This window comes from Juglans microcarpa x Juglans regia, chromosome 8D, assembly GCF_004785595.1.
Source record: "Juglans microcarpa x Juglans regia isolate MS1-56 chromosome 8D, Jm3101_v1.0, whole genome shotgun sequence".
NCBI lineage: Eukaryota > Viridiplantae > Streptophyta > Magnoliopsida > Fagales > Juglandaceae > Juglans > Juglans microcarpa x Juglans regia.
In genome coordinates, this window is record NC_054608.1 from 30,134,021 (window position 1) to 30,206,109 (window position 72,089).

The 72,089-nt window shown below is 35.2% G+C and overlaps 2 protein-coding genes across 4 annotated transcripts; one reads left to right on the plus strand and one right to left on the minus strand.

The window, feature by feature from the left end:
• The first annotated feature begins 24,823 nt into the window (after positions 1–24,823).
• Positions 24,824–29,689, plus strand: LOC121242676. Of its 3 annotated transcripts, none has more exons than XM_041140599.1 (8): positions 24,824–25,183; positions 25,322–25,571; positions 26,084–26,325; positions 26,789–26,911; positions 27,030–27,146; positions 27,261–27,443; positions 27,671–27,812; positions 28,581–28,874. In XM_041140599.1, exons 1-8 carry the CDS (start codon positions 25,055–25,057, stop codon positions 28,754–28,756), a joined length of 1,362 nt encoding a protein of 453 aa, XP_040996533.1. In that variant the 5' UTR covers positions 24,824–25,054; the 3' UTR covers positions 28,757–28,874. The 3 variants fall into 3 exon arrangements, with proteins under 3 accessions (XP_040996533.1, XP_040996532.1, XP_040996534.1); XM_041140598.1 differs by adding an exon at positions 29,438–29,689 and having other exon boundaries at positions 24,825–25,571; positions 28,581–28,770; XM_041140600.1 differs by lacking the exon at positions 24,824–25,183 and having other exon boundaries at positions 25,326–25,462.
• A 4,610-nt stretch (positions 29,690–34,299) lies between these two features.
• LOC121242677 (phosphomethylethanolamine N-methyltransferase-like) lies at positions 34,300–42,049 on the minus strand. The gene is made up of 12 exons (XM_041140601.1): positions 41,736–42,049; positions 41,538–41,653; positions 39,994–40,131; positions 39,771–39,908; positions 37,925–38,068; positions 37,038–37,148; positions 36,808–36,949; positions 35,746–36,026; positions 35,067–35,228; positions 34,898–34,951; positions 34,737–34,811; positions 34,300–34,614 (listed from the first exon to the last, which is right to left on the minus strand). The coding sequence occupies exons 1-12, from the start codon at positions 41,749–41,751 to the stop codon at positions 34,516–34,518; spliced, it is 1,476 nt and encodes a 491-aa protein (XP_040996535.1). The 5' UTR covers positions 41,752–42,049; the 3' UTR covers positions 34,300–34,515.
• Positions 42,050–72,089: the final 30,040 nt, after the last annotated feature.

Genomic DNA, 72,089 nt, shown 5'->3' on the forward strand with positions numbered 1-72,089 from the left:
TGGTCATCCACCCACACCCCTCGTTTTCGATCACCAACGTCAAACCAATCACATTCAAACAGGTACACTCGACGCCACTCCATGTAGCGTAACTCTACAATATTATTAATAACTCCATAGAAGTCCAAGTTATTTGTGGCCTCATCACCAGTTACCACCACTCCAAAATTTTGTGTACGCCGGCGAAGTTCACGTTGTTTTGTTATGAAACCTTTTTCCATTTATTATGCAAGCAGCATATGTTGCAACCCAACGGTCAGGCCCGCAAGCTAACGCATACAGATAAGCGGACACATCAAGTGCATGCGAGGTACGATGTTCTTGGATCTATATATTTAAAAAAGCAAATTTCATAACGTTTATTGTCGATTAGATCCAAATCATATAAAATGAAACCTATAGCAGCGCATCTTAGATAGGAATGGATAAGAACTTACACGTTGCTTAAACCAAGTTGGAAACTCAGTTTGGTGCGTGCGATCGATGCAATCTGGGTGTTGCACCTTACATTTCTCGTAGTGTTCCCTGCATTTCGTGCATTGAGGCGAAGCAACATGAAGTTAGATGGTATTGGATTCATAACAACTTGTATAGAATGAAAGATGATTTTTAAGTAGACTCGTTAATGCTTACTCTATATAAGGTCCAATCTCCGCACAATTATTGAGCACGTACCAGATGGCTGCCCTAAATAGTTTATCTTCTAATTGCACATTAGAAGGCATGCCCAAGGGACAGACTTTCTGGTTGAAAATTTTGAACCCATCTAACGTTTCCTCTTCGTCAGCATCAATGTTGCGGTCCGGTCGACTAAACCTCGTCTCAATATCTTTGAGGTACATGAAGCAAAATGTCAAGCATTCGGTGTGAATGTAGGCCTCGGCTATTGAACCTTCTAGGCGGGCTTTATTCTTAACATACCGCTTGAATTTGCCGAGATACCTCTCAAATGGGTACATCCACCTATATTGTACAGGACCCCCAAGTCTGGCCTCACGGGGTAAATGGACAGCTAGGTGGACCATAACATCAAAAAAGGAAGGAGGAAATATCATCTCCAGTTTGCATAGAATGGTGACAACATCAGTTTGGAGTTGGGCCAGGCGGTTGACATCAAGTGTTCGAGCGCACAACTCTTTGAAGAAAGTACTAAGTTCAGTCAAAGCCAAGCCAATATCACTTCTTAAATACCCCCAGCAGCAATGGGGAGTAGCCTTTGAAGGAAAACGTGATAGTCATGGCTTTTCAACCCTGAGATTTTGCACTCACATAGAGAAACACAGTTCGAGATATTGGAAGCGAACCCATCTGGAAATTTGATATCAGACAGCCACTCACAAAATTTATTCCTTTCATCTCCGTGTAATGTGTACAGTGCATGTGGCATTGTTACACGATCACCATCACGCCTCAAGTGTAATTCTTTTCTATAGCCCAAAATCTCCAAGTCACGCCTTGAATTGATGTTATTCTTCGTTTTGCCTGGACTCTTCATTAAAGTGAATAAGATTTATCGGCAATATTCTTCTCAATATGCATAACATCTAAATTATGCCGAAGTCGAACTGTTGACCAATAAGGTAACACGAAGAATATGCTACACTTTGTCCAGTTCAGCTCTTCAGGAGTGCGTTTTTTCTTCCTATGAGATTTGCCAAACTGAACATTCCCAATCATCTGCAATTGAGTCTGAATATCTTCAGCTCCTATATCCCTTGGTGGTATGCGATGATCTTCTCTACCGTTGAATAACCCTTTCCTTCTTCTCCATATGTGATCTGGTGGTAAGAAACGTCGATATCCCATGTAACAGTGTTTTCGGCCATGTTTCAACCAATTGGAGTCTGTGTCGGCATTGCAAGACGGACAAGCCAATTTTTCCTTTGTTGACCAGCCAGACAGATTCCCATAGGCAGGAAAATCATTGATTGTCCACAATAAGGCAGCATGCAACATAAACGTCTCCTTAGTTGAGGCATCATATGTAGGTACCCCATCTTCTCAAAGTTCAAGCAGTTCATCGATCAACGGCTGCAAGTATACATCGATCTCATTCCCTGGTGACCTTGGGCCAGGAATAATCAGAGATGTCATGAAGGATTGGTATTTCATGCATGACCACGGTGGCAAGTTATATGGGACAAGGATCACTGGCCAGATACTATGAGGTTTAGCCAAGTTGTTGAATGGAGTGAAGCCATCACTTGCCAGACCGAGCCTAACATTGCGAGGATCCGCAGCGAACCAACTATGATCTTCATCAAATTTCTTCCAGCACTTAGAGTCGGCCGGATGTCTCATACAAGTATCTTCTATCGTCCGTTGCTCTTTGTGCCATCGCATATCACCTGCTATCTTTGCAGACATAAAGAGACGCTGCAATCTCGGTTTCAGAGGAAAGTGACGCAACACTTTTTGAGGTATCGTGCATGACCCATGTGTATTTGGTATCCACCTATTTGCCTTACATATAGGGCATTCATTAAGAGCAGCATTTTCCTTACAAAATAAGATGTAGTCGTTGGGGCACGCATGGATTTTGTGGTACTTGAAGCCCAAACTGCGCTCCAAAGACCTTGACTCCTCATATGATTGTGGCAAGAGGGCATTAGGAAAGGCAGACCTCAACAAATCAAGGAGCATGTCAAATGACTTAATTGACCATCCACCGATTGATTTGATGTGTAACAACTTGACAACGAATGACAACTTTGAAAATTCTGTACACCTGTCGAAAAGGGGACGTCGGGCATCCTCTAGTAGCTGGTCAAAAGATGGTGCTGGTGATTCTACAGTAATTGGTGGCCTGTTTGGAGCAGGAGTGCTATCTTGGGGCACATCAACAAAGGTGCCTGCCCGGATGTCATCCAACATATGCTGCATGTCATCTATGTAATCGTCTTCTTCGATGATATTGTCATCAAGATCATCATCACTAACGTACAATGTTGTCTCCTCCTCCCCATGAAATATCCACTGAGTGTAATCTGGGTTGATCCCTTTAATAAACAAATGGGTCTCAACCTCAACTATAGGCAGCCACAGATTGTTAAAGCATACACGACATGGACACCGAATGCGATTACTTAAGGACACCATAAAAAACCTGTAAATCAATATCATAAGCAAGCACACCATAAGAAACCTAATATATCACATGCATAATGTCTGATACAAGGAAATATAACAAAAAGACAAAAACTTTTATTTCTTGCATGCAAAAACTTTTGTTTTCCAAGTATCAAAAAAGAAAAATTTCCTTCCATCAAGAAAGATAACCCAATCCATCATCACTTCTTATTGAGTTCATATCCTTAGTTAAGATTTACTGGTGCATCCATATCTTAATAGTTATTTGAAAGATAAAAGTCTAAAAAGATTGATTTCAGCCCCAAAGGAAAAATGGTAGCTTACATCCTATTAAGATTTTAGTGGATACACGAGAAATACGATGAGAATGACAGCTAAAATAAAATTAAGATTTTAGTGCATGCCACACGCACACAAATTCCTAGCAACCATACCAATGAGTTTGTGTTATATGGAGTACCAGTAATAATCAACGAATTCAGCGATTCAGTATGTACCTTCAGTGTATAGAGCCATATTTATAATAAAAATCCGGTCAATTATAAATACAAAGCACTTTCCTTACCTCCCCTTCACTTAAGGAAAATCAACTACAAAGTATAGCCTCAACCCATTTAACTTCTCTCCATACTTAGCACTAAGCCAAAACTTTAAAACTCCTCAGCTTAAGCATTAATGATGGAATTCATGAAAATGACTAATAGCATGCTTGCTGGCCAATAAAGGCCATTGAGTTTTCTACATGAAAGATATATGGAGATCGTGGGTTAAGAATGTACAAATGATAGGAATTGACTTAGAAATGGAATAGAACAAGAAGTAACAAAAATCTGGAAATTTCAAGTTCAAAATGGCATTTGACAGGTTTTTAGTAACTTGTTGGAACCAAATGAAATGAATTGGCTAAAGCTTACAAGATGACTGGTTTTTTTTCGTTGTTTTCAACTGTTTGTCATACAAAGAAATAACTTTGGTTAAACAAAAGATGCAAATGAAAAATGGGCATCAAAGGGACTGCTTGAAGAAGCAAACCAGAGTGCATAGCAGAATTTTCTGCACTACCATGGACAGCCAGCAGCTTTAGTACATTCATGCTCTTAATCATCCCTCATTTAACCACAATCTCAACTACACAACCCAAGCATACTAGATTTGAAGAAAACCTGAGAATTGACATCATTTTTGTGTGAAAACATAGCATAAACAGCAAGAGTAGCTCTTGACAAACCAGAAAATTCTAATCGAACCTACTAGTTTGAATAAAATCCTTGGTTGCTTACATAGGCTATTATCTTGAAGAAAAGTGTTAAAAATAATACATTATCATCTCCACTAGTTTAACACATAGTCATAAAGGGTTAAACAATGTCAAAACATGAGTCAAACTCAATATTTAAAACAGAAGATATTCTCAATATTAAAAAGGGGGAAATAAATACAATATTGGCGCCCAGAGGTTTCCTATCGATTTAATGTCGCTGCAACATGTGATTTTAGTGGATACAATTGTTTTCGCTGTTAAAATCCATTTAATCGCTGGATCATTATTAATTTGGGACCAGCCCGGTGTTTTTATGAGGATTGGATTTTAAAACGCTTGACGAATTCTTAATCGATGGCAATAATATCTTATTGCGGCGATTTCTTTTCCAGCAGACATGATATCGCTGGGAAATGGCCTATTTCTTGTAGTGATCCCTTAATTAGTCTGCTTGAAAAACTTATAAGTACTGCTGATCACTATTAGTAAGTCTCTTCCATATATATATATTGGATTAATCCAAAAAATTCTTCCAGTTAACGCTGATCACAAGGACTCTTAGAGAGAGAGAGAAGGATAGAGATGCTGGCAGAAAAATAGCCAACATGCAGCATGCTGGAGATGAGTGTCACAAACACATCAACATGACCACTGAGAAAATCCAGACCTTATTTCCATGGTGTATATCTCTTTATTACTGATACTGTGGATCGATATGGAAACACTAGCCTACAGTACATGATGATGTCGTAAGCTAGCTGTCCACGTCGGAATTCCAATTTTTGGTTGCTGGGATACATCACGCCATAATCTACATTATATATGTTGTTTGCCTATATATATATATATATATATATATATATATATATATCAAATCTACGATCCACAGGGAATCAAATATTCATGGTAATCAGCAACTAATTGTGGAGGCAGCCCAGATCAGGATGAATCCAGATTGCATGCCAAATAAGAACAAAACTAGATTTTGAGGATTACTATATAATATTAATTAATTAAAGGTACTTCTTCATGTTCATGATTATTTCGTATCCATTTCCGGGTTATGAATCAGATGTTGCCTATATGCATAGAAAAAGCTAGGGGTTGCAGGGCGGATGAGCAAGTGATTTCAAGTCATGGATGAAAATCAAAGATGGGAGACATCTTATGCATACTTCACATGATAATTACTGTACATGTTCTAAGACACCCTCAAGTGCTTCTCCACTATATATCCCCATCAATGTATTCTGGTTAGGAAAAAGAAATCTTTAAAAAAAAAAAAAAAAGATATGGAATAAGGCCCATCAAAATCTGATGCTTCAATGGTTGAATATTTCTACTGTCAGCCCTATAGTTCGCAGGTGCCGATTAGTTGCTTGGACAAGACCTTAAACGGGTTGGTTCAAATTGAAGACATAGAATTAGAGCAATATCGAAAACTTAATTTCTAATGGTGATAGAAGATACAGTTCACTCTCATTTTATGTACATACTTCAAGCCCATTTAAAATGTAATTGAGCTGCTACATATGTATGAGATTCTCTTTTTATTCATACCATTTAATTTGCAGCCAATCAAATAAATGATACATGCATACGTGTGTATATATATATATATATATATATATATATATATATATATACACACATTCATTCCCAAAACGTCCTAAGCTTAGAGAAATATAACATTATTTTTTTGTTTAGTGCATATGTGAGCATCATTTATTTAGACCAAAACTGCAACCATAAATATCTTCATTGCAGTGTCCCAATATAAACTGACATTAACTGTAAAGGAAAAAACAATTCCCTTTTAGGATTAGGAACTTAAGGAACTCCCCCTATACATACCACCTGTTTTTGTCATGGATTTTATTTTAAAACGACGACAAGATATGTAAATAATTTAAACCTTAAGAGTTCTAAAAACAACTAAAACCGTCAAAACTTCCATCCACCTAGACTGAACCCAACGTGTAGATATTTTCATATCTACCACAAGGTTTCTATATACCTTAAAAGCATTTGCCTAAAGTCGGTAATGACTTTGGAAATTCTAGGGATTGAATCTCTTGGTGACTGCAGCTGGGAATAGTCCCAAATACGGATGGAACTCATGTTACCGAAACACAGAAATTAATTTCCATACTGTGTTATCACTAGAACAGGTACACTCCAAAAACAATTAGGACTAGAAACTTGAGATTATCTATAAATTTGTAACAACTAATTACTAGCAGATATATTGGCAACATATATATTTTTTACAGGGTAAAAAAAATGTTCGAGCCACGGACATTGAATGTGGACCACAAAATGCAGATATACATGCAAAATTCGTGCAAAAAAAAGGGGTAGATTTCACAACTGCAGAGGTAGAAATTCGCTGGCAAACAAAAACCTTTTAATTTTGTCAAGAATCGATGATCAGTACAAAATCCACTTCTGAGTTGCAGGCATACCTGTAGTGACGGAAGGACCCACGCTATCCCGCTATTGAATCTCAACCAATGTCAGCTGGAAGCAACTGACCCAAATCCCAGGGATTGAAAGACCCGAATCGCACGGCACAGCAACTGACCCAAATCTCGACTGTAGCTTCTGCGGGAGGAAAATGTCTTTGCAGGAGATATTTACGTTCGGGGGATGTGGGTGGTCGCACAAAAATGGAGATATTTACGTTCGGGGGATGTGGGTGGAGTAGCAGCTGAGAATCGGTGGAAAGGAAAATGGAGACGGAATGAGGAAGAACAGAGAGAAGTGGAGGGGGAAAGAAATCGGGGGGAAAAAGAAAAGATATTTAGGAGAATTGGCGCCCGAGGTCTATCCCAGTGATTTTTATGCGTTGCAACAGGTGTTTACTTTTTACGGCAAATTAAATCGCTACGAGAACACATATATTCGCTGCAACAAATACAGATAGGACCGACTTAAATTTTCTGTGCTTTCGCAACAAAATTTAGCGGCGAGTTTTAAATCGCCGGGAATTGCCTTTTTTCTTGTAGTGTTCTTTTTTTATACATTTTTTTTATATCTTTAAATATTTTTTTTAAATCACAACATCATTTAAAAACACTTCCTTAATCACTAAGTAATAATAATAATAAAAATAAATAAATAAAAAAAAGGGAATCGGTGGCTGCTTTAGGTGGGCTTCATCTGTGGAGCAAGCATTTTCCGTGCTGCTGATATTGGTGGCTCTGATCATGAACACTGTCACTGCAAACTTCATGAACACGAGCCTCATCGGAGTTTCCACCACTGTCTCAGTTTATGGTAAAAGTTCATCTAGCTAGCCTTCTTTTTTTGTTCATAAAATATTGAACGTACACATATATATCCAAACGACACCTAAAATAAAGATTGCAAGAATGAAACAATTTGAAATATATAAATAAATAAACTACAGTTATACATTTGGCATAAGAGGAAATATAATCTCCTATACATGGGAACTGTCGGTTACAGAATGTGCTGGAGTTTAAGCATATAGGAAAGGATCATGGCATTGTGTCTGCGCAGATAGCTCATCATATCTTTGTTTCTCTTTGTATTTCACCGGATGGTTTGAACAACAATTGCAAAGGATTCGGATTTTGTTTTAATGAAAATAGTTACGGAAACTAATGAACATGATACATATGTTAGCCTATGATCGATCATATAAAGATAGTAGGCCAGAGACATTGTTCATGGTTTTCATTGATGTTCTTTTTCTTATCTTTCAATTCATATTGGAAAAACCAAATAACATTATCAATATCAAAGGATTTTAATGGAATTTAGGGAACAAAGTCCACAACTATAGAAACATGGGGCGGAGATCTTTTGTGTTAAATGGCATTTGAGCAATAAAATAAAAACTCAAAGGCATTTTCATGCGCTAGTCAAGATAACAAATTAACGGTTATAACCATTTTTTCTCTTAATAGGGGTTATGACCATTGATCTGATTGAATATTTTGAACTAGAATCCAGATTACACCAGCATAAAATGTTTAGGAAAAATACATTTTTACTCTTAAACTATCAAAAGTTAGAGTATTTAGAAATTTACGGGCCTAACTCATTTCATAAAATCAGTTCTACAAGAGATGATTGCTCATTCTTTATAAACATACCCAAGACCATGTCTACAGACAATGTGAGATTACTTCCTAACACCCTCCCTCACGTGCAGGCTAGTATTTTTCCTAGTCCTTCTCATGAGGTAAGTAGTGTGAGCTCTCATTCGTCTTGTGACACGCTCTAATATCATAAATAAATTCACGGGCCTAACTCATCTTATAAAAACTATTCTACAAGAGATGATTGTTCATTTATTATACTACAGGCCATATGTGGCCATAACATGATAATAATCTGTTTACTGCTACCATAATCATGATCTAAAATAAATGGTTATAAATTTTGGGTTAATACTGCAACTCATGATGTACGTACGTACGTAGTTTTCAAGCATATATGCATGCACGCACGACTGATCATGATCATGTCATGTAATGTGTTTGCAATATTTAATTAGATTTCATTTCTCTTTCTCTTTATTGGAGTATAGCCTCAAAAATAGAAGATATGGAATTAAAGTCAAAATATGAAAAGGGAAAAATAGACAATGAGCCTTGATAGTTTACAGTTATTTTCTGTTACTAGTTTCATTTCTATAAAAGTACATGTAAAGCACTTGTATCAATCAATAGAGTTCATTTCAATACAAGATACGATTGTTTTTCATCTTCTTTCTCTCTGTTTTCCAGTTTTCAATTCTTCTATCTTTCTTTTATCAAGTTCTCAACATGTTATCAGTTTAGAATTCCGCAAATATTTTTGGAGCTTGATCTTTTTGCATTACACGATCCTCTCTCAAAATCTTTACAATTCTTTACACAGTTCTGTAAAATCTGTATTTTCTTTCTTGAAATGGCCTCTGAAAGTTCTACAACTTTTACAAACACCAATCCATCAGATGATTCTTCAAGCCCTTATTACATTCATCCTAGTGATAACCCAAGTGTTCTTCTAGTCTCAGAGATTTTCAATGGAAACAATTATGCTGCTGGAGCTGATCAATTGTTATAGCTTTGACAGTCAAGAATGAAGTTGCATTTCTTGATGGTTCGATTACTTCACCTCCTACAACTCAAACTGTTGCACACACAGCTTGGTTACGTGCAAACAATTTAGTACTTTCTTGGTTGATTAATTCCATTTCCAAGGAGATCAGAAACAATTTGCTGTATGTCACTTCAGCTTTGGATCTTTGGAATGAATTGAAGACTCGGTATTTGAGGAGTGATGGGCCAAGAGTGTTTCACTTTGAGAAATCCTTGAGTTGCATAAATCAAGGTTCATCTTCAATCACTGAATATTTTGGTGCCTTCAAAACACTTTGGGATGAATATGTAAGCTATCGTCCATTTCCTACTTGTACATGTTGGATAATGTCATCTTGCACATATAATCTTTTCACTTTCTTCCTACAAAGACAGCAATCTGATTATGTTTTGAAGTTTCTTGTTGGCTTGAATGACTCCTATGCTTCTGTTAGAAGCCAACTACTTCTTGTTGTCCCATTACCAACCATAGCCAAAGTGTTTTCTCTGTTGCTTAAAGAAGAGAGTCAAAGACAGCTTAGTAATTCAGTTCCTACTGAAACACATGCATTGATGCTAAAGCAATCGAATCCAACAACTTCTTCAAATCGGTTCTCAAAAGAAAAATCCAAGAAAGCTTCACTTCATTGCACACATTGTGGATACAATGAACATACTATTGAAAAATGCTTTCAGCTTCATGGTTATCCCCCTGGGTGGGCTGGACCAAAAGGGAAACAAAATTACTCTTCTCATAATGTCATTTCAACTGAGGTCTGCTATCAAACCAACAATGGGGAACCAAGGTTTTCTTTAATTGCTAAAGAGATTAATAAACTCATAGCTCTTGCCAATACTTCTCAGTCTTCTACAAATGTTCAGAATATCCCTTCAACTTGCAATCTTGTTACATCTTCAAATTTCTCTAGTAATGTCTCTTATAATCTTACTTCATTTACTCAAAAAATCCAATTATCAATGGATTCTCGACACTGGTGCAACAGATCATATGATTTGTTCACCACTATTGTACTGCTTTCTTCCCAAAAATATTGATACTTCAATAAACCTACCTAATGGTCAAAAACTTCCAGCCACTCATATTGGCACAGTCTGTCTCTCCAATCAAATATTCTTGTCAAGTGTACTATGTGTACCTTTTTTTTCTATCAACCTTTTATTTGTCTCTAAGCTCACTAAATGTTCTAATCTTTGCTTATCTTTTTCTCATTCTCACTACCTTTTACAGGACCAATTCCTGAAGAAGATGATTGGGATTACATTTGAGAAACACGGGCTCTACATTTTACAACAAGCTGATCCTAAGGCTTCTCCCTACAACACATTTAAGTCTAATTCAACCCCTTTTGCTTCTGTTGTCTCACAAAATTCTCTGGATATCTGGCATTACAGATTTGGCCATGCATCCTCTTCTAGATTGCTTCTCCTCAAGCAATTAGACCCTTCAATTTCTATCAATTGTCAAAATGTTTGTGATGTATGTCCATTAGCAAAACAAAGAAAGTTACCATTTACTGTATTTCATACCAATTCTAATAAAAGTTTTGATTTGATACATTGTGATATATGAGGTCCATTTGCAACAATTTCTTACTCGGGTTTTAAATTCTTCTTAACAATTGTTGATAATTTTACAAGATGTACTTGAGTTTATATGCTTAAAACCAAGTCTGAAGTTTCTTTTACACTAAAGAATTTTTGCAACATGATAAAAACTCAATTTAACACATTTGTCAAAATAATAAGGTCTGATAATGGACCAGAATTTTTCATCAATAATTTTTATCATAAAAATGGAATTTTACACCAAAGAAGTTGTGTAGAAACTCTACAACAAAATGGAGTAGTTGAAAGGAAACATCAATACTTAATTAGCACAGTTAGAGCCTTAATGTTTTAAGCTAATATCTCCTTGTCTTTTTGGAGTGATTGTGTACTAGATGCTGCTCATATAATAAATAGAATTCCCACCTCACTTCTCAATAATAAAACACCTTATGAAATGTTTTTTAGCAAAATACCAAAATTTTCTCATTTTAAGGCTTTTGGTTGCCTTTGTTTTGCATCTACATTGCAACATCACAGACAAAAATTCGATCCAAGAGCTACAAAATGTGTCTTCCTTGGATATCCATCTGATATCAAAGGTTATAAAGTCATGGATCTCAATAGCAATAAAATTTTCATTTCAAGGAATATTACATTCCATGAAAATATTTTCTCATTTAAAGCAGTCCCTACAGATTCTCATACTCATTCCTTTTTGTTTCCTATCTCAGAAAATTCATATAGTGCAGACTATTACTCTAAAATCCCAGCTATTATTCCTAACCAGAATGATTTAACCATTCTGTCTATCAATGAATCTATACCAAACACTGATCCAAATATCTCCATGACTCATGATCAACCTAACAATAGTCCAAATAGAAGAAAATCTTCTCGAGTTAGACAAAAACCTTGTTTTTTGCAGGACTACTATTGCAGCATTGTTTCTTCAAATGCAACACCTCTCACGTCTTCTAAAGATGGTTTTAAGGGTAATCCATATCCTATCTCATCTTTCTTATCTGCTAGTAGACTATCTAATTCTCATAGATCTTTTCTTACTTCAATTTCAAATTGTCCAGAACCTAAATCCTATAAACAAGTTGCACAATTTTCTGAATGGCAAAAAGCTATGAAAAATGAAATTGATGCTTTGAAGTTAAACAAAACTTGGAACCTTGTTCCTCTACTTAAAAATAAACAGACTATTGGTTGCAAATGGGTATTCAGAGTAAAATATAAAGCTGATGGAAGCATAGAAAGGCACAAGGCTAGATTAGTGGCAAAAGGCTATAATCAACAAGAGGGTTTGGATTTCTTTGATACTTTTTCTCCTGTGGCAAAGGTGACTTTTATTAGACTATTACTTGTTGTAGCTGCAATTAAGAACTGACATCTTCATCAATTGGATGTAAACAACGCATTCTTACATGGTGATTTACAAGAAGAAGTTTATATGGAGCTACCTCCTGGAATGCCTAATCCAGAAAATAAAGTTTGTCATCTTTTGAAAAGCCTTTATCGCCTCAAGCAGGCATCTAGAAAATGGTTTGAAAAGCTGTCAACTGCCCTCATTAGCTATGGTTTCACTCAAGGAACTTCTGATTACTCTCTTTTTATAAAGAAATCCACAACATCCTTTATGGTGTTGTTGGTATATGTTGATGATGTGTTGCTAGCTAGTGATAGCTTACAGGAAATTCAACTCTTAAAAGAATTTATGCATGATCAATTCACTATAAAGGACTTGGGGCCACTAAAATATTTTCTTGGCTTGGAAATAGCAAGATCAAAAGCAGGCATCTCTCTTTGCCAAAGGAAATATGCACTAGATATTCTTCAAGACACGGGAACAATTGGTACAAAGCCTGCTACCTTTCCAATGGAGACCAATTTAAAACTCACAGCCACTGATTCTACTTTGTATGAAGATCCATCAGCCTACAGAAGACTCATTGGGAGGCTCCTATACTTAACACTTACAAGACCAGACCTTGCATATTCAGTTCAAGTCCTCAGCCAATTCCTTGCTAAGCTTGTTGTGAGTCATTATCTAGCAGCAGTTAGAGTGTTAAGGTACTTGAAAGCCACTCCAAGTTAGGGATTATTCTTCTCATCATCCTCAAAATTGCAACTCAAGGCCTTTTCAGATAGTGATTGGCCAGGATGTATTGATACAAGGAGAAGTGCCACAGGGTTTGTAGAGTTTTTGGGAGACTTATTGATCTCATGGAAGTCTAAAAAGCAAGTAACTATAAGTCGATCCTCTGCTGAAGCAGAATATCGAGCTCTTGCAGCCACAACATGTGAAGTCCAATAGCTGGTTTATGCACTGCCGGATTTACAAATCACCCATTCTCAGCCAACTTTAATGTAGACTGATAGCAAGTCTGCAATGTCCATAGCCTCAAATCCAGTTCAGCATGAAAGAACCAAATATATTCAAATTGACTGCCATTTAGTTCGTAAAAAGTTGCAGTAAAACCTCATCAAACTATTTTACATTCCATCTAGACTATAGTTGGCAGACATCTTTACAAAACCACTTAGTTCTTTACCTTTTCATCATACTCTTCGCAAGATGAACATCCTTAATATTCATGAACATCCTTAATATTCATGTTCATCTTCAGGGAGAGTGTTGGAGTATAGCCTCAAAAATAGAAGATATGGAATTAAAGTCAAAATATGAAAAGGGCAAAATAGACAATGAGCCTTGATAGTTGACAGTTATTCTCTGTTACTTTTTGTTACTAGTTTCATTTCTATATAAGTACATGTAAAGCACTTGTATCAATCAATAGAGTTCATTTCAATACAAGATACGATAGTTTTTCATCTTCTTTCTCTCTGTTTTCCAATTTTCAGTTCTTTTATCTTTCTTTTATCAAGTTCTCAACACTCTTTAATTTCTTCCCTCATGATCTGTTTCTCTTTTCTTTTTGAGAAGTACTTTTCTTCCATATGACATGCATCAAGAAAGTTCATGATGATCTCTTCTATGATAATTGTTGGGTTCTCTATGGATCGAGCGCTCGATCCATAAAGGCTGCCAGAAGGTTTGCTTGGGCTTCAAAGGTGATTTGTATAATTCTGAATTGCACCCAAGAGTTCAAACAACAATTATAAAGGATCGATCCAGACTTTCTTTTAATGAATAATCTATCACAAATACTTTTTTTTTTTTTTTTTGTAGTGATATAATTATAGGAACTAAAAAATACATGTCAGTTTATGATCACATAAAGATATATAGTAGGAGACATTATAAATATTCATGGTTTTAATTCATGTTGTTTTAGTTATCTTTCAATTCATATTGGAAGTATTAAATAATATTATCAATATCGAAGGAATTTAATGGAACTTATGGAACAAAGTCCACTGCTCGATCAGAAACATATTATATGGGACGAAGATCTTTTGTACACGTGTTAAATGGAATTTGAGCAATAATCTACAAGCTCGGAGGCATTTTCAAGTGCAAATCCAGATAACAAATGGTTATAGTCCTTTTTTTCCTTGATAGGATTATAGCTCTGCATGATTAAACGTTCAATGTAATCCGCCTGCCCGTCTAGGAAAACGGGCAGATTTTCCATCATCAATTTAATATTTTCTTTTAAAAATATAAAGATAACCCTAGAATGATGAAAAGTGTTAAATTTGTTATTATGGAATTAAAGTAGTGAAATACGAGTTTGTAGTTAGCATTAATGAAATAAATTAAATAGTTCAAAATTTGTAAAGGGAAGTAAAGAAGAAAGAAAGGCCAGCTTGGATAATGAGTTGAGATGAAAGTTGAAAATTGAATAAAATATTATTAGAATATTATTTTTTTAATATTATTATTGTTTGAAATTTGAAAAAATTCATTTATTTATTATATTTTGTGTGAAAATTTGATAAAATTATAACGATGATGAGATGAAACATTTCTTTTTTTTTTTCCCAAAAAATTACCAACAAAACCAATCTTAAAGGAAATAAATGAAATAAAATGTCAACTCTCTTTTCAAATAAATGAGAGACGTTCTTAAAGCAATTAATGGCTAGGTATAATGACGAATGTGATGTATGATAACGTCGGAGCCATGCATATTGTGAAATTCAAAGAAATAAAAAAATAAATGCTCATTGATGACAAAGAAGTGAATGAGAAAACATACTAAATTTAACAGATTTCATGCATGCATATAGACACAATACTAATTAAAAAGTGCCCACAACAGATATCATTAATTAACCTTTTATGCCTGCATGTAACTGCCATGCATACAGCATTTATGAACCTGGCCTCCTTGTTAAGTTTAATTCTATATATATGTGTACAATATTTTATGAACTAAACAGGAAGGCTAGCTAGCTAAACTTTTTTGAAAACTGAGTCAGTAATGGATACTCCGATGAGGCTCGTGTTCATGAAGTTTGCAGTGGCAGTGCTGCTGATATTGGTGGCTCTCAGCCCCAAGGGAATGTCAATGCCTATTTGCTGCAAGATCGATCCCGTGTGCTGTCTATCTGATGATCATCACACCCCGACCTTGGGGAACTAGAAAATGTGATCTTCTAATAAGTTTATGCAATAATCAGCTTTACCACCCGATTGATCTAAATGAATGGTTTTGGGTTTCTATGATTTTTGTGCTCTCTCTCTCTCTCTCTCTCTCTCTCATGTGTAATGTGTTTGTGATATTTCGTTTTCATTTCTCTTAATTCTCTTTTCTTCCTTTTGTTTTTCTTTTCTTTTTGAAAAGTCTTCTTCCGTGCATGCACCAGAATGTTTATTTTTTGGTTTTATGTATGATTTCTTGTTACCAAATTTCAAGAAGAAGAAACAGCACTAGTTGGGTATTTTGTTAATATAAAGGGTCAAATCTCCAAGGGTTGCATTCTCCCATTTGCCTATAAACAAGATGAATTAATATATATTGTATGAACATTTTCAGTTTTCAGGAGGGCGAAATGCTTCTAGTAAAAGATCTAAAGGTGGCCCATTTGGTAAGGTTGTCACTACAAGAAATTGGGTCTATTGCAGCGAAATTGGGCCTGCTGCAAATAATATCGCCGCAATAACTAGTTATTAACGGCAATTTCTTGCTCAATGCTGGTTACAACCCGTGCGATTTTACTAATTCCTTTTGCAGCGATTTTTAACACATTTGCGACGCTAAATTGGTGCTGCAAGTATTATCCCGACTTTTGCAGTGACTTTAATGATAGTTAAGGCAAATTATACCGCCGTAAAAGATTAAAAACCTACGACGACGCCTAATTTCGCTGCAATTGTCATTTTAATGTAGACGGCGCCAAAACCACAATTTCGATACAAGAGCATCAGATTTCCCCCCAAATCCCCATTTTACCTTCGTCCCCAACTTCTTCTTCTCCATTTCTCTCTAACTGCACATATTGCAAAACCCACTCAAAATTTTCGTCCTGCCCCTTCCACCGAATGAAACCACTAACACCGGCGTGGCTCCAGCCCAGTGATTATCGCGTAAGCAAATTACTCTGCTCCACCCCACCGAAAACCCAGTAATCGGCGTCTTCACTCGCATTTGTCGAGGCCACACCAGTGAAAAATGTTCCATTTTTTCGACACCCTAAGGCTTTGTTCTTCATCATCGTCGGCCCGAGGCCTAAGTTAGTGGGTTGGAGTCGATTGTCCATCCCTTCGTCTCCGGCGTAGCATTGGTTGGAGTCGATTTCCCAAGGTATGAAACTCTGTTTTATGTCTTCATGGTTCTTAATGAAACCCTAGCTTAATGTGAAGTAGAAACAGGGATGTTTTCCTATAATATTGTTGCTTAGGTTTTCAGAATTACACACAGTGGACAATCTCGTAAGCGAGAGTGTGTTTTCATCATGTGTTTGTGAGGAATATTAAAGCATTCACATGGCTTTTTCCGATTGAACCACAAACTCCAGAATGCTTGGATGATCCATTAATGTTCTAAAGAGAAAACTAAATTCCCTTTCTGTAATTATTCTTCCTCTAAAAAGATAGGCTCAAAATCAACCAACTATAACTTGGTATTGAGTTACGGGCAGGACAAATTATACCCAATGATTTTGCTTTTATACCTAATACAACAGCATTAGCATCTCATTAATTATATGCAATGGTTTAAAATTATCATTCTAAATGGATGCTGGTTGAGGAATTGTTGATCAATTTGCTTGCTTGTATATAGTCTAATTTTCATAAAAGCCAGAGAGAACAAATTAGCAACATTAAACTGTTTCACACATCTGATTTTAACAGTTCCTGTTTTCATTGATGGAATGACTTGCTTGTTAGGTTTGGTTGCTGATATATTGGTTTATGCACTCTACTTGTCTTTTAATGTTGCTATTTTTCTTCATTTTAGATTCATACCATATCGGAGTCGTGCTTTTCATTTTAGATGCACAAGAAGGGGTGTAGGATATATAAAAATTTGTATATAATAAAAATTAAAAAACTACTCAATAGCGTGCATAAATATATTATAACTAGAAGTTTCGAGTTTGAATGTAAAATAAAAATAAAAACATTTTATATGTCAATTGATCTCAATTTTTTTTTTATCAAATATATATCATTAATTATCATATTCTTTCTCAATATAGACTACCAAATATTTTATAAGAAAATCACAATTTATTTTCTTTCAAAACCTTATCTCAACAATATTAAAAGCTGAAACGCACTTTCAATTTGTTTTTATTTTGAAATCTAATATTTAACTTGTTTATGATTTAAAGTTTTTGTTGACGTCCATATTATTCAACTTTGTATTTAATATAAAATGTAACAAAATAATAATTATTGTTTTGCATTATTATACAGCAGTTTGAGTGGCAACCTTACAAATCAATACCTTATTGTTTTCGTATTCCAAGTATTGTAGTGTCCCTTCTATCGCAGTTTGAAACTTCAGTGACATAATTATAAACATTGAGCTTGGTCAAAATGGTTTTTTAGCTTAGATGCTAGCTAGTTATATAAGTTGACTCAATTCTTAAAACGGATTTATAGTTAATAAATGGTTTTTTTTTTACTTAATATATCGGTTTTTCCCCCATATTTCCTTTACCTCCCGGCTCCCACTTCAAGAAGAAAATGCATGCTTTTATTCTTTGGGTCCCATCCCTAGCTACCTGGTTCTCTGCATATAAGTGCCATTTCCATCTGGATGCATCACTACATTCTCCAGAATTATCACCTGCAAATGCTTGCTACTTCCACCTTCTCTCATGTCGATCCCTAAATCATCTTGTTCTTTAATTCATGGGTTTTCTTTGTATCCAATTATATTTCACAAATTCTAGGTAGTGCCTATGTGAAATTATGTCTGTGCACCATATCAGTTCCAATATATATATATATATATATATATATATATATATTAATAACATGATATTATAATCAGTTTGTCATATGTGTAGCTTCCACTTGATATTAATAAATTTTTTTATTCATGTGCCCACACCTAATTTTGTCGGTAATGGTATTTTTTGGAGTATAAAATTATAAACAACCAAACAAATTAAACAAAATATTATGTAATGCAGATCAGTTTTCTTTAGGAGGTAGTGGAGAAATGGTGGACAAAGTTAATTAATTTATTGATTTTCATGATCAGTTTGCATGCAGTACCAATATTTTATATATACTAATTATTTAAACTTCATTTTTCAAGGACTTTCTGCAATTAAATTATTAAATATATATACCTCTATTGTTTATAAATAACAATTAATCGATGATGTCTACAGCTTATACGTACGTAATAAGATTTGTCCACTTAGCTGCATCGATCTTATCTACGTACATTGCTTGCCAAAGCATTGTGATGGGTCAGTCCCTAGCTTCTTGTACATGCATTATTGGCATGACTACTGCAGTTGATCTTTGTAGGCTGTAGTTGTCTAGTGGCTGATGAGATGGAGGGTCGACGTACTTGAGAGGAAGCTGTTGAAAAGCATCAGTTTGTTGTGAGTTAGGGGTTGATCTGTATTGCAGTGATGACATGATCAAGAGTCTTCGTATAATATGAGGATAGTTGGGCTATGGCCTATAGATCAGCAACCCATAGGGCTTCCAAAATGGCTGCTTAGGCTTCACTCGTGATATGTATCTTGTAACGAAAAATAGCATGCCTATTCTGAGGCAATATTGTATTGACTTAAATGGAGGGTCGTACGCTGATCGGGATGATCAGGATGAAGAAGAAACAACAGAGGAAGTGCTGGAAGGCTCCAAGCTGCCCGTATGAGTCATTCATCGAGTGTTAACGGGGCTCAAAAAGGAAGAGACAAGTGGTGACGACTGACTGCGCAGCAACATATTCAATACACGAGTTGAGCACCAAGGTAGAGCCTTGAACCTTATCACCGATAACGGTAGTGGAATGAACGTCATCTCTCATGAGATAGTGCAGAAGTTAAAATTGCCAGTGGAGAAACATCACATCCCTTATAAATTGAGCTGGGTAGATGATACATCGATTTCTGTCAAACACTAGTGTTTGGTCACTTTTTCTTTGGGAAAAAGTTATGTAGATACGCTACGCTGTGACGCGATTCCAATGAAGGCATGCCACCTACTACTAGGATGACCGTGGCTCTATGACAGACGGGTTACATACGTTGGGTACAAGAACACTTACTCTTTTGTGTTTAATGACAGAAAGGTGACCTTGCAGGCTATGAAAATTCATGACTTTGACACGCATGGGGGAGAGGACAGAGTGCTCACCCTTCGGAAATTCACACAAGAGACCCATGATTATGGGGTCATTTTTGCTCTAATCGCCAAGCCCAGTGCGCCTCAGTTGGATGCCGAAGCATTACCCGTCGAAGTCAGCGCAATCCTGGAAGAGTTTTCGGACATTACACCTGAGGAGCTACCACACACCTTACCACCCATGCGCGACATACAGCATGCTGTGGACTTAGTACCTGGAGCCACGCTGCCTAACATGCCTGCATATCGTATGAGTCCCACTGAGCACCAAGAACTCCAACGGCAGGTCCAGGAGCTACTCGATAGGGGCTTCATCCGGGAGAGCCTCAGCCCCTGTGCCGTGCCTGCACTACTCACCCCAAAGAAAGACAGTAGCTAGCGTATGTGTATCGACAATTGGGCTATTAACCGGATAATAGTAAAATATCAATTCCCTATTCCACGTTTGGATGACTTGCTAGATGTTCTACATGGAGAACAGGTTTTCTCGAAGATTGATCTTCGGAGCGGGTACCATCAGATTCGCCTCCGAGCGGGAGATGAGTGGAAAACAGCCTTTAAAACGAAGTATGGACTTTTCGAATGGCTGGTTATGCCATTCAGACTCACAAACGCTCCTAGCACCTTTATGCGAGTCATGACCCAAATCCTCCGGCCCTTTATTAACAAGTTTGTGATGGTGTATTTTGACGACATACTCAATTTTAGCCCCAACTACACAGATCATCTACACCACCTCTGAAAAGTCCTACAAGTTTTACATTTAGAGAGCTTTTACATACACCTCAAGAAGTGTAGTTTCACCTAACACTATGTACCCTTCCTGGGGTTTATAGTCTCTACCAGCGGCATCTAGGCTGACCCATCGAAAGTGCGAGCAATTCTTGACTGGCCAGCACCAACAAATGTACATGAAACCCGCAACTTCCATGACCTCACTTCTTTCTATCGGCGCTTCATCAAGAACTCCAGCAGCATCATGGCCCCAATTATGGAATGCAATAAGAACGACCCCTTCGTGTGGTCTCCAGCAGCCGATAAAGCTTTTGAATAAATCAAAATATAAAATATGTTCAAGCCATATTGTTATTTCTAATTTTTTAAGGGCTAATATATAGGCTTCGGTTTTTATTTCTAAGGGCCGAGTAGTTTTGAATTTTTGTAAGTTGTAACTTCTTAAGTTATGTAACCGTAGCCCATGTAGTTTGTTATGATCTCACGTTTGAACTTTGAAATTGGTGTTTGAACTTGTTATTTGTTATGGTTTCAACTTGTTATTTATTTTATGTTTCAACTTGTTATTTGTTATGATTTTAACTTTGAGAGTAGTGTTGCTTGATTGAAATTTGAGTAATGCTAGATACAATTTTAGGTTGTGCAAGTCCCACGCACTCCTTTCGAAAATGAGTATGTGATCCACTAATTTTTTTAATAATGGATCACATACTCATTTTCAAAAGGGTGCGTGGGGTTTGCACACATTAGAACTGCAAATATCATTTCTCGTTAAATTTACTGATTTTTAAGTCTTGGTGTGTATAATTATTCTTGTGAATTTTATTTTTCAAGTGGATATGGGTATGGATACTGCACCTACTTCGGAAGATCGTCCTAACATGGATGCTTCATTGCCTACACATACCCCGGTGACAGAGACATCCACTCTTACACCTATGTCTGCAGCTACTTCTTGTGCAAATAGTCGAGCACCTGCACTGAGTGAATTGGAAGAAGTGGAGCGTGGTTGACCACCACAACCTAACAATAGATAATTTTGTCATTTTAATTCTTTAACTTATATTAATAATGAGATTAATGTAATATATATATATATATATTTGTAGCCTTATCTATGAACCCCACAATAGTTATGGAGGATCGAGATAAGTTATTGTAGTTTTGTGCCGGTCGATGAATGATATCATTAACTTTCATGTTAACTTTACTATTATCATTTAGTTTGGTGGTGTAAGGTCTAATTTTTTTAATTTTCAAAACAATGCAAGATACCTGGAAAGTCGGGACTCTGCATTTGGATTCTGGAAAAGTGGAGATGATTTATCTACTTGACAATTGTATACATTTTACATTTCATTATTTAATTATGATACCATGTAACTTTTCTTGGTTGTAGTTTGGTTGTGGAATATTGGAATGTGTAGTATGTGGTGTTTGAGTTGATGAATGATGTCGACCAATGGCAATGGGAAGGAGTTATGAGTCGTGACAGTTGTTGATTCGAATTGTTATTATTATTTTTTGATTGGAAATAGACTTCATTTCATTTAATGAAATCAAAGTTATAGTTGTGACTGATAAATATAGAAAAAAACCCAGATTACAAGTCAAACTACTCATTTGTTTGGGACTTTTCCGCACTTAAATTTCTTTGTAACGGGTATTGTCTTAATTTCTATAAGCTCTCTAATGACAAAACCTTATGAGATTTCAATCTCGGTTTGTCTGAGAATAAAACACTCTGTAAAAACAGAGATAACCATCACCCAATCCCCAAAGGAGAAAAGGGTATCCAACCCCCATCCTCCAAATGAGGAGAGGGAAAACCACCCACCATCCTCCAAAGGAGGAGTGGGACAGCCAACCCCCATCCTCCAAAGGAGGAGAGAGATTCTCTTGCTATGGATAACAAGTCCAATAGCTTATTTTTTTTTATTTTTACCTAACACAAACAAGAGAACAGAAAATACATAGCAAATACTGAAAAACAGAACTACAACAAAACAAACACTTGAAATACACTGAAACCAAAAAAAACACTGAGCAAGGAGGCTATAGTGGCGCGTGAAGGACATGCGCCATGCTGGAAGTGTGCCGGACCGACGATCCTAAAGCTACTGAGATCGTTGACCCCAGAAAAGTCGCGTGTGGCGGCAGCAGAGCCCTTTGTGTGGTGACGCGTGGAGGCCACGAGCGTTGCTCCTTTTGGCGAAATCATCGGCAGTCTAAAAGATCGACGACTTAGGAACCCCACGGTGGGGCTCGTGATGGTCGCTAGCCACCGGAAAACCTCAAAACGGTGTTTCTCCATGCTTTGACCTGAAAAAAAAATAAAAATAAAGGAACACAAACAAGAAAAGAAACAAACTGGAAGATAAAGGTTCTGGGCTGGGAAGAGGGAGGGGGTTGGAGCCGAAGCTCTCACCCCCCCCCCCCTCTCTCTCTCTGGCTGGTTTCGGTTTGGATGGGTTTCTAGAGAGAAGTCAGAGGTTCTCTCTCTAAAAGGGTTTTGAAGCCGTTTTATTGAAGTTCTTCAATGCAAGTTGTTATTAGAACAATGGAGAGTGGAGTTTTGACTCTTGGTGATGGTAGAAAGCAAGAAATCCATTTGATATTTTGATATAGTTTGTAAATCTGTTATATACACAGCTCCAAATACTCATAAGTGTGTTCTTGTGTGATGTTTGCAAGGATTTGCATTGTGATATTATGTTGAATGATTGAGTTATTACATGATTGTCTTTAAATTTTTATGATTCTACTATCTATATTTGATTATTTAATTTTTTATTATAGATGGATTATAATTTATAATTTATAATTTTATTGATGATGTTGTCTTTTATTTTACCTTGTGGATTTAGATCTTTGGTATTTAGACTTTTATTACTTATATGGGTTACAAAATTAATAATGTAGAAATATAAAAATAAGTGGGGCATAAAAAAATTGAATCAAGCCCAAAAATAGGTTAAGAGACATATGGACTCGACCCAACTTTGAATTGGGCTCCAATTCTGGCTCTGCCTCTAACGGAATTGGCTCCTAATTGGAGTTGTAGTCAGAGTGCGAAATGACCTCCAACCCAAATCGGAGTAGGAGGCTGGAGTTGAGTAGTCTCGACTCCGTCAAAGTGGCCCATCCCTAGTACCTTTCATCGCCTCCATATCACGTGGACTTCTTGTGATCGTTCTTTTGGTTGCCCAACAGCTTTTTCTTGCCAATAGTGTATATTTATGTCCAACAAAAGTCTAATACTTCCTACCCCTCGTTAAGATCTTTATGTGCCATGTCCCATATTTTTATTTTAATTATGCGACCATGGTTCAATTGAGTTCAAACTTCAAAGTACTGTTAGTTTTTTTTTTTTAATAAACTGAGGTTGCAACATATCAATATTAGGGATTTGGGATACAAAGTGCATAACTCTTATTCATTTTTTTTCGCAGATGAGATGAGATTAGATGAAATGAGATAGTTGAGATTAAAATTAAAAATTGAATAAAATATTATTAAAATATATATTTTTAATATTATTTTTATTTTGATATTTGAAAAAGTTGAATTGTTTATTTAATTTTGTGTAAAAATTTGAAAAAATTGTAATGATTAAATGAAATAAAATTAAATGAGTGATTAAATAAGTTTAGATAAATTGTGAAAATAAACGAGACTTGTTTGAGAGTACGGAGGATAGTTTTTTCAACAAAATTATGAATAAAAATAAAAATAAATTGGTAATTCAATAAATAAAAAAATAAAAAATGATCTTTTTCATCTTGAATTTTATCAATGATCATTCATACGGATTGATGTGTCATATTTTAAATAATTTTTTTATTCAAGTGATTGAATTATAAAATCATCGAAAATGTTTTATATTAATTTATATGATTAAAAATAATAAAATTTAAGATAAACAAATAATATTGTTTGAAAACAAAATAATTGGAAGCCATGCCTTACTCGATCCCAGCCCGTCGGTCGGTGTACGTTCTACATTTCTCCTGCCGTCCTACGCTCCAACCTGTAAACGAGATTGTTGTAATTGTGATTGTGTAAATATTATATATTTTAAAAAAAATAAATATATACGAAATTTATATGAAAAAAATTAATTTTTTAATAATAAATTTTATTTTTTTAAAATAATTATATAATACTTATGATTATATAGCATTTCTAATAATGTTTATAGCATGACAAACGAGTTCGAAATAATAATATATATATATATAATAATAATAATAATAATAATAATAATAATAATAATAATAATAATAAATTAAAAAAAAAAAACATTGGATCACCATTTGAACGAAAATACCATGTGCCACACGTTGCTAACTCCCTGCTGAAAGAAATATCATTGTCCTGTTGTCCTCTCCACTTCCATGGTCCTAAAACTTCCACTTTTAAAAACACCATTCTCTCTCTCTCTCTCTCTGTGCAAATTATTCTTCAAGATTTCTGCTGGAAAATGAAAATGATCACTCCCTTGCAATCTCCTTAGTCCCGAACATCTTGGGAATTAGATGTCCTGTAAGACTACGCTCTGTCTCAACCATGGCTTGCCAATCATTATCAACAACAACATGGAAGACAAAAACAAGATGTCAAAACTCTGCTTCCAAAATCTCATGCTACTTTCATAAACCTTCCTCCATGTTCCACTTCTTTGCCACCATTCCCAACCAGCATAATAAACTGCACCCTTTTACTGCTTGCTCATTGAGCCCCTCCTCATCACAAACACCCACCTCTTCTTCTTCTTGTAATTCTACAAGATCTGCATCTTCTTCTTCTTCTTCTTCTTGTTCTACTTCTTATGCAGCTACTTTTAAGCACACAACGAGCAAGAAATCTGCAGAGAATGAAAGGAAACATGATTTGAGTTTCTCAGTTGTTCATGTTGATGATTCCAGTATATTGAAGCAGATGATAAAGAAAGCTAAGGCTCAGAATCCTTTGAAGGTGGGATTGAAATCGCTTGCTAGAAAGCGGCCTTTGTGGCGGAAATTTTGGTTTTCATCTAAGAAGATAAGGAGCATTATAATGCTAAATGTCATCACTGTTATCTTTGGTATTCAACTTTGATCTCTTCCTTCAAATCCGTACTGAACTTAATTGGTAGAGGGTGTCTTTGCTTTAAGGAGTTCGATTCATATTATTTGGAAAACTACGAAAAGTTCCATATTTACTTTTCATATTATTTTAATTTGTTATCTCTATCAAGATCTGATTACTGAGATGAAGGAAAATTAGGTATCTAGCATAATCTTAATAGAGGGTATATAAATTGAAAAAATATAATCCTAGATGGAGGACTTCTTCTATGTAAAATTTGATATGCTAGGATGATGGATAATGCGGCTTTGGTTAAAGTATCAGAGAAAATGCCTTGGCTATCTTAGAAAACTTACTGATTGGGAGTATTATGCATGTCTTAAATGTATTCATTAATGTTTATATTTAATATGAGTTATAGTTAATTAGCTAGGGTTCATACTTTCAAATCTTGGTAAGTCATGAAGTTTTGAGTCAAAAATCCTAAAATCATGATGTGTGGAGGATTATGTTGCTTTTAAATTGCAGCAAGCAACATTCCAGTTGTGAAAGATGTTGAAACTAGCATGGATGCAGCAACCTTCTCTGCAGTGCGATTTGTTGTGTCAGCCATCCCATTTTTGCCATTTGTCTTTCATGCTCGAGATGACATCAAGACCCGCAATGCAGGGATGGAGTTGGGATTGTGGGTGAGTTTAGGGTACCTTATTGAGGCAGCTGGTCTACTTACAGCTGATGCAGGGCGTGCATCATTCATTTCTTTGTTTACAGTAAGCTCATACTCAACACATTTCTTTTCGCCTACAATCATTAACTATGATTTCATTTTTCTAGCAACTTTTAAGGGCATACACAGCCTTAGTTGATGGAGGGATTTGAACCCCAGGGGCCAGACCCTTACCCCAACTGTACCTATGGGAGACAGTGGGAAGTGCAATTAACTATGGATTGGTTACAAAAAATTAGTAGATCTCAGGCACTGAAGATTTGATACTTTGTTGCAAATAACTTCTCTTGATTTCTTGGTACAATCCCCAAGATATCTTCTTTTATCTTTTGGAGTTCACTCAGAACAGTTGATTTTCCCCCAAGTGGAAAAGGAAAAAAAATATATTTAAACTAGCTTTTCTCAAGCATTCCCGCATACATGACTTTCTTCACCACCACAATAAGACTTATACTGCCCTACATGACAGAGAGAAGTTCTGACTAATTCTTGTAATAATTGAACAGGTTATTGTGGTACCTTTGCTTGATGGCCTCTTAGGAGCAATTGTACCTGCCCGTACATGGTTTGGAGTTCTCATGTCCTCTGTTGGGATTGCTATGCTGGAATGCAGTGGATCTCCTCCAAGTGTAAGCACTACATGGTTCTTCATCAGAATATCTTATGGATAATATATGCTCTTTGCATCACTGGTATCTCTGTGAATGGTTGAATGGGATAAATTTCATAAAATCCTAATATTTTCAGGTTGGAGATCTCTTGAACTTTTTGAGTGCAATTTTTTTTGGAATTCACATGCTTCGAACCGAACATATATCAAGAAACACAAAGAAAGAAAACTTCTTAGCACTTCTTGGATACGAGGTTTTTTCCCTGCCCTAAATGTGCTACTTTTTTCAAGTGCACCTAAACATGGCTATTTGGATGATGCAGATTTGCAATCTATGCATATCAACAAGTTTATGGTTTTTCGTGTAGGTGTGTGTAGTTGCCCTGTTATCGACAATCTGGCTTTTAATTGGAGGATGGTTTGATGGTGTGAATGGCTATAACCAATCATCATGGACATGGACAGAACTATGGGATTCAATTGTCGCATTTCCATGGATAGCTGCTCTTTATACTGGCGTATTCTCAACCGGATTGTGCCTGTGGGTAGAGGTATTGTTTCTTAGCCGCCACCCCCCACCCATATGTTGCATGTCTTTTGAGTTCATTTATTTTTTACTTGAACCATATTTATGATCATGAAAGACAGCATACCAATTGTGCAGAAAAGTTTCTTTAAGAATGCATGCAGTTACTTCAGCAGTCCATGTAGTTTTGGTGTGTATGTAGGGTGCTTGTTTTCTGATTCCAATGACTGCTCCTCCTTTTTTCCTCTATAGATTGCAGCCATGCGTGACGTTTCAGCAACAGAAACAGCCATAATTTATGGGCTGGAGCCACTCTGGGGTGCAGGTTTTGCTTGGTTTCTCCTTGGGCAAAGGTGGGGTACAATTGGATGGATTGGAGCTGCTCTTGTCCTCGGTAAATTTTACTTTTTTCTTTTACCTATATTCCCATCTTAACTCGCCTTTGTGTTGTAGTTTCTCATATTTCAGACATTTTTGTTTTGGATGCAAAATTACAGCTATATTTGCGCTTGATTATTGGATCTTGCAAATTTTACTATTCACTATTTAAAAATGAAAACCCAAACCGAAAAGAACAAGAAAAGCAGCAGTAGAAATCCAGAACACAATATGTCTCAGTTTCCTGTTCTGTATAATTGTCTTAAAAAGACAGCATCTGAACACTCCAATGAATCCTCCTTGTGCACCTTCAGGAAGTATTAGAGTGGCAATTCTTGCAACTACATCCTTAGTAATCCTTTATAACAGGTCCAGCTCTTGTTTTTAACTCTTCCAAGTGTAGTTGTAAGAATTGCTGCTTCATCTTTACCCATTTGGATTAGTTCTCTTTTCAAAGTTAAGAGCAAAACTATGGAACTAAAGAATGTTTCAACTAGAGCCTCCATGATGGACCAGCAGAAATTAGCAACTTCTATGTTAGCCCTTAACCATAGATTTAGATTTATATTACATCTATAACATATATTCGTAAGTCGGTCCGAAGGGCCCTGCCTTGGAGAGGTTCCCCAACATAAACATATATACGTAAAATTGCATATTGATTAGTTATTATTCGAGATAGGCGGTTTTCATTTGTTTTTTTTTTTTACCACAAAAAAGTTGCATAATATTCTTCATTCTCAGCATGCAGATATTGAGATCTTTATCAAACTGACTATGGCAGGTGGAAGCTTAATGGTACAGATATTAGGATCTTTACCACCCAATGAAGCTAATGAAACTGAACAGGCTACTCGAAAAGGAGATCTCCTGCTAGTTTCAGAAAAGCAAAAACTCCAAAATGGTCTCTCCACTTCACCAGTTATTGTAAGAAAGGATGAAATGGATATGTTCAAGTGACTCCTCTGGCTCTGGTGACCTCTAAATGCTTGTTTTTACTGTATATTCTATTCCAGCAAGAAGCATACACCCTATAGTCTACACATAAATATCATCTTGTTAAATAGTGTTTTGTTTATTGTTCTCCATGTTCTCAATCTACCCAAAATCTACAAGATCCCAGGGAGTGTTGGGTTGTTTCTATATGTTTGCACATGCTGCCTAATTTTGTTTTGGACAAAAAGGTTTCAAGGGGATGTTTGGACATAGAGTTGAAACATGAGATTCTCAAAATTTCTCAAAACTTCTCATAATTTCATTCTCAAACACATAACACTTTTCAATCTCAAATATTCAACTTTTTCATTTAATCATTATCTAATCATTATCCAAACACAAAAACTAGTACAACTTTTACAAACAACAAAACAAAATACAAAAATCAATACAATTTTCTCAAACTTCAAAACAAAAATAATATTAAAAAATTATATTTCAACAATTTTTTAATTTTATAATATTTTTATTTAACTTTTTTCTCATTTTTCAAAATTCAATAAAACGTCTTAACTCAAACTATTTCACTACTATTCACAGAATTATGAGATACTCTAGTGTCCAAATGAGCTTAGTCTACTTCAAAGGTTGAGCTGTCTGTTGAACATCTATCTAACTTATACTTATTCTCATACAATTAATCAGGTACGAACATGCAGCTATGTTGTTGGACGACTCAATCAAAATGTATTTTAGAGAGCTTATTGTAAATTTGTGAATATCTTAGGAGAGTTTTTAAAGAGACTTATCTTTTCTTTTTAGAGTTATTTCTTTCCTTATCTATTTCTTTGCTTATCAATTAGTTATTTCTTTCCTTATCTATTTCAGCATTGTAATCTATAAATAAACCCTTGTAAATCTATTTTCAGTATGAATGAGAAAAGTAAACTTCAGTTTCTCTAGATGGTATCAGAGCCGAACATGGGTATCTCATTCTAGGGTTTTTTTTTTTTTTTTTTTTTTTTTAATCAAACTCTAAACCTACCGGCAGCCATAGCCTTTCAATTCTAGGCCTTATTACCGTTTCTCTACTTTGTTCACTTCCATAATCCCTTTCTATCATCATGTCCGATACATCCAAACCCTCTTCCTTGATCAAGACAAACACTGATCACAACAAACCTGCCCATACCGAGCCTCATTTTTGTCCAAATTACAAAATATTCATCTCAATGAAGCCAATTACTTGCGGTGGTCATAGTCAGTGCGAATGTATATTTGAGGGAGGGGGAAAATTGGATACCTTACTGGTGAAATCAAGACGTCTGCCAAAACAAATGCATCATATTCTACATGGGATGCTGAAAATTCCATGATTATGTCATGGCTCGTGAACTCCATGGATGAAGAGATTAGTGCCAACTACATGTGCTACTCAACTGCTAAGGAACTCTGGGATAATGTTAGTTAGATATATTCAGACCTTGGAAATTATTCACAGATCTATGAGTTGCAGCAAAAAATTGGTAAGACCTAACAAGGGAAAGATAATGTTACGAAATACTTGAATGTCCTCAAGGGGATGTGGCAAGACTTGGACCTATTCAATGAGTACGAATGGAAGAGCCCTGATGACTGCAACCACAACAAAAAGATGGTGGAAAATGCAAGAATATTTAAATTCTTGGCTGGACTCAATGACGAGTTTGATGAAGTCAGAGGGAGAATTCTGAGTAGACAACCTTTGCCTCCAATTGGAGAGGTATTTTTTGAAGTACGACGTGAAGATTGTCGTCGAAATGTCATGCTGAAATGGAAGGGAATTGATGGAGCAGTAGAGAACTCAGCTTTGACTGCTACTAATTCCAATAATTTGAATACAGTTGATACAGCTAATGCCTCTGCACAGGGGTCATACTTTACTCAATGGAAGTATGAGGAAAAACCTCGAGTATGGTGTTATTATTGTAATAAGCCACGCCACACACGAGAAACTTGCTGGAAACTCCATGGAAAACCAATAAACTGGAAGAGAAGCAAACTTGGAGGCAGTCACACCAACCTGAAAGCAAATGAAGCAAAGACAAACTTTCTCAGTTCAGATCAGGTGGATCATCTCCTTCAACTGCTAAAATCTAATCCAATATCTGGTACTTCTATTGGTTCCTTGGCCCAAACAGGTAATATTCCTAGTGCTTTTTCAACTTGTTCAACTCATGTACCATGGATCATTGATTCAGGTGCATCTAACCATATGACTAGTCTCCCTCAATTATTTCATTCTTATTGTCCTTCTTTGAGTAATAAACAAGTAAGCGTTGTTGATGGAAGTTTTTCACCAACAGCAGGCACAGGTTCCATTAGAATTTTCAAGAATAGATTTAAAATATGTTCTTCATGTTCCTAAGTTTTCTTGCAATCTTTTGTCTATCAATAAATTATCCTGCAATTCTAATTGTCGAGTCATATTTTATTATTCTCATTATGAATTTCAGGACCAGAGCTCAGAAATGATGATTGGTAGTGTTAGGATGATCGATGACCTTTATTATTTTGATGATACTCTATTCAACAATAAACAAGCTCATGGCCTAAGTTGTAGCTCTAGTTCAATTCATGTACGTGATCAAATAATGATTTGGCATCTTAGACTAGGACATCCTTGTTTTTCATATTTAAAATATTTGTTTCCTAGTTTGTTCAAGGATTTGGATTGTAATTCCTTTCATTGTGAAACTTGTGTTTTATCAAAAAGTCATCGAGTTTCCTATAATTTGAAAACATATCGTGTGCCGAAACTTTTTTATTTAATTCATAGTAATGTTTGGGGTCCTTCGAAGGTTACTACCTTATCTTGAAAGAAATGGTTTATAACCTTTATAGATGACCACACTCGCCTTTGCTGGATATACCTGATGAGTGAAAAATTTGATGTTGCAAAATTATTCAAGGATTTTTATCATATGATTGAAAATCAATTTCAAACCAAAATAAGTACTCTTTGTACAGATAATGGTACTGAATACTTTAACCAATACTTGGGAATTTTTTTGAAAGAAAATGGTTTTCAACGTCAATCTACTTGTCGGGATACACTGCTGTAACATAATGCTATCACAGAAAGAAAAAAAACCGTCATTTACTTGAGGTTGCACAGGCTATAATGTTTTCAATACATATTCCAAAATATTTGTGGGGAGATGCCATTTTAACTACATGTTATCTCATTAATAGAATGTCTACCCGTGTTTTAAAATTTGCTACATCTTTATCTTGCCTGAAAAATTCTTTTCTTGATAATAGAGTAGTCTCGTATCTACCCCTAAAAGTTTTTGGATGCACGGTTTTTGTTCATATACCATCTCACCTTCGATCTAAGCTTGACCCTCGGGCTGAAAAGTGTGTTTTTCTTGATTATACTCCAAATAAAAAAGGGTATAAATGTTTGAATCCAAAAACAAACAAAATTCATATGAGTATGGATGTTGTTTTTGTTGAAAAATAATCTTATTTTGACCCAACTGATCTTCAAGGGGAGAAAGAGAGTGAAGATTATTTTTGGCATACTTCCAACTCTCTATCTAATACTTTTCTTGACATATCTCACCCATTAAATACTCAGAAAACTGAAATTTTCAATAAAGAACACACAGGAAATTCCAATCCTCTTGTGCAAAGTATAAGTGAATCACAAACAGGGGGAGAAAAGCTACAGGATGATCCTACTCCTTCCGAGCTTCGTGTTTATACTAGAAGAAGGTATCATTACAACAATAAAGATCATCAGCCTAAAATTTCAGAGGAAGTTCAATCATCATCTCCAAAGCATGGTCATCTGAAATTCCAGCCTACAATTCCTGGTAATCTTTCTTCTACTATATTTTCTAGTGATAAACCTATAGACTTTGATGAACCGATAGCCGTTAGGAAAGGAATTAGAACCTATACCACACATCCCAATTGTTAAATTTATGTCCTATCATAGACTTTTCTGATAATCATAATGTCTTTACATCCAATATTTCTCATCTATTTGTTCCAAGGAATATTCATGAAGCACCAGATCATCCCGGTTGAAAATTAGTAGTTCTTGAAGAGATGAACACACTCCAGAAAAACGAGACTTGGGAGATTGTTGATTTACTTAAGGAGAAGAAGTGTGTAGGATGTAAGTGGGTGTTCACTGTGAAATGCAAGGTTGATGGCAATGTGGAAAGATAAAAGGCGAGACTCGTAGGCAAGGGATTCACACAAACCTATGGAATTGACTATCAAGAAACGTTTGCTCTCGTGGCAAAGATAAACTCAATCTGAGTGTTACTGTCTTTGGTTGTACATTTTAATTGGTCCTTACACCAGTTAGATGTAAAGAATGTCTTCTTAAATGGAGATTTAGAGGGAGAAGATTTTATGGAGTTTACCACTAGGTTTTGAAAGTAAACTTGGCAGAGAAAAAGTGTGCAAATTGAAAAAGTCATTGTATGGATTCAAGCAATCCACTAGAGCTTGGTTTGAACGCTTTGGAAGCGCTGTAAAGAGTCACGGTTACATTCAAGGTCAAGCTGATCACACTATATTCTATACGCACTCAGGTGAAGGGAAAGTTGTTGTTTTAATTGTCTATGTTGATGACATTATTTTGACAGGAAATGACAACAGTGAAATTGAAAGATTACAGAAGGTGCTTGCTAATGACTTTGAGATCAAAGACTTGAGCAGCTTGAAGTATTTTCTTGGTATGGAATTTGCAAGGTCTAGGAGAGGTATTTTTATTTCACAGAGGAAAGATATACTTGACTTGCTTGGAGAAGTGTTATGGATTAAAAGATTACTTGAAGAATTGAGGATTGAGAATTCACTACCTTTGAGATTATATTGTGATAATAAAGCTGCCATAGCCATTGCTCACAATCCGATACTTCATGATAGAACAACATATGTTGAAGTTGACAAACATTTCATAAAGGAGAAGATAGATAGTGGACTGATCTGTTTGCCTGAACAAGTAGCTGATATACTTACCAAGGGACTACCGAAGAAACAGTTTGAGTACTTGAACAGCAAGCTGGCCATCGAAGATATCTTCAAGCCAACTTGAGGGGGAGTGTTGGACGACTCTTATCAGACTGTATTGTAGGGAATTTGTTGTAAATTTATGAATATCTTAAGAGAGTTTTTTTGGAGATTTACTTTTCTTTTTAAGAGTTATTTTTTTTCTTATCTAATTTTTTTTTTTTTATTTATCAATTAGTTATTTCTTTCCTGATCTATTTCAGCATTGTAATCTATAAATAAACCCTTGTAAATCTATTTTCAGTATGAACGAGAAATGTAAACTTAAGTTTCTCTAGATATGTTGATTACACTAATAGGGGTAAATTCACCTGAAAAGCCCTTTACATCAAAATATCAAATACTTTTTAAAGTCACCAATCTGCCATAACCTATAAAGTTCAATCACCAAAATATAAGAAGTTACGGGTAATGAAAATCGTTATACAATGAACAACCATTCTCTCCAACAAACATAAATTAATCATATAATTGGTATCATTAGACTAAGCAAAGATAAAAGTCCAAATGCTTATTATTCTTTTTCTAATTGGCAAATTCATCAGCTTTCTCTATCTCATTATTTAAAGTTGAACAGGTTTTGCTGAAAAAATAAGGTAGGATGGTATCAAGATATCAACCATCTGATGCAACAATAATATAACCACCAAGACTGTTCTTAATGCATATTGAAAGCTAGTAGAGATAGGGAAAATGAAGGGATAAGAGGATCATTTCTTCCTGGCAATGAACAGGCCCCACCTCTGCTCGCCGGAAGAACTCCTGATAAGCTTCGCCTTCCATCCATCAACAATTTCATTGTAGTCCTCCTGCATATTATCAATCAACCAGGAAGGAAAAAAAAAATAAAGAAAAATTAATACAAATTTTAAACACCAATCAAGAAGATAGCTAGACCCAAAAAAAAAAAAAAAAAAAAAAAAAAGCGCACTTCAGAAAAGTCACAGATGAATGCATCCTTGTCCTTCTCAACAGCATTCAATTCCTGCTGCAGAACGTGTATGAACTGATGCAAAAGTAAACTCTCTTAGAGGAGGAATCTCAACATGATTCATATTTACAACATATAAATACACACGGATCTCCACGAACCTGATCAGTACGATCCTCTGCAGTGATCTCCTCAAAACCAGCATCACGAAGCATCTGTGCCACAGTTGAAACATAAGTTCATTATGTCCAAAGAAATATGTAGAGGAATGCCATGAAACGATTCACAGAAAGCATTAAACAAGAGAAACCTTTAATTGCAAACATATACCTGATCATATGCTTTAACGTCATAGAGATCATACCCTCTTTGCTTAATATATTCAGCAAATTCTGGTGATGGAGTTCCAGCACTCTTGCAGTAATCACTGATAAGAATTTTACCCCCTGGCTTCAACCACTTGTAGAAGGATCTGAATAATGCAGGTTTGTCCTGAAAAGTTGACCGGAAACTATTCATACATTTCAAAGAGGGAGAGAGACTCCAAGCTAAACCCATAATAATTGCGTGGATAGAACACCTAGGAGATAAAAGTCTATATGCAGTAGGATTAGCCAACTTAAAAATGATAACAAGATATAACAGAGGTCTTGAATCTTGTAACCAAGCAAGCCATAGTCAGCTCCATTGCAGAAAGATAGCATGATAAAAGCTCATAAGGTTCAATCATTGCCCACATATCTCGTATTCTTCTAATGAATTCTAAACAGGAATCTATAGAAAGGGCATTTAATGTCGGGTGGTACACACAATAACTGCTTCTAAAACGAGATAAAGCTTTCAGATTCCAAATTATTGATGAAAAGAACAACATAAATAATACAAAACATAAACTGAAATGAACAATATAAATAAAATAAAAATGCAAACTTAACGAACAAGATAAATAAAAGAAAATGCCTATAACTGTTCAAATAGGAACTATAACAGAAATGGAAAGCTGCCTTACTTGAATGTGCAAAATAGTGTCACGGCTATATATCACATCAAATGTGTTCTCAGGATATGTTTTCTTAGTGCAATCAGCAACTTCAAATTCGACCGAGCATTTCAAACCGATAGCACGCTCAAGAGCAAAAGAAATCATATTTATGGACAGATCGATCCCAACCACGTCGACATCAAAGTTCTCAGCCATATAGAAGTCACCTCCCCCAATGCCACATCCAACATCTAAGACCTTCTGGCCAGGCTTTAGTTCCAACTTTTGCACAAATTCTTTAGTTGTATCTGTCCAAAGACGAGGTTCACTTAAACTTAATGACAGAGCTTTAGGATTAATTGGGCTATGAATTTTCCTTCACTCTTACGAATGAAAAAATAAATTAAAAAAGAAACATACGTGCACAAGAAACAATATAATTGTTTTTCTGATTTATATAATTAGTTTCTAGGTTTTAAGTTCAAACTGAAATATTTAATCTGTGTACAAATTCTAGGTCATGATGTGGAGAATGAGTTACTGAAAAAATGCTAAAGAAAGAAAGTAAACATTCAATTCCTCAACATTGAGAATGTAAAAGAAACCATGAAAAGTTGTCATCAGACCAGCAAGAAAGTTGACAAAAAGATGAAATTTTTTATTTAACTACAAAATTAAAAAAATCAAAAGAAAAAGAAAAAGGCAAAATTAGCTGCTTGCGTGTTCACATCCCAAAAAGTTGTTGTCATAGAAACATCTTTAAGAACTTAGTAGAAAACATTTGTTGTTCAATTACCCATTTTTGTGGTTGTTGTCATAGAAACATCTTTAAGAACTTAGTAGAAAACATTTGTTGTTCAATTACCCATTTTTGTGCTTAATTTTCTTCTTTCTTTTTTTTGATAAGTAAGAAGAAATTTGATTGATATAAAGATAGGCATAGCTCAAGTATACCGGAGGTATACATGTGGTACACCAAATTAAGAACTAGAAACCTTAATTTTCGTCTTTCTATCCTCTTTATTTTCACCATCAGATATAAAAAATGGGAGAGAGAGAGAGATGGAGAGAATGGCCAGTAAAGCATACCTATCCCTCCTGTGCTCACAAAACCTTCCCCAAAGACACGCTCATAACGTAAAATTCCATTGGATTTATACTGAACATTGTCTAAGAACCTCTGGAAACCCCTGTCATCTTGTGAACTGATCTTTTGCCAAGTCCAGCAAATCTGTATTTCCAAAACATTAAATGTGCATCTTGTCAGATAGCCAATCTAAGTAAAAGGATCAGATCATACGCAAGCAATTTTGTATTACCTGGTTCTGATTCTTTTTGTTTCGCACATAAGCTCCAATACATTTACAGCCAACAAGAGAGAGTTCAAATGAATTTCCTTTACCATCACGCAAATGGCACTCTTTAAAGACCTGCAGCACTATATGATTTAGAGCCTATGGCTACAACAAAAATTTTTATTTACAGACAGCACGTCACTATGCCACTCATAGTTTGCATAAGAAAACATGTGTAGATGAAACCATATATAGGGACCATATTCTATGTTTTTCTACAACTAGACACAGAAAGAAATAGTTTATAGAACTTGGTTATCCATTTTGTTGATGGATTTATTAGATTACTGTATCTTGAAACAAAATAAAACTAAACTGGAGATTTTATATCCCAAAACACACAATTATGCAACTCAGCCAAATGGAAATTTGATTGAAAACCATTTCATTTTCTCTCTAGAAAACAAGAATAAATATGACAGCCTGGTTTCCAGGTTGAATGCATTCAAATCAAGTTCGATGTAATTAACTTGCCTCCACACAAAGTTCACATCAACACATTGGGGCCCGTTTGGATAGTGAAAGTGTCTCATCTCAACTCATATTACAACTTTTCCAAATTCTCACACAAAATATAATAAACAATTCAACTTTTTCAAAACCCAAAATAATAATAATATTAAAAAATAATATTTTAACAATATTTTATTCAACTTTCAACTTTTATCTAAAACCATCTCATCTCATCTCACAATCCAAATGGGGCCAGTGTCTAGTTCAATGTGCAAGTGCTCATCTGTTTTCTTGCCACATTCACCCCCCCACAGGCACAGCATTGAATAAAAAATAAGAAATTAAAAAAAAAATAAAAAAAATAAGAAGAAGACAAACGGAGATTCCATAAGGCAAACCTTTGTATAAAATCGGGGCTCCCGGTAGTGGGTTGGGTTGTACTTTCGCTTGCTATCTCCTGATTGGTGAAAACAAGACTCTCTAAAGAAAATAAACCCACCAACCTTCAGCCACTTGACCATTCTTTCAGCTAAATCCTCCACCTGCAATGCATTGAAAGAAATGTGTAGAAAATAAGCTAATTAGCTTGTTATTCCCAAGAAACCAGAAGTCGATGAAAGGCTGAATCTAACCTGTTTTTGTTAAATCATGAACAGGTATTGCACATGAAAATCAACATTATAATCAGAACAATAAAAAATGTACACTAACTTCAGCAATCAGTAGCATATGCAGAACCACACAGGAATAAAATAGCATTGCAAGACAGTTATAAAGCTCTACTGGATATAAGAAGACCCGGTTGTAGCTATTAATAAGGAATAACAAAGCAATTGATATATGTATATTATGATATGTATACCTTACTATGTATAAAAAGTGGTCACCATTGACCTCAGTCCAAGGCAAGCAAGAATTTAAACATAATTTTTTATTTCTCTAAATTATTTTTAATGATAATTCTGTCTTTAACCTCCTTCAACTTCTGAAACAGCTTGACTAGTCCGTTTAACAATCACTTTCTTTGGAAATACATGGTGGGAGACTAGTTTCCTGTTAAAGATTTTGATGATGGATTAACAGCACAGAAATTACCAAAAGAAACTAGGAAAGGAATATGATATTAAGTTGGAGTAAAACAAAGAATGATTAAATGAGGGTGAGTTGATAGTTTTCTTCTTTTTTATGGTAAATTCATACTCAACCCTAGAACTACCACCTCTTTTGCAATGCAACCTCTGAATTACCAACTATGACACTTGGCATTGCAATTTGAAACTTCACTTGTAATATGCACCCTATGTGGTTTTTCAATTTGTTTTTTTTTTTATAAGTTATGTGGTTTTTCAAAATTAGAACAGGTAGGGGCAAATGAGTTGTGGTTTTTCAAAATTAGAACAGGTAGGGGCAAATGAGTTATTTTTAGGCCTAAAAAAATGCACAGAGAGTGCACATTGCAACTTAAGATTCAAAATGGGGTACCAAGTATCGAAATTGATCCTTCCAAGATCATGTTGCAAAAATCATAGTAATTTGGGAGATTATAACTTTTTTTCCTTTTAGCAGGAAACGTACTGCTCTGCTCAAACCTTCAAAATTTGCAAGAGGACAACGGTAGAGGTAAAATCCATTTTTGTTCAATTCTATTTATGCTTGATTGGCTATACTCATAAAGGCTCCCTTTTCTGATTTTCTAGAACTTGCAGACTTTCATTCTTCCTCTTCTTCCCCCTAGCTGAGTGTTCCCTCTAGAATATTTCCAAATTATTTGAGTTAAGCCCCCTTTATGTTTTTTTATAAGATTACCTTATCAAAAATTTGTAATTTTTTCATTTTTAATTTTTGCCTTTGAAATTGGTAGAATTTTAGTTTCTAAACTGTGTCATGATACCAACATCTAAGTTATTGATCATAAGTACTTGTAAACACTGAGCCATACGAATAATGTCATTCTTTTTAGTTACTAGAATCCACAGAGGCTTAATAATTAACATAAAAAACTATGTTAGTTATTAAGCCAATGTTGATTGTAGTAAGTAAAAAGAATGATATAGTTTTTATGTCTCTTTGTTTTCCCTATTTGTATTCCTAATTGGGTGCTTTATTTTTGCATATACCTTGTGCACTTGGGTTGCATCCCTTTGCACTTTACAATAAAATTGACCCATTAACATAAAAAACTATACTCCGACTCCACTAAACTCAAAATAGCACCTAGACTTTACTAATTTCAATATTACTGACCTCTTGATCGGAAAGATACATAAGTAACCAATTGGAGAATATCAAGTCCACTGATTGTTCAGGTATTTTCAAGTCCGGGGATGTCACATCCGCACACATAAATTTGACATTCTTGAAGTGTCCATTAATGCTCTCATTCTGCAAGGAGACCATTGAAAAGTGAATAGTCAGATAATCCCCTCAAAAGCTAATAATCTTCAGCAAGGTACAGAACCACGATTACCTTCTTTATTACACTCTCAATGAAGTCCAAAGCAAGAAGGTGACCGGCCCTCTGAGCTAACTCACCAGTAAAACGACCGATACCTGCTCCGAGTTCCAAAACTGCTTTTCCATCGTACGGTGGGAGTAGTGAAAGTACCTATTTATAACCCAGTTAGTTCAGTGTAGGATATTCTACAGCAAGCATATCAGCAACAAGCATATCAACAACCACAAAAATGGAATTATCAATAAAAAAAAAAAGTACCGTTTTAATTCTGTTACTCAGTTCCACGGAAGAAATTCTCATTATATCATTAGAAACTGCGTGTGATTGGCCAGAATTTTAAAACAACGTAAGTCAAGAAAATATAACCAATTCTGTTACTTTATTCTATTTCATTTTTGTTCGTACCTTTTGGGTTTTATATATATTATTGGCCTTCTTAGGAAAATTACGTATATAACCAATTAACCTATAGTCGCGTTATAAATTTGAAGAGAGAAGTGTGCAAAGAAAATATGGTAATTTGTCGAATATTGAATTTGAAAATCAGCAGCACTTGTAGATAAAACAAATAATTGGCAAATCCCATAGAAGCCTACGCCAAAAACTTAGCAGTAATTTCCACTTTCAAAGACAAACCCTTATACGCCATTTTCCCATCAAATTACAGTTGTCGGATCCCTCTTTTGAAGTCCACGCCAAGTGGGAAGAGCATGTGAAAAGCCTAGAAACTTAGCAGTAATTGGTATTTGTTCACTTAAAAAAATGGTAGGCGTTGGTTGGTAGGGGGAATGTCGCGATCAGTGATCACGAACCCTAGAAAAACACTGCTTCAAATATCCAAATGGGAGTCGAAAACTTTACCGAATTAAGCATACTCAAGCTCTCAAAAAAGAAACCCAACTCAAAAGTAGCTGAAGAACTTGGTCAGGTCGTTCTCATAGTTGATAAATTATTGAAAACTCATAATATTCTGAATAATTAGAGCAATGAGTCACTTCCAGTTTTCAGCTTTTCATAAATAAACAAACGTATAAATCACTGAATCCAGAAGCTAGATTATCTAAAAAGAGATAATTATAGGGTTACTGCTTCTCACTAATTATTTATCATTCTTTTTATTTTATTTTTTCTTAATAATTAAGAAAATAATTATTAATAAAAATGTATATTTTTTTAATTTTTTCTGAATATTAAAAAAATACTTAAAAATATAATAAAAAAATAAAAATTAGATAGAAAAAACTATTTTACCTCCCAAATTGTACTGCTCAATTTGAGCGCTTGACAAGAATTTCTTTTATTTATTTAATAATTAAGAAATAGATTTTAAGTGTATTGAAATATTTTTTTGTATTTTAAAATATTTAAATATATTAAAAAAAGTAAAAAGAAAAAAAAAAAATAGCAGGCCGTCACTTGAGCGGGCTAGTCTGGCGACTCAAATCAGATTTAGTAAAAACAACAGCACAGACACAAAAAAGATGTTCAATGTACACGTCCAAATGCAGATTTAGTCAATACAGTGGAAATCAGAAAGACGGAGGAGAGGGATTTACTTCAGGTCGCTCTTCTTTGTCAAGATCGGAGGCTTTGGAGTCGAGCATCATAGCCTCGACGGTCAAATCTGCAGAGTGCTCAATCCAGTAGCTCTTCTGCATATCACGCTCTTGTTCTACAAAACGAACCATTTCCAAATCAAAAACCGATTCACCGACCTCAAATCCAAACCGAAACAAAACAACCAAATGGCGTACCTTGAATAGCATCCATCGCGGAAAAATTGCAAGGAAGGAGACGTAAAAAAAAGCCAAGAGGGAAATGAGGGGATTTCTAAGAAAGAAACCGAGACCGGAAAAAATGCGATGAGATTGGGCGTGGGGGTGCAAAGGTTAACAACCCTCAATTGCAAGACGAGATCTGGAAAAGCTCCTCGATCTACGGTTGTATGACCTCCCCTTCTGCTGCATTAGCTCACAGCCTCACACGTCTCTCCCTTCTGTGCGCCTCTTCAGCACGAATGGAACTCTCACAATGGCTTGGTATGCAAACTCCAGAGAAGGGCAGACGATTATATATATATATATATATATATATATAAAGTAAGAGATGTGCTACGTACAGGCCGCATAACCAGTCTCCGCTAGGAGCCGGACAGGTGAGAATGGTAGATTTACACCATTCAATAAACACATGACACGTATGGTTTTGTAGTGAATGAAAAATAGACAATCAAATCCTGTAACTTTCAGACCCTTCCCCTCCCCATTTTTGTTTCTCCACCTCAGTCGCCTCTCTCTCTCTCTCACTCTCTCTCTTGAAGCTTGAACTCTCTTTCTCACCCCACAGGTGCACAGGTGCTCTCCCTCTCCCCTCAATCGATCTCCCTTTTAATTTGGTTTCGAATTTTGATATTCAACTTTTGCTCAAATATCAGCTCCTTCCCTGGTAAGTGTTGGACGAAAAGGAGGTCAGGGCTCAAGACGAACTGTGTGCATGTTAAATTCAATAATAAAAAAGTGTTTAGGGGTTTCGTTGTTAATGAAATTACTTACTAGTTGTTGTTTATATATTTTCGATGAAATAGAAAGGACTTTTAGGATTTTTATAAATTTTTGTACATTAGTTCTTCCTTTTATTTCTTCCCAGTTCTGATACAGAAACACCCTCCATTATTATCGTCAGCAAGCAATGCATCTACAAATTTTCTCTAAAAGAAAATAACTAATAATTTCCATTTTTGAACATTAAAAAGAGAGATAATCAGAATGAACATTTTCAGCATTTCTATATAGATAGTGCTACTGAACGAACATGTTTTTTGGGTTGTATTTTCGTTTTTTTTTTTTTTTTTCTGGCCGGTTGGAACTTCAAGGGAGCAGGGACGTTGGGCGTTTGTCTAGGTATTGCAGATGGGGGAGGAAGAGGGAGAAGAAATCGGTGCTGATGAGTGTGGAAAGGTTTTCCTGCATGCAAGTGTAGAATAGGAATTTTTGCAACTCCTACGTGGCAAATTTTCGTTGGTGGGTGTAAAAATATAAAATGCACCCGTCCGGCCTTAGAGGTTTTCTCATAATGAAGTCTGTTTCGTGCATTTTTGGCGTTTTCCTTTTTTTTCTTTCAAAGAGAAAAAGGTGCGAAGCTGCGAACGGCAGAAGATGAACGGCGAGAATCTTGCAGAATCTCCCCTTTATGACTTCAACCTTCCAATGGACCCCTCCCACGTAATCCCTCTAAATCCTCATGACTAGTATTTAATAGAAAAAATTTGCATAACTTCCTACTGTTTACACAATGACCACACACCACACATTTTTAATTTTTATTATTTTTTCTTTTATCAAATAATTAATATATAAATAATGAATAGAAAAATTAGATTAGTTTAAAAAGAATAAACTTAAAAAAAATTAAAAAATATATGATGTGTGGAGGTTGAAGAGGTAGTGTAACATTGCTCTATTTAATATTATGAATTATATTTTCAGATATTTTTAAATATTTTGAGAATATACCTCATTATTATTTAATATTTTATCATTATATTTTTATTATTTATAGACTATTTCAAAATATTTCACAATTTAAATGTAATAAACTGATTTCAAATATTCTATATATAATAATAAAAAACTAATAATAGAATATTAAATAGTAATCAATAGTAATAAAAAATAGATAAAAAATAATAAATAATAGTCTAACCAAATTAGCCTTAACAACAAATTATTTAATAAAGTATTTGTTAAATTTTTTTCTCTTCTTTAAAAAAATAATAAGTTTATGCATAAATTTTAGGTAAGAAACTTAGACGTTGATATTATCTATTTTATAATAAAAAATATTTTAATAATTTATCGATTATATTAAACCATGCTAGTGTATAAATATTTTCAGAGTCTAGTATTTTAGAAGAATCTAACAGACACTCTCATAGCCATATAATTATTTTATTATCAATATATATGCTAATATCACTTGATCAAAAACCTTGAAATTTTTTATTCAAATTTAAAAAATTAAAATTTTATATAATTATTCTTCATTTAAGACCGAATTATTGCAACAGTAAAATGAGAAAGTTAAAAATTAGGCTACGTTTAGGCAGTGAGAATATCTTAGAAGTGTTGAGAATGTTTGTAAATAGTAGTAAAAAAGTAATAAAAAAGTAATAATAAAATATTAAAAAGTAGGTGAAAAGTAATGAATAGTATAAAAGTAGGTAAAAAGTAATAATAAAGTAAAAAATAGTAGTAAGAGTACCTCAAGTACTCTCACTTGCCAAACACACCCTAACGAGCCCTCAGTTTGTTTGGATACAGAAAGTATCTCATTTTATCTTATCATTACAATTTTCTCAACTTTTTACATAAAATATAATAAACAATTTAATTTTTTAAAATCTCAAAATAATAATAATACCCGACTGAAAATAATAATAAGAGAAGTAAGACCAAAAGCATATACCATGCATGGTAACATAGAGATTTTTTTTTTTTTTTTTTTTTTTTTTTTACTTTTTAATAGACCTGCCAATTATGTGTATAGACGATAGAATTTGTCAATTTTGTCTATATATTTATAATTGGACTTATTCTATTATCAAATCATTTTATATAGTATACTATTTTTATAACTTAAATATTAAAATTTAATTTATAAAATTTAATTTATAAAATTTAAATTTTAAAATTTATCTTTTAAATTAGATTATGTTACATAAGTAGTGCGTCCTGTAAAAACATTAGAATAACAATATTCTTATAATTATTTTATAACCATTTAATAACTAATTTAGTTCCAACTGATATAGTGTAGTTGCTTGATTTAAAAAATTCAATTTTACATAATCATTCCTAATTTAAAAAGAATTATAAATTTAGTATTTCTATTATTTTAATTTCAAGACTAATATTCATAATATATACAGCGATGTCAACTACTTATCTATTTATTTGCTAAGGATTTTCTTACTTAGTCAAAAAATCATAGACAAACAATCATATCATAGTTATTTTTGTTATTAATCTAAAAAATGATGTTTTTTATTTTAAATGAAATTAATTTTAATAATTGACATATAAAACTACTTAAAATGAACCATTTTCAATAAAATTTCCAAAATTTAAAATAAAAACTAACATTATCCAAAATAAATTAATTTAATAATCAAAGGTTGATTAATCTAAATAGAAAATTATTTGGATATAAATTTTGTGCACTCCTTTAAAAAATAAGTAAATTTAAAATTCACATAAAAAAACTTACCATGGTGGGCTCCATTTTTTAAAATGAAACATACGAAATTACACATTTTAAAACTATATATAATATTATTGTCTATAATTTATATTTTATTTATAGTTTTAGATAATAGAGAATTCAGATTTTTTTTTCTATTTTATAAATCTTTCCAAATGCATCCAGTATCCACGTCGAATTAATTATGTTATCATTTTTCTGTAAAAAAAAAAAAAAATTATGTTATCATTTTTAACATAAAAGTACAACTTTAGAAAAAAAAACATAAAAGTACAAAATATATAAAGTATTGTCATACACTACACTCTCATCTTATTTTAATCATATTAAATAATATGTTACATATTTATCACTATTAAATAAAAAAAAATTATACAATAAATCATCATTTAATAATAATAAATATATCATATCTTATTTAATAAAATAAAAATAAAATGATAGTATGTTCTATGAAAAATATTTTAGATTTCGAATTTGAGACTTAAAAAGTATCCCGAATGATAATTTTTTTATTTAATAATTAAGAAAATATTTTTTAATAATGTTGTAAATTTTTTTTTTAAATATTTATGATGATTAAAAAAATATTAAAAAAATAATAAAAAAGAAAAATGTGGTTTTCGGTACACCTATTCGAAATACTTTTTGGGTAAGTTGTTCTATAAACTTTTACAACACATAGATAAACACAAGGCCGTTTTGTCGGTTGTGTGATCCAATTCAGTCGACGCCACGTGATGCGGGACCCCGGTCGGTGGACCGATATTTATGTTGTCGTGACGAAGTTTGCTATTCTCACCTATGTCTCTTCAGCTTCTGGCGGCATTCTTTTCAAAAAATATAAATAAATATAAAATTTATATTAAAAAAATAATCTTTTAATAATAATTTATACTCTTTTATAAACTACGATGCTCATCATTCATGCATGGATTTGATCTTAGAGTATTAGTATTAAATTAATGAAATATTTTTTAATTTTAAATTTAATAAATATCATTTATATTTATTTTATATTAAATTAATTAAATTGATTTCATCTAAATTATAAGGTACAGTAAATTTATTCTTTTTTTTTAAATATAAAAAAAATTATAATAATTTTAAAAGTATTTTTTAGATTATTATATTATAGATATAGATTTTTATTTATATGAAATTTTATTATCTATATAGATATGAGATTATTATATTATAGAGTGTTAGATTATGAAAATAAATATAAATATGATGGTTAAAAATTATTGAAGATTATAAAAATAAAATATAACTTAATTAAAAAAATATAAATAATAAAAAGATAATAATATTTATTATTATAAAGAATGTGATGATTAATCTAATATAAATTTTAAATTTTAAATAATTAACTAAAAATAAAAAAAATTATATATTAATTAAAATTTAAAGAATAGAATGATGAATCCAAATAGTAATTCTCTTAAACTTTTACGTTCGATTCTCTAATTAGAAAACGGAGCCACGTTTTTGGTTTCTGGAATCTGGTTTTGTCCTTTCCGCCACTTATTGCTCCCTGTTTGGTTACAGGGTCTCCCTACTCTTATCCAGGGTCTCTGACTATTCAATTATAGCAATAGCATCCATTTCACTATTTGATTGCGACTTGCGAGTTTAACTTGTTTTTGTGCAAAATTTCCCCATCTTTCCTCTCTTCGATTTTCTATATTTTCTCTTGAATCTGTTTTACCAATAATCTCTTTACGTCTTAGCTATTCAAATTATATAAAACTAAGGTCAATTAAAAAAAATAATAATAATAATAGTTACACTCGTGAGTGCATAAACACTGTACAATCACTTTAAAAAAAATGAATAAATACGGAATTCATTTGAACAAAAAATTATTTTTTTATTAATAGATCTATTATTTTTAAAATAACTGTATAGCGCTTGCACAACTTACAAATATATGTAACATTACTCACATATAAAACTACTCCAATTTACACCTTATAAAAAAAATTCACCAAAGAAAGAAGATTTTTATAAGACTTGGATTATTGTGATTTTTCCAAACCGTCAATTCTCTTTGAGAAAACTTAATAGGGAGACTTACCACTATATTATGATCGAACAATAGAGTGGCAGCCGGCCAACTTCCGAACATAGATATAGATTCATTTTTCATACTTAGTTGAAAGAAAGATGACCCCATCTACGTTAATGATTTGAAGGGAAAAATGACTGATTTCAAAGTCATAATATGGACCCCAAGGTGTAATTTAATAACCACGATGCGCGTATTGAAAAGAACACTTCGGATCGATATTTTATGCACAATTCAAATATTTTTAGTCAAAACTACGGCCAAAATACTAACATATGCGCAATAATATCCTAATTTGAAAAATCTTTGTTGTTTCAAATCTTGATCATTTGCATTAATTTTCCCAAGTTGGAAAGAATTCGCCCTCGAGTTCACATTAGCGTCGACAAAAGTATGGATTGAGGTGTTTGACATTGGACACGTCAGAGGTCCTTAAATGACTAGGAAGGCGAAACCTATATGCATTTTCATTGATTTTTTTTGAAGAAATTCATGATGCCAAATCTTCCTGTCCTTCAACTTGTTGTACTCACCAATAGAAAAATGATCACGATTAGAATGGCCCAAACAAAATCGCCTACAAAAAAATACCTTAACACTATCAACTTGAGGCTTGTACTTAGCAATGCTCTTCTAGGTTGGTGCTTGACATGGTCATGTACTCTATGAAGGTGTGCTGCCATCTCATACGCCTTAATCTTCAAGCAACCAATACGTGGAATGGGTGCCAAGTCAAGTATGTCCGAATGATTCGACCCATACACAATCTCAAATAGACTCAATTGTATAGTCTTGTTCTTAGAACAGTTGTAAGCAAACAATGCTTGAGATAAGACAAAGTCCCACTACTTTGGCTTAGTACTGGCCAAGCTCCGCGGAAAATTACCCAAGCGAAAATTTACTACCTCAATTTGGCCATTTGTTTAGGGATGGTAGGCATTACTAAAATTTAGTTTCATTCCAATTCTCTCACAAACTCTTCTAAAAATTAATCAGAAACTTCGTATCCCAATCTGAGGTGATGAATTGAGGAATGCCATGTAGCTAGACAATCTCCCTAAAATAAAGATAGGCAATCTGTGTAGGGTCTATAGTCTTTCAGCATGCTACACAATGGGTCATCATGGAGTACCTGTCAACCACCACCAAGATTGAATCCATTGCCTGTTGGGTTCAAGGCAAACTCAAGACGAAATCCATTCTGACATCGAATCATGGGTTCTTAGGTACATGTAATGGAGTAGAAAGCCGAACATTGGTGAGGGCTCCCTTCGACATCTAACAAGCATCTCTCTGCGTGCAACATCAATGATAAACTTGGGCCAGTAGTAATCTACTGAGATCAATGCCAAAGTCTTGTCTCGCCCAAATGTCCCTCTCCATGTAACTCTTGTATGATGTGCTCTCTCAAAAAGGAATCTAGGACACACAATTGTTGTGCTCATGCTAGTGAGAAGTGACACATTGGCTCAAAGTATTTATAACCCAATTCAAACTCTCTAATTGTGCCTCAGCGAGAATATAAACTCCTGCAGATAGGCAACCCACTTGAAATGTCGCTGGAATGGATATTTCGGGCCTCAAGACTCGGAGGAATAAGCTCATGTGTTGGAGGGCCCAAGTCTGAGGCCTCAAAAATCGGGGCTAACTTGCAAGCCCAAAGGTTGAACCTATGAACACGTGGTGGATAATATAGAGAATAGATAACACCTTCGAAGGATTAGGAAAGCTATCATATCAATTTATTCAAGAGTTATCCAAGATAAACTTTGGACCTAGCCGTTATCAACATCTTCATACTTCTATAAATAACACATAAAGGTAACGTATATGTCATTCATTCATATACTTATATTGAGACCTCTTCTCTTTAACTTAGGCATCAGAATTGCACCAGGCATCCCATGCCACCATCTCATCTATTGCAAGTCATCTGTGCAGTTGGTGGTGTAAAACACGTTGTTAACAGTGGCATCGTCTGTGGGATCTCTACAGACTTCAACGTGACTTTAACATGTCAACTACCACGCGATCTTAGGCAACTTGTGACCAAGAGATGAATACGACGGACGTAGAAGCAAGGTTGGCAGAAGCTAAAGAAAAATTGAAAAAGGCGATGGCAGTGGTTTTGCAACTGCAAAAGAACGAAGAGATGAAACTACAGAATGCTACTACACCACCTGTCTACAATGGATAGACAAAAAGAGACACACATAGTGCAGGAGGCATGAATGTCGAGGAGTTAGAAAAGAAGAGATTACACGAATAGCTGCCTAGCCTCGTAGATAAATACGAGGAGAAGGCAAGAAAAATGGGAGGATCTTCCTTTGTAGAGCAGCTGTTGAATCGGACTGATATTCCCAATAACGATGAAGTGATGGCAATACCAATCCCGCCTAAATTCAAAGTTCCTCAGATCGACATGTATGACGGATCCCGGGACCCTGTAGATCACTTGAAGAATTTCAAAACATACATGACTCTCCACGGTTTCCCAGAAGAGGTAGTTTGTCATGCTTTCCCGTTAACATTAAAAGGAATAGCATGGGGCTGGTTTGGAACTTTACAACCAAGATCTGTTAACAATTTTGAAGAGTTGGCCAAGCACTTCTTAACACAATTCATGGCGAGTAGGAGACATCGACGGATCGCCGCTTATCTTTTCACCATTAAGCAAATGGAAGAAGAGAGTTTGAAAGCATATCCGACCCAATTCAACAAGGAGAAATTGACCACGAACGATTAGGATGAAAAGGTCACGCTAGCCGCCCTTTTGGGAGGTATATGGCCCCAGAGTCCATTCACGACCGAGTTGGCCAAGAAAACCCCATCGACTCTAAGGGAATTCATGGACAGGATGATGATTATGTTAATGCGGAGGACACGCTACAAGCCCTCTTAGAACCCAGGAAGTAAGAAGTGAAGTCAAAAACCAAGAACTCAAATAGTGCGAGAGACAGGAAGACCGGGCCAAGTCATCAAGATGGGTGATGAGAAAGGTACCCCACCCAGCGAGACCAAGGGCCTCGCCTCATCAACAACAATATGAGTGTACAAGAAAATGTGGAAACCACAACAAAGAAGCATGCCCACCCACAAGGGGTCAACGTTATTGCAAGTACCACCAATCGGATACCCATTGGACAGAAGAATGCTCAACCATGAAGAAAAAGAGTAGCTAGATTGGCAGGAAATGGGGAACTCAAGCAAATGTTGGTCGAGCCCAGGCAGAGCAGTAGCCCAAAAGGAAGAGACAAGAAAGGGAATGGAGACATGACGCCCCCCGCCAACCTTGCGACCAAGACCAAGCTCCCTTAGGAGAAATTCGCACCATAGCAAGAGGATTTGTCGGCGGGGGCGTGACGACATCCAATAGAAAGGCTCACGCCCATAAAGCAAGGTACCATGAGGTGTACATGGCAGATAAACCCTCCAAAGACCCCAAACTGGGTACCAGGCCTACTGTTTCTTTTGGAGACGAAGACTATCAAGGGGTCCTATACCCCCATGATGACGCCTTGGTAGTCACCTTGCTAATCGCAAACTACACGACTAGGCAGATCCTAATCAGCAATGAGAGCTCAGCTGACATCTTATTCTGGGATATCTTCGCCAAAATGGGTATTAGCCTCAATAGGCTACGCCCATCACCTACCCCTAAAGGGATTTTCTGGCGAGACTGTTCAACCAATAAGTGCCATAGCACTACAAGTCACAGTTGGCCAAGGGTCACACATGGCTACAACAATGGCGAACTTCTTGGTAGTTAAATCCCTGTCATTCTACAACACCATATTGGGACGCCCAATTTTGAATAATTTGAAGGTTGTCATTTCTACCTACCACCTAAAAATGAAGTTCCCAACGGAAATAAGCGTCAATGAGGTTCAGGGAGAGCAGATCCTGGCACGATAATGCTACGTGTAGGAACTCAAAGCATGGGCGCCAGGCAATGTTTTTAAATTCTATTCCAATGATCATTCAGGTTTAAGTACTAGAACAGAATATTTCGAGACCAATATATTCCAGTGTACCGTTTCGGGATTAATTATATATTATATATAAATATTTATATGTATGTATAAACTAACAACTAATAAAATAAATACATAAATATGTAAGTGAGTATTATGTATGTGTATAAATATGGAAGAATTGAAGATTTATAAAATGAATATACGTTAAAAAAATCACAAACTTGAGTTGAGACACAAAAATAAAGAAAAAAATAGAGAAATTATAAAAAATAATGATATTTAAAAAAAAAGAATGAGGGGACATATTTAAAGTTACAAAAAAAATTAAAATTATATAAATACATTTTATATTCTAAAATTAATTAAATACCATCTGGATTTAAAATTAAAAAAAGATTCATTTAAACACAAGAGAATTACAAAAACAGTCCAAAACGGAATAGGGATCGGAATGCCAATTTCGGTCAAAATGGCAGAAATTTGACCGAAACAGGCCGAAATTTAGAGTGAAACAAAACGAGTAGATATAGTGTAATGGATACTACACTGGAATAGAATCAAATTTAAAACTATGGTGCCAAGCGTTTGTGTCACAAAAAGTTTGGAAGGGAAGCTGCCACCCCCACCATTAATCGTAGCTAGCTAGGACATGAAAGTAAGGGATAAGAACAATCTGATGAAGGCATAGGCAAATGAGCCTCTAGAGATAGTAGCCATTCACCCAGATCGATCGAACGCCACGACACAGGTGGGAACAAGGCTCCCCCCAAAAATTATAGGGAGGCATTAAAACAATTGCTAATCGAACACAAAGACGTGTTCGCCTAGAGCCATGAAGACATGTCAAGAATTGACAATGCCATCATAGAGCACAGGCTATGTGTTGATCCAGCAGTAAAGAAATACACCAAGAAAGGAGAACCTTCAGTTTGGAGAAGTGCACCGTCATAGCCAAGGAGATAGACCACCTCCTGGCTGTAGGGTTTATAAGAGCAAAATACTACCCGGAGCGGCTCTCCAACGTCATGTTAGTCAAAAAAGCTAATGGGAATAAAGTCTGCCCCAATGACAGCTTCCCTTTACCAAGAATCGATATTATCGTTGATGCCATGGCGGGACACCGAAAACTGAGTTTTATGGATGCATATTTAGGATACAATCAGATCCGCATGAACCAGTCGGATTAAGAGAAGACGACATTTATCACCAACAGAGACTTTTACTGCTACCGAGTGATGCCCTTTAGGCTGAAGAACGTCAGGGCAACTTACCAAAGGCTAGTTAGTTGGATGTTTAAAAAGTAGATCGGGAGGACTATGGAGGTATGCGTCGACGACTTGTTAGTGAAAAGTAAGGAACTCGCCTAACACCTAGCAGACCTAAGAGAATCTTTTGTTGTGCTTCATAAGTATAAGATGAAATTGAACTCGGTAAAGTGTGCTTTCGAGGTAGATTCAGAAAAAATTTTGGGCTTCATTGTCTCTGAAAGAGGAATCGGGGCAAACGCTGAAAAGATTGGGGCCATCTTGAACATGAAGCCGCCACAGAACATCAACAATGCCCAACGGTTGGTGGGTAGAGTGATAGTCTTGAATATGTTTGTGTCAAGATCTACGGACAAATGTCTTCCCTTTTTTAGGGTTTTACGAAAGATACACCCACAGAACGAAAAATGCGATTAGGCTTTCTAAGAGTTAAATCAATATTTATCTTACCCACCTCTATTAAAGCAACCTAATCAGAGGGACACCTTATATGGATACCTAGCGATATCCCCCACGCCGTCTCTGCAGTCCTAGCAAAGGAAGAAGAAGCAATACAGGTGCTAGTGTATTACACAAGCCGCACATTAAGAGACGTAGAGACCAAATACCCGTGAATGAAAATGTTGGTGTTCGCGTTAGTGATAGTCGCTAGGAGATTGCAACCATATTTTTAGGCTCACCCCATAAAGGTATTGACAAAACACCCCCTTAGGAGAATACTGCAAAAACTAGATAGCTCGTGAAGATTGGTCGTGTGGTCAGTAGAACTCAGCAAATTCGACATCGATTACATGCCCAGGAGCGCAATGAAGGGGCAAGCTTTGGCAGATTTCATCGTCGAATTCACCAGATTCCCAGTGGAAGCTGAAGTTGCATCACACCGACAACCCTGGCTGGTGTTTGTTGATGGATCCACCTGCTAAACGGAAGGAAGAATAGGGATCTACATCGTGGAAGAAGCATGACAAGAGCACTATTACATGGCCACATTTACATTTAAAACCATCACTAATGAAGATGAGTATAAAGAGCCCTAATAGCTAGACTATCGATCACGAAAAATCTAGGGGTCATAGAGATGAAGCAAAGGCAAATTCTCAAAACATGATAAACCAAGTAATTGAGGTGTATGCCACGAAAGGGGAGAAGCTAAAAAAATATCTCAATCGGGAGTTGGAGATCCACGACCAACTTGCCTATTTTAGTCTAGAGCAGATACCGAGGGAGGATAACACAATAGTAGACAGATTAGCCAAAGCCACCTCTGTAAGGAATGAGACGGATTTACCTTGGGAAGTACAGTGGAGAGTGATAGAGATCCCAGCAATTGGAGTACAAGTAAACCAAGTAGGGCCTATAGGGTTAGAGTGGGCCAAGGCAATATAAGAGTACTTGGACACAGGCAAACTCTTTGAGAAGAAAGAGACAACAAAGAAGATCAAGAGGAATGCAGCACAGTTTGTTAGGATTGATGGAATCCTATACAAAAAGGGTTTTGCCGCCCTTTTGTTAAGGTGCATCTCGCCTGAGGAAGTGCAATACGTCTTGGCAGAGATACACGAGGGCGTCTGCAGCAACCATTCTGGCAGAATGGCTTTGGCGAGAAAAGCCCTTAGGGCAGGCTACTATTGTCCCAAAGCCCTAAGGGATGCCAATATGCCGAAAGTGCGAGCTAGGCTCGTTCACTACTCGAGTCGAGCTCGAGCTCGGCTCGTTTATCAGCCGGACATATTATAGTGTCCGAACTCGACTCGTGTAGAAGGGAAGTGAGCTCAAGCTCGGCTCGCTTATTATAGAATTTAAAGACTAAACTATTTAATATAAAATTAAAATAAATGCATCAGTAAAATAACAAATTAAATACAAATTTACATCATAAAACCTTCAAGAGTATTATGGCTATGGACCTATGGTACATTAAATTACATTTTTAATTTTTACATCATAATGGAACTAGTGAATCAAAAAATACTTTACAAATTACAACAATAAATTATGAAATAAGATACATTATGATAAAAAAAAATGGGCTGTGAAATGAATGAAGTCCTCATTTGTTGGTGAATGGAGCTAGAAATCTTGACATTATTGCCCTGCATACACTAATACACTAAAAAATTTAAGGTTATTTTTAATCCCTTGCTCAAGTACTGTTAACTTAGTAATACTGTCAATAGATGTTTGACAGAAAATGCAAAACTTAATTTGCCTAAAAAATCAATGGCATATCTCTAACAAGTTACACAATACAATTATACAAGCAATCTCATAAACAAATATGTGCATTAGGGATTCAGACACATTGAAATCTGAAATCACCATGACAGAGTCACAAAAGTCAGCAAGATTAATAAAAATAGAATCAGATAGATGTGCATCAAGATTCAGCTAAGTTACCAACTACAGTTACCAAATGCAGACTATGCAGTTACCACAGAACAGATCCAAAACAACGACCCGACAATAGGCATGACTCATATCAGCCAGACAACAAACTATTAGGTAGACAAGTTGACAACTTCAATAGGCATAGACTAATACAACAAGCAGTTACCAGCCATTCAGCCACAGGCCCACAAGAACAATCGAATCTGCCAACCTGCAGGCAATAATATGCAATACTCAATAGGCATACACTAATATCACAGACAGTTACCAAATAAGTTATCAAAGAAGTTACAAGTTCAGTAACAAGTTCACAACAAGGAAACAACAAGTTACCAAAGTTCAACAAAATCAGCCAGACAACCAAGACAGACAACTGCAGTTACCAAAAAAAGTTCACAAGTTACCACAGTCCAACAAAAACAGCCAGAAAAAATAGCAAAGAACTAACCAAAATAAGTTCACAAATTAGAATAAGTTATCAAAGTTCAACAAAATCAGCCAAACGACTGCACTAACAAAAATTAATCAAAATCACAATGACAGGAAAATACCAAACTTATACAAAATCTGAGTTCACCATGACAGAAGTCAGCAAGTTCCCAAATTTTAAGAAAATCACCATGACAACCTGCACACATTGATACAATAAAAAATATTAATATCATTTTTATTCCCTTGCATCATTACTCAAGTACTTTTAACTTGAAAATATTGTCAAGGGATGTTTGTAATGCAAAATTTAATTTGTCATTTAAAGAAATTTAGGAAATCTGGATGATGAGGAGTTAGAACTTAGAAATTACCTGAACTATTATGACTCATATCATCCCAAACAAAATTAGATAGAACAAAACTGTCCAAATATCAGATAGCAAATCATATAGATTAAACAATACAGACCAGATAAAACTAAAAAGCTGCCCAAATGTTCCATAGATTAAACATGATAAAAAAAACAGAATCTGAGTCTGTATGGGCCTATGGCTATGGCAAGAGAATCTGAGTTTCTGATGGAACATCCTTCTATTGACAAGAAAAAAACAGGCATTAATATTTTTGTAAATAAATTAATAATAGTAAGAATAAAATAGTAAAAAAGCAATAGACAGTTAAAATAAATAGATTACACTTACAGAATTTGTTGATGATCTTTTAAGTCCATATAATGCTCTAACCCAATCAGACCCAAATAACAACATCTGGATAGTTTCAGTTGACAATGAAGCTCGATGAGGATCAATGACTCTGCCTCATGCGCTGAATATTGATTCTAACCTAACTGTGGTAATTGGTGTAGCCAATATATCTCGGGCCAATTTGGACAAAGTTCGAAACTTAAGATTATTTGCTTTCCATCATTCCAAGGCATCGAAAATTGCATCTGAACCCTCTTCACAGATATATATACTCTCCTCTAAATAATTGTCGAATTCTGATTTACTAGGTTGCACGGTATCAACACTTCTAACAAAAGATTTAAATAATGACTGGCCACTCTACATGTTTCTCCCAACACTTGAGGAACAACTGGATACGTTTATTCGAGCATTTTCCTGCTCTCTTTGTGCCTCAAGAGTTGAATTGTATTCATGAACATACTCATCATATAACTCATGCAACACTTGAGAGACGTAATCAATATTCTTAGAAGTGTGCAAGTCTTGATAAATTAAAGGACAACAGAATTGGATCAGGACCATTTTGAATCTAGGGTCTAACACCGCAGCGATTACCATCAATAGATTACACTCCCCCAATATTTGTCAAACTTAGCAGTCATTTTCCTTACCATTGATTTCATGTATTCATTCTCATCTCTACTCTTCTTACCTAAGATGTCCTTCATTCTCCATACTTTAGAAAGGAATAAGTTTGCTATTGGGTAATCACTTCCGGATACAATATTGGTTACTTCATTGAAAATAGCAAGTAGTTGACAAATATTTTTAACTTGCCCCCACTATTCAACAGTTGGAACCCATTCAAAACTACTATCTCTATCACCATATCTAGGAAAAACTTCTTTGAACTGAATTGCAGCATCCAACATTAAATATGTGTTGTTCCATCTTGTAGGCACATCTAAAATCAGTTTCTTTGAGGGTAATTGCAATTGTTTTTCAATTTCACTAAACTATTTTAGCCTACTCTCTGATGCTATCAGATATTTTATACCATCTTTCACACAATCAACAATATCCCTAATCTCCCCAAGTCCATACTGCACAAGTAAATTAATTATATATGTACAACAACATACATGAAACAATTTCCCTCCTACAGACAATGTTTTCTTCAATCTAAAATTATCTTTCAAGATCCTAATGGCAACATCATTAGAACTTGCATTGTCAACAATAATTGAACTAATTTTATTCTCAATTCCCCAACCTTAGAAACATTTTTCTAAAGTATCAGCAATAAGAAGGCCAGTATGTGGAGGTGGCACATTACAAAAGTTCAAAACACGCCTTTGAAAATGCCAATCAGTATCTATAAAATGACATGTCACTACCATATATGAAAGTTTTTGATAAGAAGTCCACATGTCAGTTGTGATATGAACTTTGTTAACAGGTTTAAGCAAAGCCTTTAACTTTGTCTTTACAGTCTCATAAGTTATCATGCATTTCTTTTTCGCAGTAGCCCGAGACATTTTTTCTCAATATGGAGTGTTTACACTCATGAACTTATTAAATACCACATGCTCCATTAAAGAAAATGGATACTCATGGTAAAGTATCATATGAGAGGCAAGCTTTCGGACCCTACTACGATCATAGGTAAAGTTTGAGACAGTGAAGCCACCATCTTTCTCCTTAGACTCAACTGCTAAGACTTTCTGTTTTTTCTTAGACCCCATCTATGGCAAACAAGTTAGTAAGTGCCTACGTAGTGTAGTCGTAAAAGTTGATCAGGATGCTTTAAACAAAGATTTACACCACTTACATTGAGGTTGTTTAGTTCCATCTTGTTCAAGTTCGACAAAATCATTCCATACATTGGAAGTCCTCTTTCTCTTTTTTCTTTCATTGGCTACTGTTTGAACATCTGTTTGGCCCTCAGTAGATACAATATTAGGGGCACCAATATTTGTAGTGTCTCCACCATCATCAGATATGGGCTCTACATGGCTAATCCCAATAGAGTTTTCATTTTCATACTCCTCTACCGGATCAACCAAATTCACACGATCATCTATTTGCTAGGGTCTAATATTATTAAAACACAAAACCAGAAACATAAAATAAGCATATAAACATTGACCATACAAGTTATATTAATCAACTAAAATGAAAGCAACCTTGTCTTGATGGCTTAAGGTGCTTCCAGAAGCAAGGACACTAAAATATGCTAAAGTCAAAAATATTTGACTCCAACAGTTTTGCCTTGGCAATCTTGCCTTGATGGCTCAATGTGCCTCCAAATGGCAAGGCTGATATAGCTGATATAATCAACCAAAACATGTTACAGTCAAACAATTTTAACTCGAACAGTTTTAGTAGACTCTTGCCTTGGTGGCTCGATGTGCCTCTAAAACAGATTGAAGAAAGCATATTTAAAGACTTGAACTAAGAACATAAACACAAAACAGATTGAAGAAAGATTAATCAACCAAGACATGTTGAAGATGGCATAATTAAATAGTTGAAGCAAGAACAATATATGATAATTTATAATCAACCAAAACAGGTTGAAGAAAGCATATTTAAAGACTTGAACTAAGAACATAAACACAAAACAGATTGAAGAAAGATTAATCAACCAAGACATGTTGAAGATGGCATAATTAAATAGTTGAAGCAAGAACAATATATGATAATTTATAATCAACCAAAACAGGTTCGAGAAAGCATATTTAAAGACTTGAACTAAGAACATAAACACAAAACAGATTGAAGAAAGAAATACTTAAGAACATATGTTAAAGATTTTTAAAAAATGATCATTTATAATCAACCAACACATGTTAAAGATGGTGCTTAAAACATGATCATAATTTATAATCAATCAACCAACCATATTTATTATCAACCAACACATCTTTCAATACTTTAAGACAATAACCAAACATGAATAAAAAAATATCATTAAATACTTTAAGCAAGAACCAGATAGGATCAGATTAATCAACCAAAATATTTAAAAGAAAGCATATTTAAATACTGGGAGCATGAACATACTCCAATCAACAATATACACAAATAACTCGAGACTACTTGGAGAAGCAAATGAAAAATTGAAACTCACATGGGCTGTGAACGTTGCTTCAAGCACATATCTGTAGGCAGGCTCTTCATAATGCTTTTTTTCCTCAGTTCTCATATATGAAATATAAAGTTTAAAACATATATTTGTAATTGTAAACAATATCAAAACAACCTAAAGCCCTAATAGGGCATATTTTTCCATTAGAAAATAAAATAAAAAAGATAAAGCATAAACTTATCAATCAAAGTGATGGACATTTAACAGTGACAAAGCTACAAAAGCATGCATATACGACTGTGGATGTTACTGATGTATGGCAGAACAATGTCAAACCACTGACCACACAGCATGTTTGGCATACAATGTACTTAGATGATTAGATCTAGATCTACAAGACTACAATGTAACAACTAACAATACTACAATGTATAAAGAGTTAAGATAGAACTAGAATGAATCCTTGAAAATGCTCAGATAAAAGTATAACTAGATAAGATCAATCAAATCTGTCAAGTTACCAAATCCCAGACAAATGCTTAGAAACAAGAAAAAAAACAAGGGTAATCGACTCATAGACAGACGAATCAGTGAACCAGAGAACCACGAACCATAGAATCAGGGATTCAGTTGGTTGGGAGTCATAAATGCATGCATTTAATGACCCATGTGTCGAGGACCGGCTCCGATCTCAGAGGCTGAGATTACAGCCACGGCTCCCTAAAAATACGGCCGCTAGCTGCATCTGCTAGGATTTAGGAAACCCATATCACAAGATTCACAATAGAAGCCCATCGGGTTCTTGAATCTTGATGGCTGCAAGCCTTCAAGAATTAAGAATCGGCTTCATTCCATGGCAATCGCGAGGTAAGCGACGAAGCCGTCAAAGCGTAGAAGGCTAGGGTTTCACACTGGCTTTGAGAGGAAAAGTGAGGAAGTGTGAAACGGCTGAAGGAGAAATGAGAATCGAGATGCAAGTGGCCAAATGGGTGGGGCGGCTAGGGTTTTACGATGAATGAACGGCTCAGATTTGGATATAAAGATCCAAGGGCCTCAATAACTCTAAATGTCATACGAATAGCCTCTCTAACATATAACACTACTAACACATTACAATGTTATAAGTTATAATTGGCTGTAAAATGTAAAACTATATTTTAAAATTTAAGTTTTTTTTAAAAAAATATTTTAATATTTAAGTTGTAACACATGTTATATACTATAAAATTATATATTAGTATATTATTATAAGTTAATATTTAAGTTATATACTATATTTAAGTTAAAGTACAAAACAGTACAATGTTATAAGTTATATCCTATAAAACTATATTTTAATATTTAAGTTGTAACACATGTTATATACTATTATAATATATAACTATACTAATAGTATAATAGTATAACTATAAGTATATAACATTGTCTAACTTTATATTTTATCAAACATTATAATTTATTACTCATGATATAATATTATAGTTCTATTATATACTAATACTATAATACTATTATACTAATATGATAACGAGATAGTGTAATTTGTAATGTTAAAATGTTATATACTATGTAAGATTATACTACTAATAGATTAATAATACTATATAGTTATTAATACACCACTAATACTGATACACCACCATCTTTCTTTCATATTAATATTAGTATATTAGTATATCATATACCACCATACATTAGTAATAGTATATGAATGTATCATCTTTCTAACACCACCGGTCACCATCTTTCTAACACCCATAATATATTAACATACATATACTAATATACTATTACTAATATCAATAGACAATATACCATATTTCTAACATACATTTACTAATATGAATATATATATATATAATATGGACCATATGGTGTAATTTGTAAATTTATAATGTTATATATTTATTGCATGTATTCATCATAACTTCTAGTTTTATAAGACTATAAGTTAATATTATAAATTTATATGTAGTATAGGTAGTGGACTATAAGTCTATAGACTATAATAATAACACTAAGTCTATATACTTAATTATGAATATTATAAATTATATACATATCTAAATTTTGGTTATTATATATAATATATTGTATTATATATGTATAAATATATACGAGTCAAGCTCACGAGTCGAGCCGAGCTTCATACGAGTTTGTTCACGAACATTACTCGAGCCAGTCGAGCTTTATACAAGTTTGTATCGTTTAATAATCGAGCCTAATTCTATGTTTATGAACGGCCCATTTAATATTCGAGCCGAATTGATTTCGAGTTTAGTCGAGTTGAATTCGAGCTGCCTGTCAAGTAGCCTGTTCATTTTACAGCCCTAGATGCCAAGCAGTTTGCAAAGAAGTGCATCAAATGCCAGATCTTTGCCCCGTCCCACATTGTCCCCTCAAGAAATTATTTTCTATTACCGCCCCACGGACGTTCACTCAATGAGGGATTGATTTGGTAGGTTCCTTCCCGCCATGGAAGGGAGGGATAAAACATATAGTCGTTGTTGTAGATTATTTCACAGAATGGACAGAGGTGGAGCCCCTTACAACCATAACGGCAAAAGCCATAACCAAATTTCAGTGAAAAATTATTGTCTACCGGTTTGGTATCCCCCACAACATAAACTCTGACAATGGGAAGCAGTTTGATTCAGAACAGTACAAAGAATGGTGCAGAAAACTGGGAATCCAAGCCAAGTACTCGTCATCAGAACACCCACAAGCTAACGGGTAGGTGGAGGTGACAAACAAATCCTTACTCGAGATTTTAAAAAAGAAGCTCACATATAGGAAATGGGAATGGGTGGAAGAGCTCCCAGGAGTGTTATGGGCCTGTATGATAACTATGAAAACCCCAACAGGCGAAACACCGTTCACATTGCCTTTGGCGAGCGAATTAGTCGCCCAGGTAGAAGTCAGTTTGCCTACGCACTGAACCCACCACTTTATCCAACCTGGGAATGACAAGGCACTTGAGGAGCACCTTGATCTCTTAGAAGCGAAAAGAGAAAAAGCTAAGATCTAAAATATTCTCAACAAAAGTAAGGCAGAGCGCTACTTCAATAAAAGAGTCAAATCCAAATCTTTTAAAGTAAGCGACCTGGTACTCAAAGAAACAGGAGTGACCACCCAAGATGAAGGGAAACTCGGACCAAGATGGAAGGGGCCATACGTAGTAGTCGCTAACAACCGACTGGGGTCATACTACCTTAAGGACGGTCAGGGAAAGGCATTGCAACACCCTTGAAACGCCGAAAACTTTAAGAAATTTTACCCTTGATTCATTTTTAAGATGTATTCAATAAAAGAAGATCAATAAAGGCGGATAGTTTTTCAACTTGCACGACCATTTTCTTAGCCACCAAAGTCGAGTCCAAAAACTCGAAGTGCGGCCAATAGGAGTGGAGGTCAAGAGACCCCACAACCCCCTTACTTAACCACCAAAGTCAAGTCCAAATACCCGCGGTGCAGCCAATGGGAGTGGAGGTCAAGAGATTTCATGACCCCTTTCTTAGCCACTAAAGTCGAGTCCAAAGTTGAGTTCAAAAACTCGTGGTGCAGCCAATCGGCGTGGAGGTCAAGAGACCCCACGACCCCCTTACTTAGCCACCAAAGTCGAGTCCAAAGACTCATGGTACAGCCAATTGGCATGGAGGTCAAGCGGCCCTACAACCTTAATTAGCCATTAAAGTCGAGTCCAAAAACACGCAGGTGTAACCAATGGGCGTGTAGGTCAAGAGGCCCTACGACCCCTTTACTTAGCCACCAAAGTCGAGTCCTAAGACTCGTTGTGCAGTTAATGGGCATGGAGGTCAAGAGATTTCACGACTCTTTTACTTAGCCACCAAAGTCAAGTCCAAAGACTTGTGGTGCAACAAATGGGCGTGAATGTCAAGATACCCAACGACCTCTTTACTTAAACCACCAAAGTCGAGTGCAAAGACTGGCGGTAGAACCTACTTAGCCATGTACAGAGGTTTGAGTTAGAGCCAGCAGGCATTGAACATGTATATGAATAACACAAAACAAGGACAAACCAAGCGCCAATGTTACAAAAAGAAACCTCAAAGGAAGCTGCATATCATTAGTGCAAAACAAAGCTAAACCAAGAACCATCGTTATAAAAGGCACAAACAGAGGTTTATCACTGCAGTGGTCTAAAATATTGCTTGAAACAGGAAGAAAGGAAAAAAACAAAGAAAAGAAACATAAAATTTTCATGAAGATGGAGTTGTTGGAGGCTTCGAAGGCGAAGGAGAGGGGAGGAAGGCGTCGGGCATAATATTACGCCCTGAAGCATCCACAAACTGGCATGAAACCTCATCAGGTCTGAAGGAGTAGAGGTCCAACCGCCTCAAGTTAGTACGAAGATTAGTTAGTAGGTGAGATCGTAAGTGGGCCACGCTAGCCCCATATCCATACCCAAAGGCCTGATCCCTAACAGCCCTCGTGGTTGCCAATTGTGGAAGAAAACTAGCCAGCTCACCCCTCAAAGCGGCCAATTCTAATTCCATTTCCAACAATTGTAGCTTCTGCTCCTTCACTTTCGTATCTAAATGTAGCATGGTCTGGCTCATTTACCCTAGAAATGGTTCTCACCCCTCCATTTCTGACAGCCAAAGGTCAAATTGTCTACGAGCTTCCTCATGTGATATCTTCAATTTTGAAAGCTCAAGGGCAAGTTGCCTGTGGGCTTCCTCTGAAGAAGCCAACTCCTGGGTAGACCCCAAGCATCGTTGCTCAGCAACAAGCAATAATTGTTGAGAAGAGTCCAACTCTCCACTCATGCAAGATAGCTAGGAACGAGCAAAATCTCGTTCAAGCTTCGTCAATTGCTAGGTGAAGTTGTTACGCATGTTAAGGGATTTGACGCGCGAAGTAACTCACCATAGAGCTCAGATGCTTCATCACGAAGGAGCTCGAGGTCGCCCTCCAGGGAGTGGATGTGCCTATTAGACAGCTCTAGGTAAGACTTCATCTCAGTTTTTTCGGCCAGTAGCCGACTCATTTCCTTCTTAGCAGAAAACCCAAACATTTGCCTAGTACGTACCTCCGACTCCAACTCGGCACGATCGTCAACAATCCAAGCTGCCAAGTTATCCACAACCTGCAAAGCACAAGTACACAGTAAGGTATGGGCCATACATGTAAAGGAAAGTACAACCAAGCTAGCAATGTCATACCAAAGACACAAAAATTTTCAAGCGTTAAGACATCTCCGCCACTACTCAATCCTGAGGATGGGAACGCCGATGAGAAGGCCCCTCAACCCCTCCCACCTTGGCTCGCTGCCCCTTCACATGGGCTCTCATCAAAGAATACGTCAAAGGCATAGAAGTAGCTGGAACCTCTACCTTAGGCACATATGCACCCAAGTCCACGGGGGTGGCAAATTCAAAATAGTCGACAGGGCCACCATCTTCTTCATCTCCATCCCCCGTGTCCCCCTTCCATTTCACCTTCCTTAAATAACCCCCATCCTTAGGGGTTGAGGAATCCACGTCACCACCGAAAGAGGGAGGGGAAAGGGAAGGAATGGAGACTCTTTCATGGTCTGTAGGTGGAGTCTCACCCCTCAAGACGGTTGTAAGGAGGGAACTTAGATTGAAGCCTAGGTCCCCACGATCATCAAGGTTTTCCTTCAGGAACAAAAAGGCCACGACATAACTCTGGGTGCTGCCATTAGTAGGAGTCACAACTTCAAATGCCATAACTCCAGCAATGCCCATAAAGGATGGCAGCATATATGTCAGATGCAAACTCGCCACCATTGGGAGTCAAAACTGATGAAAAGAGAGAAGGGAACTCGAAAAAGGGTATACCCATTGAGTTCAACCCTTTGGGGGGGGGGGGGGCAGATCAAAGTTAAAGATTGTAGCCAAGTCGACAAGGGCTTGGCCCATAAGCCCATCAAGGTCATCAAACCCAAGAGACGTAGGCGGTGACACATGTATAGGAGAAGCAGAGTGCGTCCCCTCTCTCATAGTCTGGTTGGCACTAGAGTCAGTGATCACTTTTGGCCCCACATTGTCAACTACACCCTCAACATTTTTAGCAAGGCAATTAGCAGGTACCTTGCCCTCAGTGCGGCGAAGACATTTTTTAGGGGTCTTAGAATGCAGAAACGGGCCTCATCTTTGAAGAAGGTGTTACAGGCTTTAATTTACGCCCCTTAACATGGGAGCGGTCAGGCACAACAAAGAATCTGTCAATCTTGGCGGGAGTCAAGAGCTTCTAAGTCCACAGGGCACCCTCATTATCTTTGGCCCAATTAAGGACTATGTCAAAGCGAAAACATTCTCTATTAGTAAGATCTATAAGAATCTTTTTGTCATCAAGGACCTTACCCCAATTAGCCAGGATGGAGAAGTCCGGAATGGTCATTTCAAAGGCGGGGAATTCCCAGCCACCACCAGAAATAAGAAAAATTTTCTTTTGCACTATTTGGCATTTGAATGGTGGCTTTCAAATGCTGCCAAACGTTGTGAGCAAACATGAAAACTATAGATATTACCTGGTATACCTTTCACATAATAGAACGACAGGAATTCGCGAGCAATTAGATCTGGGTACATCTCCCCAAAAAGGTTCCAGAATTATACGGAACACTACACATGAGTACAAAAGCACACACCAAGTGTGTTGGTGAAGTTGGGCAAGAGCCAATCAAAGAAAATCAAGGGCATCATGAATGGGGCAAATGAATGGAAGACGTAAACCCTTCGTTAGGGCACAAACTGGGAAAGTAACTCTCCCTGAGAAGCCTTCCTCTACTACGCCCTCTGAGAAAAGAGTGAGAACCACGTTGTCAAGGATGCAATACGAAGTCCTCAACTTTGTCAAGTCTCGGGCGACGAGTGTAGGGCCCCACATGAATCCCTCAAAGAAAGGTAAAGTTTGATCGTCAAAGGATTCAAGCACAAAATGGGAGGAAACCCTTGATGGGACTTGGGTAGAAGCTTGGCAAGGAACACGGGAAGAACCCCACTAAGCCATTGCTATATGAACTGGAAGAAACAAGATCAAAATGGTGAAGGTTGGTGAGTGTTTCTTAAAACTTGAGAAGAGAGTTAAGGAAGGAAATGAAACAAGAAGAGGATATGATGCAAGAAGATAAAAGAAGTGGAGCGGAAAAAAGAAGCAATGATGAGGGATTATTGGGAAGGCGAAAGGGTGATAGTGCCGCCAGTTATCATTTTTTTTTAATAAAAGAAAAAAATAATGAATAAAAGTGCTGGAACAATTACGATTGACATGGGCCACATTTTTAACATAACGGAAAGTTGAATCTTCCAAAACTCGCACCTTAGTTAGCATAGACCCTAAGCGGGGTAAAATGAGTAACGATCCCAAGAGTCGTCTATCTGCCCCTAACTAACGGGGTAGAGTGAAAGCACGAATTCATGAATTTTCCACGTGCAGGTACAAAGGAAATTAGCAGGGTAACTAGAAGAGATATTTAGGGCCTCGGAGGAATAAGCCCATGTGTTGGAGGGCCCAAGTCTGAGGCCTTAAGAATCGAGGTTGATCTACAAGCCCAGAGGTTGAACTTATGGACATGTGGTGGATAATATAGAGAATGGATAACACCTCCAATGGATCAGGAAAGCTATTCTATGAATTTATTCAAGTGTTATCCAAGTTAAACTCTGGAACTAGCCATTATCAACATCTTCATACTCCTATAAATAACACATAAAGGTAACGTATTTATCATTCATTCATATATTTATATTGAGACCACTTCTCTCTAACTTAGGCATCAGAGTTCCACCAAGCACCTCGTGCCGCCATCTCATCTATTGCATGTCATCCGTGCAATTGGTGGTGTGAAACACATTAACAATCGCATACTCCACTTTCATTGACTATTGATGTACTTCAATGCCTCATGGACAATGATTAGAATAAGCTCTTTCTACACCCAATAGTGTCGCCAATACTTTAGAGACTATACAATAGCGTAGAACTCCAAAATTCATATGCTAGAATTTGAGCAAAAGAATTAGGTTACATTTGGATATTGAGGTGATCTTAGATGATCTGTAAATAGTAATAAAAAAGTAATGAATAGTTTGTGAATAGTATTGAGGTAGTCTCAGATCACTCACTAACCAAACATAGTCTTAGGCTGTGTTTGGGTAGTGAGATCACTCCACAACTATTCAATATTTTATTATTACTTTTCACATACTTTTTATTACTTTTGACTACTATTTACTACTATTCAATATTTTATCATTACTTTTTTACTATTATTAACAGATTATCTGAGATCACCTCACTATTCGAAGATAGTCTTAGACTGATCTCAATCTGCAGGCTGCCAATTTATAGTTATTTCCCCTAATATATTATCGGTTTAAGTGCCAACAATATTTTGAAAGAAAGCCCATTAACTTAAAAGTTAGAGTCGTTTTCCTTCTTCGGTCCCCCGGGCAAAATTAAAAGGTTAGTCACGAGGATGAATGTGTAGTCTCTCTCAGCCCAAGGCCTCCTACAGAACCGAAGAGATTTTCCAGTAAATAAATCCAAGAGCCAGAAACTTTCTAAATGCAGAAATCTCAGTACTTTTCTCGCCTAAGCCAAAATTTTTCTTGACATTCCTGGGCTGATATACATATCTGGGCCCAGCATGTCTAAGGACTTCTTCTTTTCATTTAGGTTAGGTTGCCATGGTTTTGAGAAAGAGGTTGGATTAATAATAGTAGTAATAATAATTTCATTTTTAATTTACTTCTTAAGATGCTAAGATAATATGCTGATTATAGTTTTGGGTTTCATGGCTTTTGTTTTTGTTAAATAGGGTAGTTTTAAGAAAAAATATTATTTTTCATCTTATAGTTTGTCATCTCTAATCACACTTTTTGATACGACATATTTTAAGTGGTTGTCCATTTAGATAGATATATAAAACCACTTAAAATATATCGCATTAACAAATGTGATTGCGGGTAATAAGATCAGTACTAATATAATAAGGAGTAGCATTTCTCTAATTTGAATAATCATCTTAAAGATGCATCTTACTAAAAGTTTTGGATGGAATTCTTTTATTGATAGAATATTGGAGAATTAAAAAAATGAATGTTGCTTCATTTCCAAAACAAGGGGATAAAAACAAAGATTAATCTGATCATCTATAAAATTAAGCATCCCATATTGGGTGATATATATATATATAATTTTTTTTACTTAATAATTAAAAAAGTGATTTTTAGTATATTGGTATATATATATTTTTTTAAAATATTTAAATATGTTTAAAAAATGTAAAAATAAAAAGGGAGATTTGTGCCAGCGGGCACGCCCAACGGTCAAAACTAGACGGCACGCTAGCACTACCCTATATATATATATATATATATATATATATATATATATATATGAACAGGGTTTCATCATGTGAAGCAGATCATGATGCATATCATCAGATCATTGTCCTAAGCTAGCTGCAATATTGTAGAGAGAGAGAGATTAATTTTTGGGCAAAGCTGCTTCCTATATGGGGTATCATAGTACTCACATGATTAACCTAATTAATTTCATTTGGACCTCTTTGTTTGTAATTGTCTCTCATTATTTAACCCATTCCCGCACGCTTCATTATGAAAAAGCATATTTTCTCTATTGCTGATTGAACTACCTCTTTTGGAACTATTATTATTATTATTATTATTATTATTATTGGGAATATAAATAGTATTTAAGGCCTGGTCATAAATAGTAGTCATTGAGATAAGTTATTTGCAGGGGTTGGAACATGCATGCCTGCATGTTTGGGATAGGACAATTAGTAAAATGCTGGAAAGGGTTAGCTTCCAAGAAATTAATGACTGGAATATATTTTTGTGACTTATCTCAAGAAGACATGCATTACTGCATCATGTATCAAGACAGAAAGAAAAAAACAATTATGAACATGAAAAATCTTAGCCAATATATATAAATATATATATATATATATTTCCAAGATCTCACATGTATAGATCATGATCATGTTGGTTGGCCCTGACTGTTAAGATTTTTCTTGGTGCCCAAAAAAATATTTCTGTTTTATTGTTGATTCCAACCCTCTAATTACAACCAAAAAAAGGACAAAAAATCAATAATAACGTCAGTGTGTGAATAGATTAATGAATGTGTCTATTCTGAGGGTTGGTAAATGCCATTGGCAACTGGCAAGAAAGATTGGTGGTTAAGAGTATTCTTGTTAAGGCCATGCACTAATGTGCCCTGAGAGGTAGAGTGGCCCTTTCAAGGCTTTTGATTAGGCCAGTAGTTGTTGATTAAGGACTCTAAGGTGCGTTTGGTTACCAAATTCACCTCAACTCATCTCAACTCATCTCAACTCATTATTACAACTTTTTTAAATCCCAATATAAAATATAATAAATAATTCAACTTTTTCAAATTTTAAAATAATAATAATATTAAAAAATAATATTCTAACAATATTTTATCATCACAACTCAACTCAACTCAACTCACTTCAACATCCACACACAAAAGCCTTAATTTAGATCAATTTATGATCATATATATATATATATATATATATATATATAAGACCATTTAAGAATCTCATAACCCTCTTAATTAATAGTGATTAATGATCAATAATTTTCTAGTTTTAACAACACAAATGTTAAATGTACTTAAGAAAAACTTATAAAAAAACTTACTTCTCTACATTTCAGTTATTGATATACTGAAAATCATAAAATTTGAAATTCAAAATTTGAATTTCAAAAGAAAACTAATAAAATGAGTTTTATAAGTAACAGTGTAAATAAAACTAAAAATATGTGTAGTACAACTTATTGTGAGGTTAACTACAACTATGGCCCTGATTGGATACAGAAATGATTTTATCTCATCTCATTATATCATTACAATTTTTTCAAATTTTTATATAAAATATAATAAATAATTTAAAATTTTCAAATCTCAAAATAATAATATTAAAAAATTAATATTCTAATAATATTTTATTCAACTCATTTAAAATTAACTCATTTCATCTCATCTTGTTATCCCAACGAGCCGGCCTATGTCCAGCTATCTTTATGATCTAAATGGTAAAACGTGCTTAGATTAAAAAAAAAATGTAGATCGGGAATTAAGAATAAACTAGTAATTAAAAAAGATGATTTGACATTTGATAATATAGAGTAATGAAAGCATGACTTTATCTTTTTGGAGTGAAACTAGGCTTTTAGAGTTGCTTCATTCATTTTTCAAGGGCTAAAGCAAGCGTGTGATGCTGCAGAACAACTTTAATTAATTTGCCCCTTAATTTTATCAGAAGACTTCCACTAATGCAACTAACTAGCTAGGAATTAATTAATTAATTTATTAAGCTGCTTAATTATATATTATATCTACATATATATATATATATATCCACTAAGATAATTTGTACAAATGAAAGACAACATGTGAGAAAAGTGACCCTTTATAATTAATATATATATATATATATATATATATTGTTTTGTGTGTGTGTATATATATGAACTTCCCCACTAAAGCACGTAAACTTGAAAGTCCAGAAGGCATTATTGTTAGCTAGAGCGTCATAAAATCATTTTAACTTTTGAAAAATCAGTTGAGTTGACCATCCTTTTCACTATACGTTTGAACAACCAGTACTACTACTAATTATTTTTGGACTTATGTACATTAATAAGATCATTTTCACGAGAGTATTAGTTATTTTACTCTTAAATTGGTGATATGTAAAGCACATAATCAATATAATTTAAATGGTAAAATTTGATTTGTAATATTTAAATTTTAAATTTGATTTTTAAAATCAAATTATATCGCATCTGTGTGGTATAAAGATCTTAGAATAGCAGTACAAGTACTAGTCTTTCCACAATATTTTAACTTTTCATCTCACTATAAGAAAAACGTTTATATGTGAATAGTTATTTATGACAAAATCACCATTTATTACTAAAATGAGTCTATTCTTGTTGTAAATAACTATCACAAATAATCATTTTTCTTGTACTAATAGTGTATGGACATGATGATCTTCTAGACCATTCAAATGCATGCATGGTTTCATTCATGTGTCGGATCTCTTTATTTTTTTCTTAATCAACATGGATGCGTACAAGCAACCTAGATATATATATATATATATATATATATATATATATATATATATATATTGCCATGTGATTTGCCACATGAGATATGGGGGATTGGGTTGTTTTATTATGTTTTACGTAAGATTAAAGTGTGATCAAGATGGTCTGTCGCACACATGAGCTATTCATCATGTGGAAGTTAATAATGCAGAACCCTTAATATGCAACAGATAATTCCCAATAGTAATTTTGGTCCCTACTTTAATTATTTTGATGGGTTAATATTAATTAAAATATATAAATATTCTCTAATCAAGAATGATGATCATCTAAGACGATCTTGATTAATTGGGGCGTGCTATTAAAGAATATTCCATCTACTCGTGAATAGTTTGAGCTTGACTGATCGTGTATATAATATATAAACTTGACTCGAGCTGAATTTATTTAAAAAATAAATCGAGTTCGAACAAAAATTTAGACTAATTAGCAGCTTATATTAACTAATTTGCTCAACTTGTAGCATCCTAAAATTACTGGGTATTTAATATTTTTACATTATTATTTTTAACATTGCAGCAAGAACATCTGAAATGTTTGAAAAGATTATAGAGAATCATGTAAAAAATAGCAGAAAGAGGAAATAGCAGAATAATTTATGGTCTTAACCTTTTTCGGCTTTTGTATCGCAGATTATTCTTCTCTGTAAAGAGGAAATAGCAGAAAAGCCTCTCAAGAGCAAATTTTTCTACTTTCTGCTATTATGAGAACAAATTATTTTTCGTTTAGGCGAGTAGCAGAGCAAGTTTTATCTTCGCCCTTAAGACCTCTC

Excerpts from the sequence above, each read along its gene's own strand:
- LOC121242676 (XM_041140598.1), top strand. The coding sequence starts at position 25,055 with ATGGCTTGCCAATCATTATCAACAACAACATGGAAGACAAAAACAAGA. Across the intron at positions 25,572-26,083 it reads TGTCATCACTGTTATCTTTG|CAAGCAACATTCCAGTTGTG; the intron begins GTATTCAACTTT and ends TTTAAATTGCAG. Across the intron at positions 26,326-26,788 it reads CATTCATTTCTTTGTTTACA|GTTATTGTGGTACCTTTGCT; the intron begins GTAAGCTCATAC and ends ATAATTGAACAG.
- LOC121242677 (XM_041140601.1), bottom strand. Across the intron at positions 38,069-39,770 it reads TGTATCTTTCCGATCAAGAG|GTGGAGGATTTAGCTGAAAG; the intron begins GTCAGTAATATT and ends AATGCATTGCAG. Across the intron at positions 34,812-34,897 it reads CAGAGGATCGTACTGATCAG|TTCATACACGTTCTGCAGCA; the intron begins GTTCGTGGAGAT and ends CTTTTGCATCAG.